This window comes from Medicago truncatula, chromosome 5 (genome assembly GCF_003473485.1).
Source record: "Medicago truncatula cultivar Jemalong A17 chromosome 5, MtrunA17r5.0-ANR, whole genome shotgun sequence".
In the NCBI taxonomy this organism is placed as follows: domain Eukaryota; kingdom Viridiplantae; phylum Streptophyta; class Magnoliopsida; order Fabales; family Fabaceae; genus Medicago; species Medicago truncatula.
The window spans coordinates 7,094,366-7,162,360 of record NC_053046.1 but is presented as its reverse complement, the minus strand read 5'-3'; the positions used below and the strand labels follow the sequence as shown (position 1 = coordinate 7,162,360).

Below are 67,995 nucleotides of genomic sequence, written 5' to 3'. Positions count from 1 at the left end.
AAATTATTTCCTTTGAAATCAATCAAACTACCATCAAACCTCTCTGGAATGAACATCTCAGCATCAGTCCAATATTGTGGATCTCTTGCCACTGCCCATGCATTTATCATCACTTTAGTATTTTTTGGTATTTCATAACCATCTATGATGGTCAATTCAGTGCATTCTCTAGGGACCAATAAAGGTGAAGGTGGGTGTAACCTCATTGTTTCTTTGATCACTAACTTAAAGTAAGTTAGTTCATTTAGATCAGATTCAGATATTATTTTCTTTCCTTTGAATGCTTCTCTTAGTTCAGCTTGTGCTTTTTCTCTCACACTTGGATTTTTCATCATTTCTGACATAGCCCACTCTATTGTTGTCGATGTTGTATCAGTTCCGGCAACAAATACGTCCTGAAATATCAAATTGTGTACATTTTTTATATTTAAAAAAATAAAAAGTAAAGTTCAAAAGATTGGGTTAGATATTGCATCTTCAATTATGTGTTGTATTGTTGTCAATGTTTAATGGTAAAAGCATACGAAATATGACTTGTAAGGGTGATTTATGAGACACATGTTTGAGTTATTGTTTATGTCTTATACTTCTGTCCCAAATAAAATTATGTCTTATAAGTTTATTTAATTAAAAAAGATATTTGACAACCGTCATTTTCTCACGAGTTTGTAGCTTATATCATTTTAAAACTTAGCTTAAAATGTATAGCTTCTCATTATTTATCTCAATTTCATCCCTGTAATATTAATTGAAAAATACTAAATATTAATTAAAAACATATTTTTTTATGTCATTTCATATTTATAAATTAATTCAACCGTTAAAAACTACAAACTCAACCAGCTAACTTATCCGCTATTAATTATAAGTTAATTTATCAGTTATCCGTTATACGTTAACTTTTTCACTATTCACTATTTTTTTTTACCAAACATAGCCTTAAACTAAATCAATAACGAGATTCACCGGTTTAGTTTGACTCATGTAAACATCACGTAAGCTTGAACAAATTTTACTTGATGAAGATATCCATTGATTTAGCACACACGGGCAGTAGGGTGGCATAGTCTTTGCGCTGTATAGTCATTGTTTTGACCGTGGCTGAAATTTTGATTTTGGCACATAGTTTTTCAACCATATGACATAGCTAAATTTATTTATAATCGTGCCTAATAATATTACCAATATTATCCACAAGTCCTAGCTCAACTGGTAAATAGTCGAAATTGTTAGGCCGGATGTTATGATTGGGGTTTGAACCCCGATACCTCCACCCAAAAAAATTACCAATATTAAATTTCGCGTGGCTAAATTAAACAACAACTGATCGTGGCTAAATGTAGCCACTACAATTTTTGTACTTTTTAGCCACGTTTTAACAATTGCTAAACATTTTTTTTAGTAAAGAGGAGATTATTATTGAGTATGGTGCTGATGTTAGTGCTAATTTATAAATAATCATAAGTTCATTGTAACTAACCCAAATCACAGCTTTGATGTTGTTGGTTGTTATTTTGATATCAAGGTTATCACTTTGTTGGACTCGCAAAAGAACATCTAGAAGATCTTCGTTATCAACTTCATTGTTGTCGTCTTCTTTTGCTCTTTCTCGCTTTTCTTGATGTTGTCTAATAATGTTTTCAATGATTTTGTCTACACGCTTGTGAATTTTCTCCAATTTCGGTTTCATTCCAGATAGTATATGTAACGGTTTAATCGAAGGAAACAAATCATCGACACCAAATCCACTCGACATTTCCACAACCTTTCTAACCAAATCAACAAATTCATCCTGGTCCTTTGATTTGTCACCAAAAGCTGCCCTTGAAATATTTGAACTTACCATTGAGAAAATTCTACTAGTGAGATTGATTGTTGAGCCTGTTGATGATTGAATGGATTGTATCAATTTTTTTGTTTCATCTTCTCTAATATAAGAAAAAGATTGAACCCTTTTAGCACTTAGAAGTTCAAAGACACATATTTTTCTCATTTGTCTCCAAAAATCACCATATGGAGAAAATACAATATCTTTTGAACCATAGGCCATAATTTCAGGGGAAAGAAGTTTTGGCCTATTAGCAAAAGCAGCATCATGTGTTTTCATTATTTCCTTTGCCAATTTAGGAGATGATACAATCACAGTAGAAATTTCACCAAGTTGTATGTGCATTAAAGGTCCATATTTATGAGAAAGTTCATGTAGAGCATGATGTGGACGTTTTTTGGACATGGCTAGTTGAGGAAGGTTACCAATGAGAGGAAATTTCATTGGACCAGGAGGCAATTTACTATGGCTTTTTTTTGTCTTAGAATACTTTGCTAGCCAATGCAACACGAACAAAAGAAAGAAGGGAATAACAAAGAAGGAAAGTTGAGCTTCCATTGCATTAATATTTAAGGGAAGATGTTATGTATGCTAAGATGTTATGGGGTTGTTATTTATAGACTCTTGAATCTGTCCAGCTAGTTATACTTTAATACAGATTATGTTGCAGTTTAGCTTTTTCTAATATTAAAATTCATTGGTAAATATTAAACTCATAAGAAGATATATTACATTTGATCTCAGTCAAAAGGCTGAAAAATAGATTACACATATGTATGAAAGACTAGTATATACATAGTGTGAAATATTAGTTTTGAGTTTGTGTAATTCTATAAAAATAAAAATAAATCATAGTGTGTGTATATATACATAGACACACACACATATATATATATTCGCTATCATAACATAATACATGTTATTTTTTTTTTTCTTTCTTTCCAATAGTGCTACTGTGGAGCATAATACATGCTATTAGAGTGATAGATGCATGAGTAATGTCCTCAATTTAGAAATGTGTATATTCTTTATTTACTTCTTAGCTTTAGTAATTGACAACCTAATTTTTTTCTAGAAATGAAAAGTATGATTTTTTTTTTTTTTTAAGGAAAAAAGGATGATTATCAATCCACATATACTTTTTTTTTGGTATATTACATACACATTTTTTTTTTAAAAAAACTCGGTATCCGATCCAAGAATCGACTAATTCTAGGGGACCAATTTCATCACCCGCTTGCGCTCTGTATGGACTTAGCCCACCGAAATTGACGCCAGAGGGAGTCGAACCTAAGACCTCTTGAGGAGCAAACTCCAAGATCCCAAGCCAACCCCAAATGGGTTTACATACGCATATACATTTATTTATATATCTATTTCTTTTTGGGCGAATTTATAGACCTTTTTTTTTTTACAAAAATAAACGATATTCATTCATTAAAATCGATAGAGTAAATTGATACAATACAAATTCAAAGTCGTTAAAAACAAAAAAGATGAATCCACGAACAAACTCAGTGCAACCATGTTAATAACATAAAACGACAAAGTACATAAACCTACAAACATGACTATATTCAAGTCTTCGGAATACTAATGTCTCTGGATCTGCAACGTTGATGACGCCAAAGTCATTGATCGAATTTGTACTTACTCAAAACCAGTCTTTCAACCTGAATCAAATAAACATCGCACGAGAAATAAAAAACACACAGCACAAAGACGAGAAATCAAAACAAACAGAGTTGTGTAAAGACGTCGAATTCACAAAAACAAACGAAGGAAGACTGAAAATATGTAGAAATTACTTATTCAATTAAAAAAGAAAAATTCGGATGAATGATTTTGAATCAAAATTAATTTTAAATCATCCATCTTCGATAAATAAGAATAGGGGCGACGAGAAATGAAAGAAGAACAAATTGACCATTTATTTATATTTATATATCTATTATCCTTCGTTCTTAAGAAAAAAAGAAGGGAAGAAAAAGTATTGTGTTCCTCATGTTTTTTTAGACGAAAGATACCTCGTTTTCACTTAAATACAATAAATCTAAACCTATATGCGGACAAAATAAAAATTGTCAATCGTCCTAGTTTTCTCTCTCTAGGTTTTCTCTTCCCGTTTCTTCATTCGGGGATGGTTTTGGATTAATTTTTGACCTGAAATCACCCCTCTTCATCTTTTTCTCTCTATTTCAATCTAAATAAGTGACTTTCACATAGATCTAAGTTTTTTTCTTTGTGCTTTCATCATCTAAGTGTGGTGGTTTGTTGTTCGTCGTCTTGTGCGGCGTTGTTTGCTTTCCCGTCTTCTTGCGGTGTTCATTTTATTCCCATTGAAAGATCAATTATTCAATCAAAGATTTGGACGTCAACGTTGCAGATCCGGAGACCATGGATATTTCGGTGACTTTAATTTTATCATATATTTTTGTAGTCATTATGCCGTTATATGCTATTAATTTGGATGCTGTGAGTTTGTTCGCAGATTTGTTCTTTACGTTTTTAGCGGTGTTGAATGATATAATCTCTCGATTTGAATGAATGAATATCATTTTATTTTTGTCAAAAAAAAAAAAAAAATTGTCAACCTCCTACCTAGTATATGCTGTTATCTCTTCTTGTTGACTAATGTTACCCTACATTACACATGATGACTAACAAATGAATCTTTTCAAATGTAAACGCTTGAGATTGAGATGTTAGAAAGAAAAAAAAAAGAAAAACTAGTTAGCGATAAGCTTTATTTTTTTTGTGGTGGGGGTTTGAACCTCAGGCATTGTATATATTATGCATTGTCTATTCCAATTGAACTAAACTCACAAGGACAATGATTAAGCATTTTGAAGACACATGCAATAATTCCTGGTTGATTAATTCAACTATAGTTAAATTATACAATATAATTGATGAGTGCAATTGCTAATGTAATTCTTCTGATATACTAATTTGATTCTTTCTCGTATAAATATATAATATTAACTATTATTTTATAAAATTATTTGTCTTTTTTATGATACATTTGATTGTTTATATTATTTTATTTCACTTATTCGTTTTCTACAATAAATAGCTATGAATATTTCTCACAAAACAATAGTTTTTTTTTTCTTGATATAAATTTTGTAAATAACAAATAAAAATAAGTGGAGAGAGTAATTTTATTTTTTTTGGGGGGGAAGAGATGTGTCTAGGGTAACCTAGATCAACACTCAAATCTTATTAGAAAGAGAAAGTGACAAAAAGAGGAGGGCTAAAGCTTAAGCATCAAAAGAAAAGAAAAAGATTGTTAGTTGAAGTATTATTTCACCAAGTAAAAGAGTGCAAAGATAAGCATAAAGTAGCTATCTTATTAACACAATTATTTTCTTCTCTCTAAAGATATGATAAATCATAAAATTCATAGAAGTGATCCTATGTAAGCAATTAATTTGTCTACTCTTCAAGTGTCAAGGCACTATATGAGGTGACTTGAAAGCCAAGATAGCTGGCTTTGAGTCACTTTCAATCTAAAGATGATCCCAATTTTTGTCAAGAGCAACTTCAATTGCTAGAATTACACATATCAATTCAACTTTGAGGGCATTTGATAGACCAAGATTATGGGCAAATTAGCCAACATTGTCACCATTCATGTTTCTAAGAATACCAACACATGTAGATTGGACAAGGTTCCCCAAAGTCAGTGAATTTTTGTTACATTTGATCCAATTGAAAATTGGAGTGTTAACTTTTATGGCTCTTAAGATTGAAAAATATTACATAGAAGGACTTGTGGAAAGAGCAGTATAGTTTCCAGTTATAGAAACATCGGTCAACACCATTGTTATAGTTGTAATCTATTTAGGTCTCCTATTGGTGAATCTTAGATTTTTAAGATATCCAAAATATAGTTCAAGTTTAGCCTAGCTACTTTTGATGATAAAATATAACCAGTTCCAAAGAGTTGTGGTTAATGGACAATAAAGGAATAAATGAGTAGATGCTTTAGGTTGCTTGTTGCACAAACTACACATAGAGGGCAACTGGCAACTCATAGTCATTAGACTATCATCAATAGGAATCTTGTTAGAAAATTGCTCTTTCTCCCAACAAAAAACACTCACTCTCAATCTCTCATACAAACTGATCAAAATATTCCCCGCGTGAGTTAACTCACGCATGTGTTAAACCCAACATGACTTAAGTCACGTTCGCTATCCACGTGAGACGTGAGTTAACTCACGTAGGTTATAACTCAGCGTGAGTTAACTCATGTAGGTTATAACCCCAGCGTGAGTTAACTTAAATAGGTTATATTTCAGCCTATCGAGCGTGAGTTAACTCACGTAGGGAGTATTTTGGTCAGTTTGTATGGGAGTGAGCTTTTTTGTTGGGAGAAAGCAATTTTCATCTTGTTATATGGATAAGTCTCCAAAACAAAAGTGACTTGGACGGTGGGATCACAATCTTCTATATAGATTTTAACCAAGACATCTTTTGGTATGCTGGCCTATGGAATAAGTAAGCATCTTTGAGGGATAGATCACCATCTATTGTGTGCTTTCATATCAACTTGTCCATCTTAGCAGATAAGGGAATGGTAACTTGTTTTGAAGATGTTCAAGTAAGGAAGGGTAAGCCTTTTGGATTTAAGTTGGAATGTCTCGGTGAGAATCAAGCAGATAATCATTGGCAATAGATTGCAGGAAATGGTGCAAATGAAGATGAATACTCGAAAGATGGATAGTATCAAGCTTATCACCAATAAAAGCCAATTATGTACAAAATGTCGCCAAAAATGTTTTTGTTCCAATTTTTTTGACAGAAGATCAATTCCAATGACTCTTTTCTGTTGCATTAATGCACCTTATTATTGGCTGTCTTTTTATATCTATTAATAAGTCAGTTTAACTTTTGTCTTAAAAATACATGTTAAAGAACTCACTGATCGAAAATTAAATCTTGGAAAAAACAATATTTAACTCTTTAAAAAATAAAATACACAATTAACAATACAATTTTTTTATATTAAGTGCACGAACAAGAACCCTAAGGAGTTCTTAAAAAATAAAAAAGAATCGAGCATTGTTTGAGAGTTTGGAAGCGAGGGGAGGAAGGATTTTGGGAGGTGAAAAATATTTTAACTAATGATAAATTAATGTTTATGATTAAAATATTTTTAATTTTAAGAATATTATAATAATATGGATTGAATTTGAAAAGTTCATATAAACCCTCTGGACCTCATTCGGTACAATTTTTCAGTCCCCAAATGATTAGAATTTTGTATAATGAATAAAAACTTAATCCCCCAGAACCCTTTCATTCCAATGTCTTTTATTTCTTCCACTCGTTCCTTTTTTTTTTTTTTTTTTTTTTCAAAACCCTCCCCTATCGTCTACTCAAAGTCTTAAATTCAATTGGTTGTCTATTACTTCTACGCAGTCGCAGTCGCCTTGTGTTTTGGATTATCCTTAATCAGTTCACATATTCTACCGAAATTCAACGCATATATGCATTCCGTTTTCAACAAAAAAAATATTTTAATTTTATGAAATGAGGATAAGAATCAGTCCCCGTGAGCATAGCTCAGTTGGTAAGGACATGCATTATTATATGCAGGGGTCGGGGTTCGAACCTCTGACACCTCATTTATTTACATTGAAAAAGGTGAATTCTAGCCATTAAGCTACCTGAAAAAAGAAAAAAAAAAAAAAAAAAAAAAAAAAAAAGAATAAGAATCAAATAGAATGATTCATAATTTCATATCGAAATCAATCCATCCATTTTATTGATTTCAGATTGTTTTCTGAATTATTTATACAAACTTTTTCAACTAATGATGGTTGGTTTGAGGGATTTGTATAATAAAAAAGAGTTGATTTTTCTATTCAATCGGATTGATATTTTTGAAAATTTGAAAACTTCTTATTTTAGAAATATTTTTCTCAATTTTTTTTGCTTCAATACCACGCTAACTTGGAATGTAGTTAAAAAATAACACAATCAAATTGAAGGGAGACCAGTGAGTAATAAACAACTCCCACGAGTTTCATTTCAATGAAAACCATTTGGTCCAAGTTCTCATGAAAAATACCAAACTCGTTGCAGAGATACGTATCAATTCATACCTTGTACCCTCGGTTTTATTTATTTTAAGTTCACGTGCATTCTAATTTATGCTTATCTATACTATAAATATAAAGAAATTCCCCTAAAAAAAAATATATAAAGAAATTGGCGGTTTTGAACCGACTTTTTCTTCTTCCATTTATACATTTAAGTAAATTTGACTATAAAAATGTTATTTTATTGATATCATTACAAATATAAGAATTTGTTATATTTTTAAAAAATATTATATTTGTTATATTGTTTTTGAAAAGGTATCATAGAACAAGAAAAGTATAATTTGTTATAATATGAAAGTACAAAATATCTATTTTTTTATACTTATAATTTTAATTAAAATCAAAATAATTTTAATTAAAATTTAAAAAAATAAAAAACAATTGTTCGTAATTTATACGCATTAGTACGATAAAAAGATGAGACAGACGGACACAAAGTATCCGTCTAAACGCTAATAAGAAGAAGGAAAAATCAACCCACAACATGTAAATGTCTCATTTTACACTTGAGGTGTCAGTTCTCTCTTAAAAGTTTAATTTTATATTCTCAAAGTACAAGAAACTATTGTAAAATAATCATTAATGTGACTTTAATTAATAAAAAATCTTCTTTTTTTTCATTTTGTAACGGTAAAATTTATGATATAAATGTAAATTTTGTCATTTGAATAAAAAAAGGGCAAAATTACATAATTAATCCCTTAACTTTATTTTAGGTAACATTTTCGTCCTTTATCTTTTTTTTGTCACGATTTAGTCCTTTATGTTATAAAATAACAACATAGTTATCATTTTTTATGAAAAAAATAATCAAAAACTCCAAAAAAAAAATCATCAAACTCATATGCAAACGTAAATCTTCATCATACAAGCATAGAAAATCAAATTTCTTTGAAAAAAATCTCATAAAAAATGATAAGATATTGTCATTTTATAACATAAAGGACTAAATCGTGACAAAAAAAAAAAAAGATAAAGGACGAAAGTGTTACCTAAAATAAAGTTAAGGGACTAATTGTGTTATTTTGCCTAAAAAAATTCTATTGCATAAGAGGTATAACTTTGTTAGGAATGTTATTTTTGATATATTCAGACGGACGATAATATCTCTGAAAAAGGGGACACCTTTGAACTTCTTGTTTGATCCATTTGATGGAAGATCAACACTAAGCCATCAGATGTTATTGTGTACAGGTGAGTAAGAGGAAAATATGCATGTATGAATTTGACTGGGGGTTTCGTCATATATGAGATTGAGGACTGAGACTTTTATGGTGGAACAAAGAGCGCTCAAAGCCGCGTCAAACAGAGTGATCAAACATGAGCAGGGGCGGAGCTACACTACTTTGAGGGTGTGCACCTGCACACCCTAGAATTCTGAAAATCAAACCTACCACACTATTGAAAATCACATTTTCACACGCTAAATATTTCAGGTTGCACCAGTTGAACTTCTCTCACTCACATATCTTATACTCCCTCCGTTTCAAAATGAGTGTTGCTTTAGCCAATTGCACACAAATTAAGGAATTGAATAATGTTGTTAGAAGATATTATACTCTTACTAAAATAGTCTCGCTAGTTATTGGTGCATTTGTCATCATTATAAATTAAAGTACAAAATGATACTTTGGAAGTTGTGTAGATAATAATAATTAAGGATACTATTGGAAAAAAAAGTAATTAATAGACATTGAAAAGTGAGAATGATATTCATTTTGAAATAAATTATTTTTGTTAAAGCGATACTCATTTTAAAACGGATGGAGTATATGTTATGACAAAACTTTTTCATTTTTGCATTTGAGCAATGATATTTGAGCAACCATTTGATACAACCTTTTTGACAACCTTCTTTTTCTCTCTTTTTATTGGTCAATAACAAAGGAGAGAGAAAAAGGAAGAGAGAGTAAGAATATAATATGAGTATGAGAGAGAAAGTTGTTTAAAAGTTATCATAAAATGGTTGTACAAATATCATTTCTCTTTGATTTATTTTTGTAATCATTATGACTAACGACTCTTATGAGTCATGACTTCTTATGTTTGTCTGTCTCTTATCTAAACACACATTGACCATTTCATTTTATCTGAACTTTTACTTTTTACCATGTATTCATATTTAAATTAAAAATTTAAGGCCAATGTGATCGAGCACACGACTTGAGGACTCATATCTTATGGATTTGCCACTGGACTATAGCAAAAGATGTGGATATTCTTGTAAATTTGATATAAATATCAATTCAAAGTTTTAACTTGAATTTAATTTTATATTTTATTTATACTCTTTATAAACACCCATTAACAAGAAATATGTCTGTAAGTATAAGTCTTAAAATATAAAATAACTATATGCATTTTAATATTATTTTTTTCAAAAATAACTTTAATAGATACTACTAATTTGTCTTAAAATACAAAATTTATTGTTCGATAGGTCTATACACAAAGTACAATTTAGTAATATTCTCACTCAAATTCGACACATTAACCGCATTGCAATTTTTCCTTAATATATGTAAAATTTGTAATAAATGTTTGTAATCAAGGTTAAATGCAATATGTTTTTGTCCTACTGATATGATATATGGCGTGCTTTCAGAAATATGTTTTTGTACACGTAGTGTGTTCTTTTTGGAATTCATCATGGGTAAAGTTTGTTTAAATTTGGCCAATATTAATTAAAAAACCTAATGTAAAAATAATGAACTTAATTAGTTCGCACCCCCGATCTAGAGTTCTGGATCCGCCACTAAACATGAGAAAACGTGTTTTAACAATCAACATGTTTTTATATGATTTGTGTGATACTTTTGGCTTACTAACATCAGATGTTGTTGACTTTTTTCATAGAGTTAAAGTCATGTGCATATCAATATTATGTTTCATAGGCTCATGAATGTTGTGCATATGACAATTGATTTTGCCATTTAAAAAGGCTTAGCGGCGCAGTTTATTGCTCGTTTGCCTTCTACTCAAATGTAATTTTGACATTAATACAAAATACTTTTTTTTTTTCTTTGGTCAAGTAGCCTAATGGCTAGAACTCACACAATTAATTGTGAAGAAGTGAGGTGTCCGGGGTTCGAACTCCAGCCTGTGCATATAATATACAATATCCCTACCAATTGAACTAAGCTCACGAGGTCATTAATACAAAATTCTAACAACCATATATATGTGTCTCTGAAAAATAGCTTTATGACATGCTTCACGGCGCAACATAGTTGACTTGAGAAAAATTACTACAAATTACAAAATGTTTCTGGACAGAAATTTTTTTCAAATGTTTCTATGTTGCTGCCGTTTGAAAAAATGAAAAGATAAAAAAAAAAAAAACGTATTCAAATTTTGAAGGAGTCGCCAGTCGTGATCTCAAAAACTTCATATATGATATATGAATGGAATTCCAGAATAACTTTATATTATAAATTTCTTATTGTTAAATTCATTTTAGTATATCATCTACTAACATCTAATCAATTTAAAAAACTAATTTTTCAGCTCCTCTAAACCTGAATCTGTTTCTCACCTCTTCTTGATCCCATGCTCTTTCTACACTTTGGTGTACTCCCAACCGGTAAGAAGGCCAAACAGGTCAAATGGTTGGTCAGGTCAACCGGTAAGAATGCCAAAAAGGATATCCTCTTTACATGTTTTTATAGATCATGTATGAGTAAGCAACAAATTTTTTTTTTTTGGTTACAACAACAAATTTTTATTTCATCATGATGTTGCCACTAATAAAACATACCAAACACAATAGCACAATAGAGTTGCCTAAAAAAATGGTTGTGTAAATATTATTTCTCAAAAATTAAATTATAATTTTGTCGCTCCTCCTATACATTTTGTGGTTTTTGAAAAAATATTAGATCATTTCGTGTCTTTCAAATGAGCCACACGAAGGTTTGCCAAATAAACATCAAACCTTTCGTTACTCTCTTGTGTCTAAGGTAGAAGCAACAACTTTTCAGCAATTTTAATAAATCCGCATGTAGCACCATTGTTACTCTAAGCCATTTCAAAATTTTGTACCATATAACACTTCCAAATCCACACTGTGCTATTAAATGTTCCTCTGACCGGCTCTCTTCTGGGCACCATTGGCATATTGTCCAGACACTCCGCACTTGGACACCACGCCTAAACAAATATCCCCTTGCTGGTAATCGATGTTGTAGCCCCTTTCCGTCCCCGTATGTAAGACCCACATATCCACTTAGTGGTAGGACACCATTGGCATATTGTTCCTCTAACTCACCATCTAATATTTTCTTCCCAAATTAATCAAAACCACCTTTCTCCCCAAATTAACAACACGGAATTAATCAGAATGACTGAATTGGGATGGAAATATAATAAAATATTTTTTTATAGATAGACGAAATGAGAATAGCCATTAAAAATTCGTACACACAAATGAATGAGTAAGAGTTTGAACCTTAATCACAATGTTCCGTCCAACAATTTTTAGCATTTTTTGACGGACATTTATTATTTCTATTTGTATCATTGTATTTGTATTCAATGAGCAAGGTTTGTTTAACTTTAATTTCTGAAATTACATAATTGAATTCAAAATACATTATGAGTATCATGGAGTTAGACATCATAAACAGTTGGAATCAAACACAACTCATTTTTCCTTCCAACTGTTAGTCCAAAATCTTCTATCATATCCAAATCCTGAGACTTCATCTGATTTGGGAGTTCCCAGTTAAAGTGATAGAGCAATAGAGCCAAAGGAAATATAACACTTGCTAAACCAAAGGTCATACCCGGACACATTCTCCTTCCAGCTCCGAAAGGAATGTACTCGAAGTTATTTCCTTTGAAATCAATCAAACTATCATCAAACCTCTCTGGAATAAACCTCTCAGCATCATTCCAATATTTAGGATCTCTTCCTATTGCCCACGCATTTATAAAGACTGTAGTATTTTTTGGTATATCATACCCATCTATTTTGGTTAGTTCTGTGCTCAATCTTGGAACCAACAAAGGAGAAGGTGGGTGTAACCTCAATGTTTCTTTGATCACTAACTTTAAGTAACTTAGTTTCTCTACATCAGTTTCATATATTAGTTCCTTACCATTGAATGCTTGTCTTAATTCAGCTTGTGCCTTCTCCCTCACTCTTGGATTTTTCATCATTTCTGACATAGCCCATTCTATTGTTGTCGATGATGTATCAGTTCCAGCAACAAATACATCCTGAAATTATAGAAGAACATGTATAGAATTCAATAATATTGGACTAGCAATTGCACCTTAAAACCATAGGCTAAAATATTTGTGCAGAATTTAATGGAAAAACAAAGGAAATAGGAAATTAGGGTTATAAGTTAAGTGTTACTAACCCAAATCACAGCTTTGATGTTGTTGATTGTCAATTGGACATCAAGGCTACCACTTTGTTGGACTCTCAAAAGAACATCCACAAGATCTTCCTTCTCAATTTCACTCTTGTTACCTTCATTTCCTCTTGCTCTCTTTTCTTGATGTTTTCTCACAACATTATCCAAGATTTTGTCTACCCTTTTGTGAATTTTCTCAACATTTTTTTTCATCCCTGTTAGTACATGAATAAGTTTCATTGAAGGAAACAAATCGATAAGCTCAAGTCCACTTGAAACCGCCACCGCTTTTCTAATCAACGACACAAATTCTTCTTGATCCTCAGATTTATCACCCAACGCCGCTCTCAAAATAATAGAATTTATCACTGAAAAAATTCTAGTAGTGAGGTTGATTTTTGAGCCTGCAAATGACTTAATTGATTCAATAAACTTTTTTGTCTCATCTTCTCTAATGTAAGAAAAAGATTGAACCCTTTTAGCACTTAGAATCTCTAAGACACATATTTTTCTCATTTGTCTCCAATAATCACCATATGGAGAAAATACAATATCTTTAAAACCATAGGCTAAAATTTTAAGAGAAGGAAGTTTTGGCCTATTAGCAAAAACAACATCATGTGTTTTCATTACTTCCTTGGCTAAATTTGAGGAAGAAACAACCACTGCATTAATTTCACCTAGTTGTAGGTGCATTAATGGTCCATATTTTTGAGAAAGTTTTTGAAGCCCATGATGTGGAAGTTTTCCTGCAAATGCTAGTTGATGTAAGTTACCAATGAGAGGTAATTTTCTTGGACTAGGTGGCAATTTGTAAAAAATGGTTTTTGGCTTGTAATATTTTGTTGCAAGCCAATGCAAAAGTATGAAAATAGAGAAGGGAATAATAACAAAGGAAAGTTGAAATTCCATGGCATGCACTAAGAAGTGAGAGTGACTATTCAACTCTAATGTTGTTTACTGAAGTGTTAATGCTGCTTCTTATTTATATACTTTTGAAAATAGATATTATGATATTACTTACATATTTTTTCTTTTTTGGTGATAATCTATACCTGGTGCAGAGAATTGAACAAGTCATTGGTATCAGGCAGTCTCATCAGAAAATTATTTTTGCCAAAGTTTATGGAAAAGTAGCAATTTTATTTTTTTCCAAGCAAGTATAAGGAAATTAGTATTATATATGTGTTAATATAGAAAATTACATTTTGTCTATGTACTAATGGCTTTGAAGATTTCCCTAACAACAATATATAAAGTGCTTTATAATTACTTTATCTCAAAAATTGTTTCAGCTCAAGCACACCATTGAGGTTATTAATGATGTTTCTAACTTATCAATATATTTGTCTAGTAGTCTAAACACAACCAAGTTTTGGACAAAGATGATTAATAAACTTCAGCTAATGATGAGCTTAGACGAATCTAAATTTAAATTCTAATTTGAATATTTTTTTATTAAAATTTAATTATCACTTGACCGAATTATGGATTATCATAGTATCCCTCTGAAAGTATGCAGGTTAAGACTAAAATTATAGACTAACGATTAACATAGTATTGTAGAGAAAACTTCGTAAAATGTCGATTTATGAAGCTTAGATATATACTACATATCCGTATCGAATACGTATCAAATATCGATACTCTATAGATACTCATGGATATGTGTACCCTTAAAGTATGTATTTTTTATTTATTTTTAAGAAATATTTTATCAAATACTTATAATTAAGTTACTTCATAGATACCCACATATGTATCATATAAAAGATGACTAGAGTAAAAAAAAAAAAAGACAAGGTTGTAAAAATTCAACAGAGATATACATGATTCATGAATTCAACATGATGCTATACTTTTTGAATCATTAGTGTTATCTTCTAATGTCCATTCAAAAAAAGTGTTATCTCTTAATAAACCAGGCTTAAAAGTTGTGTTTTTTTAAGGATGATGGTGATAGGAGGTAAGAGACTTAATAAATCAACATTTGAAGAAATTTATTTTCAGTTTTTTAACAATACTTTTGTTGATATGGTAACAAATGAAAACAAATTATAATTTATATGAAAATTCTATACTTTGTTATTTTTACAAAGCTTTTTTGTATACTTTATGTTTTTATCACAAGTATTATATTTTACTAAATTGTGATTTTTATAGTTATATATTAATGAAAAATGATTGATGCATATTTCTTTCTTGTATTTTGCATTTTACATGCATATAAGTTTTATATACAAAAATTTGTTAACTTATCTTAGTTGTATTCTATTTTAAACTTCAAAAATTTCTCGTAATGCATATTCATACCAAACAATATTCATATCACACATGCAACCATCGTATCTTCTTATCTCAACTGTCTACAAATTGAGACTCTAGTAGAAGTCGTGATCACAACTATAGTCACAAGGAATCTTGATGTTGAATCAAAGAACCCAGCACAAACCATTCTTTAATGAACAAACATTTAAACTAATAAAATAAGGACTCATTTTTAAGTTCTCGTACGTCTTAAACAAAATGTTTGGAACGTACCAGAAAATGAAGGATAAAAAAAGAAGAAAAAAAAGGGTGTGGTGCTCACCTAGGGAAAGCAAGGTATCATTGGTCCCACCATTTCCATTGCTATCCCAATGCACATCAAAGGTATATATATTTGACAAACCACACTTGCTTTATCTCTATGTTAGGCTGTTAGCTAATTTTCCGATGTGGGCTGCTAATTTTTACTCCTAACATATTAATTATTAAATTTGAAACTACCACAAATTCAAATAATGTTTTGATTCTATATACTCTTGCATACTTTAATTCCTTAAAATTTGCAAACTACGTACCTAAACGAATTACGAATTGTGTGTCTATAATCACAATCATAGTTTAGTTTGAAGGTCACAAAGTGTAGAGTTGACTATAAATTCTAAAAAAGTTCAAAAGATGAGTGTCAATGGAATTTTATAAAATTAGTTAATTAGAACAAGGTGTCACCAAACACAAAAATAAAAATTCAACGCACGAAATATCCTTCAAGGCATGCAAAAAGACATGATGCAGTGTTTTTGGTTGGTGGAATCATGAATTCATGATGCAGCAACTGGTACAAACCTTTGGTATCATTGTCATTGCGTATGGGTCTATTCTAATTTAAGTTGTAGTTTTTGGTATCCAACAAGAAAACAGTAGTATGTTTTTTTAGATTGATTAAGTACTACTCCAATAAAAGAGTGAGTGCTAGAGAGTGTTTATATGGGACATGCTTTGAAAAGTGAGTGTTGCTAATATTCCTCTTATTTATATTCCTTTGAAGTTTAAAACCTATTGTTTTACCAATATAGATCAAGTCTTTGCAGTTGTTTGGTCTATTTGTTGTGTGTGTCAGGGGATAGCACTTGGGTGACATTATAGTTGGTGACATTGACGACATTGGTCAACCACAATGTCACAAGTGTATAAAAAAATAAAAATAAAACTTTGTGAAAGAGAATGAAGAAAGTCACTTGTGACATTGTGGTTGGTCAATGTCACCAATTTCACCAACTGCAATGTCACCCAAGTACTACCCGTGTGTCAGGCCCGATCCTGAACATAGGCTTGAGGTGCGATGGCATAGGTTCCATCGTTGTAAGAGGCCTAAAAGAAATTTATATGAGATATATATAGCAATATGTGCTTTAAAAGGGGGTTTGTATAGCAATTGCAGCTAAAGGGCCCAAAAGTCAGCAATGCCAAAGATTCAGCACAGCTGCTTTTAAACCATTTTTTCATCAAAAGGGTCTTATAACAATGCAAAAAGGGGGATCTGAATAGCAACTCAAAGTTTTAGCAGACTGCACAGTAGAAATTGAGAAACGAAAACTTTGCAGAAACACAAACATAAAATTGGCAAAACGCAGCAAAGGTGCCAAATTCTTCGTCTTCTATATAGGTGATGATGTGCTGAATGCATCTAATATTGAAATTACTCATTTTGATATTTATATATCAAGAATCTTAATAACACGTCAAGGGATATTCCAGTTGAAAATGGATCTACTGGATAAATGAATCATAATTTTCTCGATGATAAATATTTTAGGCATTTCTCATATGTTAATTATTAAAGAAAATTAAGCAATGATGATGATATTAGTGATCGAAAATGGCTAATATCTTGTCAACCGTCACAAAAAATGCATGTGTCATTCATCAATTATCAAAAGAAGAAAAATTATGCCGTATTATATCTAAGGGGTCATTTTCTCATACTACATCTAAAACCTATAAAATGTTAGGACCGACTCTAATATGTGTGTTCATGATGACTCTTTTAGTGAACCATCCGATTCATTTTGAGTAATTGATGCTCTGAAGTTTCTACTTTCAAAATCTTATTTTGTTGTCATCTTTAAGTTATCAACACAGAAAAGAAAAACAAATTACCGAAATAACATCACAAACATTTCAAATTTTGTTCCTGCTATTTGAAGAAAATGAGTCAAACCAAATAGTCAACCAGCGGTGAGTTGATATTCAACTCTATATAACATCACATACGAATTGAATTACCACCTAGACTATCAATTCTATTTATTAACTTTATTTTTATATTTTTTTACAGAAATTTCATTTTTATATGCTACCTCAAGAACATTTGATCAATATAAAGAAAGAAAAATTGCCCATCTTAAAAATTACACACCTTCAACTATGCTTTTTTTTTTTTTTTTTTTGTGAACTCACCTTCAACTATTTGTTGAATCCTACCAACTCTCACCAATTATTTAGCAACAACATATATGTTGTAATTTTTAAGTTACTATATTATATAAGCTTGTATATTTTATATTTCGCTACTCCAATATATAAGTTAGTATATTTTATTTTCGCTACTCCACCGCTGATTTGAGATAGCTAAATTTATATTATTGAAGTTATGAAATATAAAATATACTAACTTAAAACAAAATTTCTTGGCGTAGTTACCCCATAATTGTGAATAGCTTCCCCCTTGAGACTAAGGACGTTTTTTGTGGATAATTTACTATTACCTCTTCTATTGTTCATTGAACTTTAAGGTATGCTTTAACTCTTGTGAGCTCAGAAAATAAAATGACTAAACTTTTTCTCATAAAAAATAAAATGACTTAGTTGCACTTTTTGCCCCTCAAGTGTTACGATTTTAAAATTTTGTTTCACTACTTTTTTAGTGATTTTGACACTCTTTTTTCTTCTGTGATTTATATAGTCCCCTCTTAATTTCATTCGGAAAAAATTGTGATGGAACATCTTGCTGATTAAGTGTGCATATTATTTTGAATAGTTTCATGCTACTTTAAGAGTAAGATAAAGTTTGAATGAACTGACTTTCTTAAATTTGAAGGAATCAATTAATTACTACTAGTATTTTGCGCATTTAAAAGACTAAATGAATTATTTTTTTCGGCTAAAGGCTAAATGAAATGAACATACCTTTTCAAAAATTAAAATACTTATTTACTCGACATTGTTTTGAAGTTTATACTGCCCTATACTATATATTAAATTGAAAGTTCTTCGGTAACTGGATATCGACAAAACTTTTAGTCTTTTTCAAAGGTAAGATTGCAAATAGACAAATTTTCAAAGTGATGACGAGGTGGAATCGACTTCATTGTTATTTTAATTTTAATCTTATTTTTTTTTATCATTTTATTACGTTCGTTTGTAGAATCTGCATGGCATTCTTGTTTCAGATGTAAATGTAATATGATTTCAAATCCAAAAACTAAATACGAAAATAAATAACATAAAGTAAAATATCTTTACAACTTGAACAAAGTATTTCCTCGTAATTATTATAAACAAAAAACTACGTTTTAGATTTATTGAATAACTAATATATTTGAATTTTATATAGAACATATCTCAGTTATTTAATAAATCTAGTCTTTTTTGCTTAAATAATGATGGAAAAAGCATACGAAAACTTTTTCTATGTCTTTTTTTTAAAGAACTTTTCCTATGTCTACTATTCAATGTCAAAGCATAAGGAGTATAATTCTCATGCAAGTAACCGTCAGTAGCGGTGCAAATCTTGGTAAAATAATTGATCCTTCATGGAAACCAATACACGTAAATTTGCAATGCCATGATCCTCAACGTTTGCCAAATTTAGGTGTACCTATGATAAAGTCTAATAGCATTGATGAGTGGAAAATTATCCATTCAAATTCAAACGGATTAGAAAAATAAAAGTTGAGTCAAGGTATATATCCTTTAATGCACGTGGCGCTTAGGATTCACGACACGGATAAGGTGAGAAACGAAGAAGGTTTATTATGGATCGTATACAAGGTGAAAAAACTCATGGAATTGGACGCAAACGTAACATGATTATAAATCTAGAGGTAATCTCCCTCGACATACATCTCGTCGGCTAAAATTCTCTTATGGATACAATCTATTCTCGACACTTACTATCCGATATGAATAAGAATCTAATGAATGTTTAATGCAAACTTAGTTCTCTAAATCATCCTCTTCGGACACTTACTATAGTACAATTGACTGTTATACATGTTTGACACATCCTCTTCGTGTCTGCATTATACAAAGTCATCACAAGCAAAACACTTAGAAGAATTTAAAAAAAAAAAAAAAAACTTGCCTCTGCGACACATCTAACTCGTTGTGTTGCCTAGGCGAGCATAAATTGACCAAAGTCACCACTCTTATTCAACAAGATTGATGATTTGAGGGGCAACTATTCTAAATTTTCCAAAAGGCTCTGCAAGAGAATGCATACGTACTCGAGCATAGGTCTAGCTCAAAAAACAAACCCCCTCAGTGTCTTTAACTCATCATAAACTAATTATCGAGCAAAAGCTCAACAGAGACCCAACTATGTGATGGCCCAGACACTCTTTACAACTTCATTCTACTAGGGGACTTCAATGACTAAGTGCATAGGATTCTAGAATCTAAAACACCTCGTATCACCCTTAAATGAACCAACAGTTGGTGATTCCAAGACTCTGTCGTCCCTAATCATCGAACCCAGTAACTTTTTTGTCATTATGAGGTCCTCTACGACCACACGTATAAAAGGGTGAAAAGAATTCCACTTCAGACAAAATGTGGCATGAACATGTGTTTATAAGTGGAGTAATTCTCACTTTTCAAGTCCGTTTTGTGGGGTTGTGCTAGGCCAACCACAATTTCTAATATGATATCAGAGCCTCTCCAAGATCTACCAGATCACCTGCTATCAAGTTTCCGCAATCAGACCACTCACCATTTATGCCCACGAACTAAGCTCAAGGTCACCTGCTATCAAGTTTCCGCTATCAGACCACTCATTATTTATGTCCACAAACCAAACTTAAAATTGTTGGTCGAGAGGAGATGTGTAATAGAATCCCACATTATATAAAAGATGACTTAAGCATATGTTTACAGGTGCGATTGATAGCTTCATATCATATTTACGGAGACGTTCTTGGATGAATGGATAGTGACAAAATATTTAGTCTTGACTTCGTTCATGGTTATTTTTTTTATTTTTTTTTGGTAGATGTTGATGGTTAATTAATTTGTTCAAAAGTAAAATTACAATTCAAGTGATGACGAGGTGGAAATTGACTTCATATATTTTCTAATCTTAATCTTTTACTATGTTCGCCTCTGCATTGCTTTCTTGTGTTACAATGTAATTAAATGATGGCTTAAATGTGAAAATAGTCTCCGCAAATATCTGATATTTTGGTTTTAATTTTTGTATAAAAATATTTTTTTTGGTTTTAGTCCCTGCAAATATAAAATTTTTGGTTTTGGTCCTTGGTATTTTTTTTTAGTCCTTGTAAAATTGATTCATATTGGATTTGGTCCTTGTAATATGTAGAATATTTGATTTTACTCCCTCAAAATGAGGACTAAAATGAATATTATAGGGATCAATTTCAATATGAAATGATTTTACAATGATTAAAACAAAATATCAAGGATCAAAATCAAATATTCTATATTTATAGGAATTAATACCAAAAAAATATTTTTAAAGAGACTAAAACTAAAATGCCATATATTTACAGGACCATTTTCATATTTAAGCCTCAAATGATTTCAAATACTGAAAATATAATATACGTATATTCAATTCAATTTGGACAAAGTGCAACACTCGTACTTTTCTATTTCTTCTATCCAATCCACTAAGTCAAAGCATGATAAAATTCTCATACAGTAACCGCCATTAAGCTTGGGTTGTAAATCATGGCTAGTTTTTGCCATGATCTTCTCTCATAAGTTTTGCCAATTTAGGTGTGTCTTTGATAAAGTCTAGCTACTAGTAGCATCAATGAGGAGAAAATTATTCATTCAAATTCAAACGGATTATAGAAACAAAATTTGACTAAAGACAAAGGTTTTTAATGCACAAATTTTACCAAGGTGAGAAACCAAGAAGGTTTCTTATAGATCGTACAAGCCAATGGAACAGGATCCATGGGAACCAAAGTTGTGGATATACATACGGCGGTAAAAGTAAAAGTCATGGAATTGCACACACACAAAAAATTATTATTATAAACCTAAGGCTACATTTACTTCTCATGGTTCCATGATGAATTATCCTAATTCCTAAGTATTAGTTGAAGGAATGGGATTATAAATATTATTAAGAATGCTTGAATATAAAGAAATAATAATACTACATGCAAGAAAAATAATATGAAACCTACTATATAATATAACTATTCAAATTCAAATAAATGTTTTATTGTATTGTTGCTTCAGATTCCAACAAAGCAGCATGTGATACAAACATATTCACAATCAAATCTCTTCCTAAATGGGATGCTTTAGCATTTATTTATTTTCAACATCTATTATACAACAATTCAGGTTTGACTTTTATTTCAAAAATTAAAAGACACATAACTCTCTAAAGTACAACTTAAAATATAAAACATAGACACTAAAATTTAATTATATGATCATATAATTATACATCAGGCATAAACAGTGGGAATCAAACACAAATCACTTTTCTTTCCAATAGCCAATCCATAATGTTCAGTCATATCCAAATCCATAGGTTTCATCTTATTAGGAAGTTCCCAATTAAAATGATAAAGTAATAAAGCCACAGGAAGCATAATACCAGCTATACCAAATTGCAAGCCAGGGCAAATTCTTCTACCTGCTCCAAAAGGAAGATATTCAAAATTATTCCCTCTAAAATCAATAGAACTACCTTCAAATCTCTCTGGATTAAACATCTCAGCATCAGTCCAATATTGAGGATCCCTTGCCATAGCCCATACATTAATCATGACTTTAGTCTTTTTTGGTATATCATAACCATCAATGTTGGTTAATTCAGTGCATTCTCTAGGGAGTAATAAAGGAGTAGGTGAGTGTAACCTTAAGGTCTCTTTTATCACTAATTTTAGGTATGGAAGTTCTTGAATATCATTTTCAGATATAATTTCTTTTCCTTTGCATGCTTCTCTTATTTCAGCTTGTGCCTTGTTCATCACACTTGGGTTTTTCATCAGTTCTGACATGGCCCATACTATTGTTGATGTTGTGGTGTCGGTTCCTGCAGCAAATGCATCCTGAATGAACAAATTAAAATTAAATTCATATTGGTTTCCATGAATTGATAAATATAGAATTATTAATTTAAATAAACATTTTAGAAAAATGTAGTAGTTTTATTTTACAAAAAAAAAAATGTTATATATTTGTTTCCCCGCAAATAATTTTTAGTCCGTAAAATCTTTTATTTGTTTTTAGTCCTTTTTTTTATAAAAAAAAATATAAAAAAATAAAATAAAATTAGTCCTTAAAACGTAGGATTTTTTTTTAAATTTGGTATCCGGTTCAATCCCACTGTCTATTTGTGGGGTATTTAAAACCATCTCAAAATAACAAATAAATCAATATGGCCGATCCTGGCTTCAAAATAACAAATATTATAAAAATTTAGACAATATAACCAAAAACAAAATTGTAGAATCAATCAAATGTTTTTTCATAGACAAAAAACAAGAAGTAACATATGATGAAATGAAAAAAATATTGAAAGCTTGAAACCCAACCAAATGGAAAAACATAGGGGGGAAACAATCTTCAGCCTAATTTTTGTAATTACAACTTGTGAGGTTGACTATTTTAAAGTGGATGAAAATATCATTATCGCAACGTTGAAAATATTCTTTGAGTAGAAAAATTAATGATTGAAAACTTGATAACTTCGCACATTTTTTTGAAGGAACTTCACACAAATATAAAATATGTACCCCTATAGCTAGTAAAATTAATGGCATGGTCACCCAAAAAAATAAGAAAAGTAAAATTAATCCCAACAACGATATTTAATATACTTACAAAAATCACAGCTTTGATGTTGCTAGTTGTTATTGGGATTTCAAGGCTTCCACTTTCTTGGATTCTCAAAAGCACATCAACAAGATCTTCTTGCTCTACCTCATCACTACTAACTTTCCCTTCTTTTGCTCTTCTTTGCTTCTCTTGATGCTTTCTAACAATTATTTCCAATATTTTATCAGCTTTTTTGTGCATTTTCAACACTTTGGATTTTGTGCCAGTTAGCATTTGTATTATAGATTTCATTGAAGGAAACAAATCAGCAGGTTCAAGTCCTCCAACAGATTCTATTGCTTTTCTAATCACACTCACAAATTCATCTTGGTCTTCCGTTTTGTCACCAAAAGCCGATCTAGAAACAGTAGAACTCACCAACGAAAAAATTCTATTGGTGAGATTTACTGACGACCCTTCTGATGACTGAATTGATTTTATAAAATTTCTCGTCTCATCTTCTCTAATATAAGAGAATGATTGAACTCTTTTATTACTTAAAAGCTCTAACATACATATTTTTCTCATTTGTCTCCAATAATCACCATATGGAGAAAATGCAATATCTTTTGAACCATAAGTCATAATATGAGAAGCTTGAAGGTGTGGCCTATTAGCAAAAATAACATCATGGGTTTTCAATATTTCTTTTGCTAACTTTGGCGAGGATATAACTACAGCAGAAGTTTCACCAAGTTTTAGGTGGACAATAGGTCCATATTTATGAGCAAGTTGCTTAAAAGCACGATGTGGAAGTGATCCTAATGCTGCTATTTGATGAAGGTTACCAATGAGTGGTAACTTCATTGGACCAGGTGGTAATTTGTAATCTAAGGTTTTTGGCTTGAAATATTTTGCAAGCAAACGTAGTGTTAAGAAGAGAAAAAAGGGAATAACAAAGGACGAAAGTTGAATTTCCATGATATTTGTTAATTTAGAAAGATAATACTCAAGTTTGAGGTGTTTGTGTTGTTTGCTAAGACGGTTTGGATTTTATAGAATCGTGAATGTGTCTATCATAGGATAATAACATGTGTACCTACTTTTCTTTGTTAGTGAAAATGTATACGTGATTTGGAAGAATTGAAAGATTCATGATCCATATTATATTAGTTGACCATGCATGCATAAACTTATATTGTGTGTGGTGTTTTGTCAAATTAGTCGAAGAATTAATTAGTTGATAAATATAAAGCAACATAAAATATTAAAAAGTTTCCCTCAAAAAATAAAATATAAAAAAGTTATATGATATTTTATTCAAACTTGATTTTTATCTGTATTATTTTATAAAATATTTTCATTTTTATTATGTTAATAAAAGGCTCGAATAGGATATGATATTCCAGTTCTAAATTTTATAAAAGTTATTTGAATTAGTGATATATATATGTGATGGAATTGAGTGGGGCGAAATAGAATGATTTGATTTTCCAAATTCTAAAGTTTAATTAGAATATATTTTATTTTATTTTTATCTTTTAAAAAATTATTATATGCTCTAAAGACTCAATCAAAAACAGTGTGGAGACTCGTAGTACAAAATTTCAAATCAACTAGATTTTTGACTCATGCTTCGCTCAGGTTTATTGTAAAGGGATTGACATACGAATAATAAAATGCAATATATAATTAGTAATGGTGAAAAAAAATAACACGTGATAATCCATAGTAGACAAAATAAAACACTTAATAAAATTTATGATTGAAAATATTATAAAAGAAAATTCGGTAATCCTATCAATAATTCGGTAAAAGAAATATGAAAATTCGGTAATCCTAGCCCATAAAAATCACTGATTGCCTTCCATCCTTTGGTGAGAAAAAAAGAACCAGCAATCTTATCAACCAAAACTTCAAACTTATTTTTCTTTTGGTCGACCAGGTTGACCAAACAATTGATTTTGTCTCCGAAATCAGTTGCAAACATATTTGGTAATTTGACAGCACCCTAAAATAAAACAGAAACGACAACTTAGGAAGGAAAACGACAACTTAACATGTTTTGTGTCCTAAAAAGTAACATATTAGGAAGAAGTTAGGAAGAGAGCACCCTAAAATTGTTAACTATAACAATTGAGAGAAGCAAAATTATATTAAACAATGGAAATTCCTAAGCAATAACTCTAGCTAGAAACAAAATCATTCTCACCCATTGCAATGGCAATCGAAAATCAAACAGTAATCAAGTAACAATCAATATATATTTATATATGGAATACGGTTCCAAACAATAGCAATAACAATCCACAATTTAAAACATGGTAAACATCAACATGAAACTAAATACCACGTAATAATTCAAACACAGCAACAATGAAATTTAAATGAAAATCGGATTAATAGTAATGTAATAGCAGCAAACCAAAAAAATTAAAAAATTAAAAATAGGGTAACGTAATAGCAGCAAACAAAAGTAATAGGAATAGTAATGGCTTTAAAACGACAAATATTGTATTTCACACTGCTTTGTATTATGTATTACGTAAACTGCTTAGTGCTGGCGACTGCAATATTGTATTTCACAATAAAACTTGAAGTCCTTTGATGCAAAATAATATATTGCAGAATTATAGTTTTCGTAAAAAAAAAAAAAAGCAAGAAGTTAGGAAGGAAAATGACAAATTACATCTTATGTGTCATACTCAACTATGTATGTTCTGTACTTCAATTGAAGTTTGGTGACAGTCTCGTCCATCTCAGTAACAGTAGGGTTTTTTTTTTGTTGAGAGAAACACGTTTAGGGCTTCGTATATATAACGAAGTTTATATGGAAATTAGGGTAGCCGAGTTTGCATAGAAATTAGAGTATTCTGTTTGTAAACGTATTAAATAAGTGTAGAAAATATTGTAAAAAAAAAAAAAAAAAGTCAAGGATAGGAATGAAATAAAGGCATGAAATTGGTTCAACCAAAAAAGGCAAGAGGATAGGGGTGCGATGCATTTTTTTAGTATTAAATAAGTGTTCAAAATATTTCCTTAAAAAAGAAAGTGTACAAAAAATTGTCAAAAAAAATCCAAAAAAAAAATATAAAATAGAAGGCATCAAACGTGATCATCGATATACTCATAGTTTTTAGAACAAATGTGCAGCATTAGATAAGTGTAGAAAATATTTCCTTCAAATAAGGATAGGAAAAAATAAAAGCAAGAGGATAGGAATGAAATTGGTGCGATACATTTTTTTAGATGGAATTTGTTAGTTTAAATAATTGCAAACCTAATCAAGCAAATGAGCAGGAAAAAATTAGGTTAAATTGCTGCAAACGTAACAAAATTAATAAATAAGGATGAATGTTCAACCCCCTGCTTTTCTATTTTTACGCATTTGTGACTTGGTGGTTTTTTTTTCTCTTCAAAAATTGTTCTCAACGACATAAAATACAGTGGGTTACTTTGTATTTATAATATGGAAACTCGTGGGTTCAAAAGTTTGAACCTACAAATATTGGTGGTTAATTTCTTGGAAAATAATTTGGAGACAATCAAATGTTAATCTACCACTAAAAAGAGAAAGAAATAAAGAAAGTGATATGATATATGTGATAAATTGATGATATAATAGAAAGATGTTAATAAAGGTAAAAAAAAAATAAAGGTGTTCAGATATTATTTTCTCTAACTTCTTATCCCGAATCAACATTTGTTAACAACAAAGGATGAAATTCGTGAGAAGAAAAAAAAACAAAGATTGAATCATGGGCCTTCCTTTGTGTTGGTTGGAGACAAGGTGGATCGAGTTGGTGGAGGGATATAGGTAGGATCCGTGATGATGTGACCTTTGAGGGAAGTAGTTGGTTTGAGAAGAATGTGTGTAGGAAAGTTGGTAGTGGGTCATATACTCTTTTTCGATCAGATAGGTGGGTGGGGGAGGTTCCGTTGATGGAGAGGTTTAGTATGTTGTTTGATTTGGCGGTGGATAAGTGGGTGTCGGTGGCTGAAATGGAGGCGCTAGGTTGGGAAGAGGGCGATGAGGCTTGGAAGCGGTGGAGTCGTTTGTTGGCTTGGGAGAAGGAGTTTTCCAGGGAGTGCTCGATGGTTATTTCTAACATTCATTTACATGTTGATGTGACTGATAGATGGCATTGACTGCTAGATAGAAAGGGAGTGTACTTTGTTTGAGGAGTATATCACTATCTTACTAGCCGGCAAATGCATCAGGCAAGAGTGGTTCCCGAGTTGATCTGACATAAGGATGTCCCGTTGAAGGTTTCTGATTTTGCTTGATGCCTCCTTCAGAACAGGTGGCCTACCAAAGATAATTTAGGTAGGTGTGGTGTCTTACTTGATGAGAGTTCGATGTGTGTTTCTGGATGTGGTGGGGTAGAATTGGTTCACCATTTGTTTTTAAATTTTAATATTTTTGGATTCCTTTGGTATTTGGTTTGTGATTGGGTGGGGGTCTCGGCAGTTGATCCAAATTCCATAGTGGATCATTTCCATCATTATGCTTATTTTTTAGGTGGTTCGAAAAGCGGCAATCTTTTATGCTCTTATTGTCACTTGCTACAGTTTGGGTGATTTGGCAAGAAAGAATAGATCAAATCTTTAGGGTAAATACCTCTTTTCATCCCTGTAATATTAGCGAATTCCGGTTTTAGTCTTTGTAAAAAAAAAGATTTAGATTTTGTCCCTGTAATTTCATATTCTTCCACTTTTGGTCCCTCCTTTCATCACGTCAGCAGAATCTGCATAAATTACGTCCCTGTAATTTCATATTCCTCCCACTTTTGGTCCCTGTAATTTCAAATTCCTCCACTTTTGGTCCCTCATTTTACGTGCCATGTATGCAGATTCTGCTGACGTGGTGGAATAAGGGACCAAAAGTGGAAGAATCTGAAATTATAGGGACAAAATCTAAATCTTTTTTTTACAGGGACTAAAATCGGAATTCGCTAATATTACAGGAACGAAAAGAGGTATTAAACCAAATCTTTAATAATAAGACAAAATCTATGCCTCATTTGTTGGATAGGGTCAATTATTTATCGATGTGGTGGCTGAAGAAAAATGCTTTAAATATCTCTATCTAGTTATTTGGGTGGTGGCAGCGTCCTTTAGATTGCTCATACGCTGGTTAGATGTTTTTACTTTGCTTCTTCTTTATGGTGAAGTGTTGTATTTGAACTTTGATGCTTTTCCTTGGCACACCTTGTGCTGAGAGGAGCATCTTTTATCGTTTAATATAAGTTTCATTTTGACTTGTTCAAAAAAATAAATAGGCCTTCCTTCAAAATATTGGTCCATTGTCCTCGTCGGTACCATGGTTACACCTTCGACGACCAGTGTTTAGATATATTAAAAAAATCATGGATTATAATATATTTTTTTGTCAAGTAGCCTAGTCGCTAGAAATTTTTCTTTTAGAGAGATAAGTGGAGTGTCTCTGCGCGTGTATATATATATATATAATGTTCATTCGACTAAGCTAAGCTCGTTTTTATTCACTTGGCGGGCATACCGCGACCTTCTCATTTTTATCTTAAGGTTATTTGGCTTGCTTGTATTTGGACAATTTGGAAGGAGAGAAACAACTGTATCCAATGTTCCACAAATCGCGTGTCAACTCGGCGAGTTTACCGAGTTTACGTGTTTAGGTGCTAAAAACGTGTTAACTCGGAGGTAAACTCGATTTCTGGTAAAATCGGAAAGTTTGACGAGTTTGACCGAGTTAACACTCAGTAAACTCGTGTAAAATCGGGCGAGTTTACCGTTTTTTGCGAGTTTACTCCTATATTTTTTTTCTTCAAAAATGGCCCTTTTTTTTTTGGCCCATTTTTTTCAAGCCCAAACTTTCTACGTTTCAACTGAAGTGAAAATTACTACGGGGTCCCATCCAGATTTTAACGTTTCGTTTCATTTTCTTTCCGTTTTCAAGAACAGGGGAGCGGTGGAGAAACCTAGAAATTCTGACGGTGGAGAAATATTGAAATTCCGATTCCGATTCTTTGCGTTTTCGAGTTGGGTTGCGGTGGTATTGTGGTGGTGTTTGTTGTCAGCTGTAACGTTAGATTAGAAGGCATATATACAATCTTGTTTGAACGAAAAACAGAGCTTCAAAGTTCAAAAGGTACTTCAAAGTTCAGATTCAGACTATCTTTTTCCTTTCCTTTATTGTTTCTTTTATCATCAAAGCTTCAAAAGGCATCTTTTCTAAATAGTTGTTACATGTTATTGTTAGGGTTTTTAACTTTGATCATCAGGTTTCTATTTCTGTTTCTATTTCTATTATTTAACATAGATTACATGTTTTTTTTCTAAATAGCGGTGTTACACTGTTACTGGTTTAGTTTAGGCATCTCGTGAATTTGTGAACGTGCATTTTTTCTAAATAACTTATTACTGTTTGTTAATATTCAGAAGCTTGTTATTTAAACTTGGTTATGTTTTGTTTTCTAGGTTCACAACCATGTTTTGTTTTCTAACTTATTACTTTGCATTTATAATTAAGTCTATATTTTTCACTATTGATCTTTTTACAGTATTATATTAGCTTATATATGTCATGCATATAATAAATTGTATAAAATTTCAATTTTAGGTAAACTCGTGCGAGTTTACGATTCGAGTTTACCTAGGTAAAACGAGTTGAGGTAAACTTTCGAGTTGCAAAACCTTGACTGTATCTTTAAAAATGCAGTTATTGATCCTTTAAGTATTGTTGAAAGAGTAAAGCTGAATTCCTTTTTATAGTTCTCTTCGAACTTTGTTCCTCTTGCGTTTGGATTTCACGATTGGTGGAGACACCCACTCCTATGGTGTCATGTAAATTGTATTTATTTTTTCCTTTGGTGGTGGCATCTTTTTTAGGTGTCATGTAAATTGTAATAAACTTTGGGTGATTCATCACTTTTAGCACACCTTATGCGGGTTGAATCACTTTGCTTTTGAGAAATATATTTCATTTTGATTTTTGGATGAAACACTAAGCTAAGCTCACGATGACTGAATTGGAATCCATACCATGTAAAGAGAATACATGATTTTTTGGATGTTTTTTCAATTCTACTTATACCCTTAAAACTTTACAAAAATGTTATATTGTTAGTGCCATTCAAAAAATAAGAAATTATATCATTGTGTTATATTGTTGGTGTCATTGAAAAAATAATTATAGTTTGCTATAATATAAAAGTGCAAAATATATAAGCATTAATTTTAATTAAAATCAAAATTTTATAAAAATTATTGTTCGTAATTTATACACATTAACGCAATAAAAGTAGCAGACAGATGGCATGAAGTGTCCATATAACGAACGGCTTAAGGTGTTGGATGAAGATGTGGCGTCAATCTTACTTTTATGGTTGTTCATAGTCTAATATGATTATCCAACATGGTTTAAGCTCATCGTGAAGTCACAACATTACGATGAATTGTATTTTTAGTTTTGGATGTCATATGTTCAATTTCTTATCTTAAACTTTTGCTTCGATTTTATGATATCTTTTTATTGAACTCTACTATTCAAAACATATAATATAAACGCTAAAATATTCTTAAATAGTATCATTTCATACAGGTATTTAATTTTGTAAATACTATATTCTTTAACAAATTAAAATACATTTCATTATTATACTTTATTATAAATATATTATAAATATATTGTCTTATGAGGTGAAGTTTTTGACATTAAAATATGTAATGACTCGATTATTTGGCTCAATCGGATTTAATGTCATACTTTTTTTTAATATAAGGCGAGTGACATGGACAAGTCATTCAATTCCGTTGATGATCAAGTTATTCAATCAATGATCAAGTATTTTGATCAAGATTATAATCGATATAGATTTCACCAAGCTTAATTTATTATTACTGATCGATTATTCTGACCGTTTTTACCACTTGGCTTATGGTTCGATTAACCTAATTATACTAATCGAATTATTCAACACATGACATAAACAGAACTTGCAAAAACATTACATAAATACCATTAACTCTTTATAGATCAATATTATCATCGTATTCACATTAATGAATATGTACAAAAAGGATAACTCAAAAATTCTTTGGCTTCCGCGTAAAGAAACACGAATTTTTTTTGACTTTTTGTAAATGTTATTTATGAGCTTAGAACAAATCTATCTTAATGAAAGAATTATATAAAATTTATTTTAATTAAAAAGTTGAATAAATTAGAAACTAATTCAAAATTTGACCATATGACATATAGAAGTATTCCGCTAACAAATTACTAACAGGCTTTCCTTAAAAAAAATTAACAAGTAGCTTAATCATTACAAAAAATTGAAAGAACTTAATCATTAAAATTAGGGTTAATATGTCTTTACCTCCCTGTAATTTGGGCGAGTTCCGGTTTTCCCCCCTATAAAAAAAAAGTTTAGATTCCAACCCTGTAAAATAAGATTCTTTGATTTTAGCCCCTGACCCATGTGACTGTGCATAATTGCTGACGTGGCGGGCTGAGTGGCATGCTGACTGTGCATATCTGATTATGTGGCGTGCTGACTGTATAATTAATTATTTTTTTATTTTAAAAAATATATAAAAATTAAAAAAATAAGGATTTTTTTATTACGAAAAATATTTTCTAAAATATTTATTTTTCGAAAATTCCAAAATTTATAATTTACGAAAAATATATATTTCAAAATTTTTTAAAATTATTTTCAAAAATGTTGAAATATATATTTCAAAAAAAAAATTCAAAATTATTTTCGAAAATTTGGAATATATATTTTTTGAAGTTTAAAACAGATTTTTTTTCGAAAAATAAGTTTTTAAAATTTTCTCAAAAAAAAAAAATCTAGATACAAATTTATTTAAATATTTAGATTTTTATTACGATGTGTTACAGATTTGAGAATATTTTTTAATATTCAAAAATTGAGGATAAAAAAATCTGGAAATTTTTTTAATATTTAAATTTATTCTTATCTATTTGTTACATGTGTTATTTGTATTGAAAATTGTGGACATTTTTGAAAAGAAACAGCCAACCCAAAAGCTGAAAGGGGTTGTTTTCTTTATATATATTTCCAAAAATATTATATATAAAAAATTCATACACTTACTATATTTTGAAACTTTCGAAAAATAAAAAAAAAATCCAAATTAAATTAAAATTTTAAAAATATTCGAAAAAAATAATATAAGCTAATTTTTGAATGTTTTGGTAAAAAAATTAATATTTTTATTTTTTGAAAAAAAATCCAATTTTTTTTTTCATTTTTTAAAAAAAAATGTTTTTTTTTCTTGATTTTAAATTTTTGAAAATGAATTTTCAGTTTTTTTTTATCTTTTTAAAAATAATTTATTAAATCATTACACACATGTCAAATTTAAAAAAAAAAATTAAAATTAAAATAATTACACAGTGGCGTGCCATATCAGCGTCTGAATGGGGTCAGGGGTGTTTTGTGGAGAATCTTCATATTACAGGGGTGTTTTGTGGAGAATCTTTATATTATAGGGTTGGAATCTAAACTTTTTTTTTTACAGGGGGGAAAACCGGAACTCGCCCAAATTACAGGGGGTAAAGACATATTAACCCTTAAAATTAACACTAATATTTTGATCAGCAGGTTAAATTTGTTGTACATTCGGTGTAAAAAAATTATACCATCAACCAATCACAAATTATTTTTATATAATTTTAAATTATATAGATTTTATCAATATATAATGGGAATACATCAATTTTTTGGGCTATACCTTTATTGGTCAATTTTATCATTTGCTTAGTTACTATTAAAATAACCAGTTGATTTAATAAAACATATAACTAATTCTCTTCTTGTAAAAAAAAAAAAAAAAACTAATTCTCTTAAAAAATAGAAAGAAGCAAATAGTTATCAATAAAAAGTTAGTTAAGCTATTTCTTCCATCTATAACAATAGAGAGAGTGTGCGCACTATGAGAATGACTATTTTATATGAAAATGGTGAGAATGATCATCAACCATCATATCAAAAATAGATGGTTGAGATTTTATATATATATATATATATATATATATATATATATATATATATATATATGTATATGTATATGTGAGAAAGAATTAATATAAAACTTATTTTAATTGAAAATGAAAATAAATTTTAGAAACTATTTCAAAATTTGACCTAGGAAGATTTGGACCATATATAAGAGTATTCTGCTCTCAAATAAACAAGTAGCTTAATCATTAAAATTAACAAGAGTATTTTTCCCTCAAAAAACAAACAAGAATATATTAATGAGACTAAATTTGATTTAGAAAAAAAAAACATTATCAATCAATCACAAATCGTTTTTTTTTTTTTTGAAGAAAATCAATCACAAATCGTTGAATAAGGTACGATAAAAATTAAATATGTTTCATCCGACTATTATACTTAATTGATAATATAAAAAAATCATGGATTTACTTTATATTTTTTTATTTACAAGAATTTAGTTTATATATATTCACCGACGACTAATCATAATCATCAAATCATTTAAAAATGATTGATTTTAATCATGGCGATCCTCAAAATCATATATATGAATGATTATGATTTGTGAACCGTGTAAAATTTGTACAATAGCAATATATAAAAATTAATGACAAACATAGGTTGTTTTTGAAGAATTATAGATAATTTACTAACATCGTGTATGTTCCTCTCAAAAAAATCTTGCATGTTGTTTCCGCAAACTAAATTTTACTCGGCTTGCAAATTATATAATATAACTTATTTTTATTGAGCGTTGAAATGAATTTACTCACAATTCTTCAAATGAAACTTATAAATAGTTTAAAAACTAGTCTAAAAACTATTGATATTGTCCAAACATAATATCATTATCATATTTAATGGTAAGATTGATCTTCAACTTTATGATCCACAGTTCGAGACTCAACGTCTTCAAAAAAATATGATAGATATTGTCCTTTTAAGTGGTAGTAGTAGTACTATACTAATTTTAATTGCATCGAAAGCAATTCAAAGATCCATATAAAACAAAGTGCCCCTAGTATAAGCCAAAAGAGGATAGAAATTTCAAGAAATTGAAGTAACGAGCCACCTGGACCTATGTTCTTCCGGCATATACGTATCAGAGCTGACTAAATTGCTTTACATGACGACTTGCTGAGAATTTTGATCTTCAAATGTTTCAAAGTCAATATTTTCAATTTATAAATGTCAGATTCAACAATTCTATTCCACCGTTTCAGTCAAATATTATCAATTTATAAATAACACAGTCAACAATTCACCCCAATAAGTCAACATAGATATATCATCACACAAGAGTGATGTTTGGATATTTACTCTCAGCGGCTGTAGGAATAGTATAATGTAATCTGTCCGATCGTATTCATAAGTAAAAATACTCGTTTTTAGGTTTATTGAATACCCTATATATTTGATATATAATAGAGACCAAATATAATAGGTATTCAATGAATTAAAAAGTCGTATTTTGTTTATAAATGTGACCGGATTGAGTATATACTACTGGTTTTAGATAAAATACCTATTTTACTCCTTTAAGTTTGATAAAAATATTGAGATAGTCATTTTTAAGTTTTAAATAAGTTGTTAATTTAATGTAATGTTACCCTTTTAAGGACCTATTTGAAATTTAAAACTTAAAAAACTTCAAAAAGGTGCATTAAATTAACAACTTAAATGACCTATTTAAAACTCAAATAAACTTAAAAGATTAATCCGATATTTTTGTCAAACTTAAATGATCAAAAGAGACATTTAGCCGTTTTTTAAGTCTACTAGTACTTGTTTGTCTCACAATAAGTCAATAACTATCACGTTTGTTCCTTCAAAAAAAAAAAAACTATCACGTTTGACAGAAGAAAAAAAAATGATAAAGAAAAGTAATGAAGTTTTTATTAAAAGAAAATATTAATGAATGCCTTCGTGAAATTATTTGAGAGATCAAAAGAGGTAACTTATGCATAGAAAAATACGTATTTATGATATTGAAATGTAGTATTTGACTTCTATTTTAAAGACAATAATTCTTTTTAAAATTCTTTAAACAATGTTTAAGACATTTTACTAAGATATCTCTATTAATTATTCGTGTATTTTTATCATGATAATTGATAAATGAAAAATGATAACTAAGGTGTTAAGCACATTCTTCCACACACAAAAAAAAACTAAGATGTTACACACGTATGGGGTATTAATTTTTTATGATCAAATTAATATTTTATTTTTTGTAACCAATTAAATGGTGGTCAAATGGTAAATGAGCTCCAAATTGTTCATAAGATCCTTGAACGGAACAATTCTTGAACATGTTTTACTTACCTCCTAGCCAAAACTTCATATTACTATATATATATATATATATATATATATATATATATATATATATATATATATATATATTCAATGTAGATAACATTGAAAAATGAATCTTTCAAAAAAAATTGAAAAATGAATGTTACACTTGGTTTTTAATATTTTTGTTTTTTTAGGGAAAATTGATTTTATTGTTTTACTAATAACGGTTAAGAGAGAATTTACTCCAAGAATAAGATTAGTTGAAAGTTTTCCGTTGTCAACGGTCATGCTGTTTGAATTGACCTGAGATAATCTTATCATGATCATATTTTATGTTTCATTGAACATAATGGGTGGAATTCTTCCAATAATTCTTTTGTAAATTTTCTGCGGATCTAGATATTCAGAAAATTCCATCATAGATAAATATTTCATGTAGAGCAATAGAAACAATCAAATATTTTATTGTCATGGTTCGAGCTAACTAATTAATTAAATGGACAGTACCCAGAATTAGTTCTCTTTATAATGTTCAACTACAAGTTGCCATTCAATATGACTTGATTTTTAAACATATGGCACCTGAAACAATCGACTTTTTTTGAATAAAACTGGATACACATACTGATATAGTATACCTATATGGTTTAACATGGCTTTTTGATGTATGACAGTGACAGCAATCATAACAACATGAAAGCAAGAAACCCAAAAGATAGCTTTCAATCATGATTTTTTTCACATGGCAACGCTATTAAATGTTTTTTTGGCATGGTGAATACAGCAAACTTGTTTACTATGACTATCCCATGACAGCAGCTATATATAATTGTTCATTTTACTAGGGTTAATAATCGTTTCACGTTCTTCAACAACTTTATTGCATGCGTGTGCTTCTTTACTTTTGGGACAATTAGCTTAAATCGACGAGTTCCGACTTTGTCTTTCTGCGCAAGACAATGACCAACAACAACATACAAAAAAACCTTCCGATATTTCTCAATCATCAACGTCAACCACGTTTCTGTGCCATGACAAACTTTTAGGTTCAAATTAGAGCCCTCAAATCCGAGAAAAAGAAGATATGATCGGAAAAAAAAAAAAAAATTAGTTTGAATAGAACATGAAAACGGCAACCGGCTTTTGCCAAAAGTTTTTCTTGAAACCAAAGTTTTTCAAGATATGTGCACTCCAAGAAAAAATGTCTTAGTGGTTACACTTTTGGAGAAAAATCTAGGATACAACACATTGAAAGATCGTCTTAAGAAAATATGGAAACTACAAGGAGGACATGATATCATGGATTAAGATAATGTATTCTAAATGGTTAAATTTGATTAATCGGATGATAAAGAGAAAATTATTTCTTATGGTCCTTGGATGATTTTTATACCATTATTTATTGGTCTCTCATTGTTCATCGGAATTCACTTTGCTAAAAGCAAAAGTTAAACATGCAGTTGTTTGGATTCGATTTCATGTTCTCAACCTGGTATACTATGACGATAGCTTCTTGCTTGTCATGCCCTCTACCATTGGCCTCCACATAAAAGTGAATAACAATACTTTAAAGATGGAGTGTGGCAGATTTGCTTGAGTGTGTGGAGGTGGATCTTAGCCAAAATTGTTTGAAAAATTTGGCTCAATGATCATTAGTATAAGGTGCAATATGAAGATCTTCACATCATTTTCACAACGTGTGTGGATGCTATGGTCATCTTCAACGTAACACTGTGAAGAAAAGTGAAACAACATCGTCACTAAACTCAAATGGCAGCAGTGCTCAACTACGTACCTACTATATTTCCAAGTTTGACCCTTCCAACCACGATCACAATTCACAACCACAAAAAAAAGTGGACATGATATAATCATTTGAAAATTAATGATATTTAATTATTATTTCTTATACCTTTTTCTTTTTATGTGTGTGTGACTAAATAGAAGGTTCAAATCTTTGTGTCCACCCAAGAGTTTCTCCAAGTGATAAGCCTTGAAAAATATCTTAAGCCCCACCAACTGATCGTTAGCCTTAGAAACATTCCTAGTGTTAATTTACGTCATGCTAATATCATACATGCTACATTTAAACAAGCCAAACACAAAATCATTCCACCCACTTCTCTACCTAGCTCTTGATCTAGTCCCTCACCTCACATTAACCACCTATTAACCTCTTCCACCAAGCCATTCCCTTTGCACACCAGAAAGTAAATTTTTTAATATTAAATATGTCCCTTCCGATGATGGTCACAAGCATGAGAGATCAAATAATATTGTTAGCCTTGAAGAACATGACCCATCATGTGTGGTAACTTGATCCATGACAAGAAAATTCATGGAATATTATGGCATCAATAAGTATCTCTAGCGCTAAGGCGCTAAGGAGAACACATGGGACTTTAGCTCTATGGAAACAACCTAGTGTGTCTACCATACTTTCCCTTTATTCCTATAAGGTTATTTATGGATGCTTGCAGCATCTCATGGAATATTAGGGGTGTTGTGAATAGAAAAGGTGAAAACTCAATAATTCATAGTATTTTTAATAATGTTTTATTCAATAAAGATATATTTTTATTTAAGTTGTATTTGCAGTTTACTACTCTGTTCTTCTATTTTAACTAAAAAGGTAATACAAGAGATATGTGGAGCATTGGTGCAAAAAGGTGCTAGAAACATCTAAGGATCGAAGTCTTCTTGACCAAGCCAAGACATAGAGTAATCAAAGTCCTTTTTAATGATCAAGAAGTGGGAAATAAATCAACAACACTTCATAGATGTATATTTTGAAACACAGAATAATTTAAGAAATATAAAATGTATTTTGAAATTGAGTATTTTTGGGTGTTTAATTTATTTTTTCTAAAGTTCCAACATCAAGCAAGATTCAGCATGAATAAAGTTTTTTCATTAATAAAAATAAGGAAATTAGGGATAATTGAGTATTCTAGAATTACGGGAAAATTCTGGAATTCGAGGTGTTTGGACGAAGAAACTATGTAATTTTCGGTCTTTTTTTTGTAAGAAACAAAAGTGTAAAAAAATCTTTTTTATAAGAAACAATGATCAATTTTTAATTGTATTACATGTTAACTTTCAGCTGTGTCCTTATTTATGATGAGAGAATATATTTTTTTGACCACATATGATGAGAGAATATTAAGATTAAGTAATTTAGTGGAATGGTACTAATTAAATAGGGGTATTCTTGAAGGAAAAAAAAAAAAAGGTATTAAACCAAACGAGCAGTACTATGTAGTATGCAAGATTTGCTCACGAAATTTGACGAAAGCTCTATATGTGCTAACACATGGGTTAGAAGCTGTTACTTCTTTAGTCACAAAACTCACAACGCTTGGGTTTTTTTTTAATAAAAAATAAATTAAACATCTTCAACATGTTGCAAAGTATTCTAAAAATTGGAGATACTCCTCATAATTAATCCTACGAACGGTGAAGTCGGCAAAATTTGGAGGAGATTCTAGAAATATATTTTATCATGTATTATAAGGCTGGCTCTGAAAATTCAATTAGAAACATGTGTTAGCTTGGATGAAGCCGACAAGATTAATATAAAGGTGCTCATAAATCAAACTATGATGGAAAATTTGCTTATATAAAGTTGTTTAACGAATGAAGTTTTTTAAAATCCGCTCGTCCGTAAAATTTCGTACACACTTCAGCCCGTACTATTTATCATTTTCCTAAACTAAAATAACTATTTTCAAGATGTTTCCTTTGTCTCAATGATTTAGAGTTTTATTTTTAAAAATGATCGGATCGGATGAAATGAAGCATCAAGAAAATCTCAGAGCTTGTTTATTTGAAACTTATTTTGTTTTTCCAAAAAGTTTTAACAAAACTGAGAATTTGACCCCTACAAAAAAAAACTCAAAGTCACTATGAGTTTTTAAAAATTTATTCTTTATTCCGAAAAATTAATGAGTGTGAGATAATTAATATTTGAGATTTACATAAGCAAATAAAATTCAAATATTGAATTACATTGAATATATTTATGTTTTATAAAGTATCAAAATATAGAGTAGACTATGTATATAGCGATATTATTTAAAATATTTTTTGTATATTTTTTTAGGTAAATGGATACCATCTATAACACCCCTAGATTTATTAAAATAAAAAAAAAAATGTACAACAAGCTACAACAAAAAGTGTTAAAAATTCTACCAAAAAAGTGTTAAAAAGAACCAAAAAGGTAAAAATTCATATTGCAAATGTACGCGCACCACGGTCAAAATTCACCGGATCCGCCTACACGTGCGAAATCAAATTGTAAAAAAAAAAGGGTGTCGAATGAGTAATCAAAACCAACAATAACATATGAGCCCATAAGAACCCTATCCTTTGAATTACGGCGAAAGAATCCCATCGCCAACACGGAAGCATCCACGCGCCGAAAAGCTCCAAATCATGAACCCTAGAATATCCGACGAACGGAAATCACAAAATCGTATGCGTGACATACCAAAACACCTCAATTGAACTTCAACCCGCGACAAGGAGACCACACAAACAACAATAACAACAAATTTGTTGCACGCGGCAAAGCCTATCAGACAAATCAAAGGACAAATCGGATCATGAGAACACCCAAAATTTGAAACCCATAAGAAAGACAAAAATCGGTGTCAGCCGGTAAATCGGACCATAAGAATAAATTGAAGAGTAGAATAAGAAAAATCATATTTTCTTCATATTTTTTTTACAATCAATTATTATTTTCATCATAACTACATCAAATTTCTTTATCACCTTCATTTAAGATGTGATTTACATCTCTTTTGTTCCATAATTGAATCGTATTTGACATCAGCGGTAAATTACCCCTCAATTCATCAAGGAAAAATGTAGGTTCGTCGGTATAGTATTTTTTTTACCATCAATTATCATTTTCATCTCAAGAATATTAAACTTCTTCATCTCATTCATTCAACGTGTGATTTTCATTTACATCGTTCCAAAATTAAATCTTATTTATCATTAGGAGTAAATTACACCTAATTCAACAAGAGGTAACATATGTCTCACCCCTACTTTGAGGATAGAGTTTGAAACCTAACTTCGACCATAAGATCTGAATCCAATATACATGAATCCAATGACCCATGGAATGCAACTACGAGGATTCATATTTGCGGTTAAAAAAAATATTAATATCTAATTAAAATTTATTATTATCATTTCGATTAACATGTTATCAAATTAGTATTGATTTAGGCTTAAATACATTTTGTTTTTTTGTATGAAAAAATAACTTTTGACATCTCCTCTCAAAGTCATTAATTGAATCTGCAGTTGCTTAAAACTAATCTTTCAAACTGAATAAAAAAAAACATCGTACTAAAACGGGACAAAGATGAAAAATCAAACAAACAAAGTCGTATAAACATGACGAAATTACGAAAACAAACGGAATAAGATTGAAAATAACTTATTTAACTAAAAAATAAATATATAAAAAATTGGAAAGGTGATGTAGGTCAAAATTGACCTTAAACCACCCATCTTCATTAGATCAAGAAGAAAAGTGGTGATAGCTAGACTTATATCTCCTTCTTCTGTGTGCAAAAAAATGTTTTTAATTAAATAAATTTATATATTTTTAATAAAAACTGTTTTTTAGCAACTCTTTATGGAATTGTTTTTTTAGGGAGCTTTTAATGAAATTGTTGATTTGTAATTAAGTAATACTTTAATATATAAAATTTGCCAAGTCACTATAATTTGGTCAAATCAATAATGAAATAGAATTCAGCATTTAATTTTAAGGAATTGTCAAGGGTATAAATAACAAAAAAAAAAAAATTGATCCTTAATATTTTCTTTTTTTTTTGGTCTCGGGTTTGAAACCCCCAACCTTAGATATATTATATTTTATCTCTATCAATTTTGTGGTGGCTGAGATTTGAACCTCAGACCTTACATATATTATATTTTATCCCTACCAATTGAGTTAAGCTCACGAGGACTATATATATATATGACCAAAAGCTAAGCAACGTATTTTCCTAGAAGTCAAAAACATATTTTATCCATAATATTTATAATTTTAGGAAATGCTAACAAATGCCTTTGAACACTTATTTAGAAGGCCAAAGAATAAACTTTTCCTTAAAAATTGTGTATTCAATATACTGTAACTTTAAAAATGATTTTTTCCTACATAAAATTTCTAAATCATTTCCACTTTTAAATCCTTTATTATATTTGTATTTGTAATTATACATCCGCAGCTTTCGATTGTTAACACTGTGCCGTTTAAATTCAAATGCCCAAACATGGGAACTGTTTACCCAAACTCTGTAAAGTACTACTACATTTTTGTCTATCTGTCTCCTTTTCCTGCTACATTTTCTAGAGTGAAATGTTAGAATTTTGATTTATTTGAAGAAAGAAAAGGAAAGTAGTTTGCTATATGAGTGAAGTAACAACCGTACTGTTTTTTTTACACTAAACTTACTGTTTTCCAACAGGTGTACCTTTTGGTTTTCCACTTTTAAATCCTTAACAAGTGCCCTAAGGCACTTGTTATCATAACCCTTATAATTTAGCTACAAACACTTTAGGTACCTTATATACATTAGTTTACCTATTACTAGTCAATTTCAAATTATTTCATTTTTAGTGAGAATTTAATTGTATATTGTGTATAATTATTTTAGAGATCCACAAGTTACTAAAAATATGTTGTCACGTCAATTAATAAATATGAAAACATACGAGCTATCATATTCGCTAATTGACTTTGCAACACATCATTGAATACATTGTAAAATAATTATACAATGACAAAACATTCTAATTAATCTTTTAGAATTGCTCTTTCCCGTAACAAAAGCCGAACATGAGTTAATTCGTTTGTATTTTGAACGTGAGTTCACCCCACATAGGTGCATTTTTCAGGGTGAGTTAACTCTTGTTGAGAGAACAACAATTCTCAAATTTATATGGACCTAATCAGCCCACTGAGAATGCAATTTAATAAACGGGCCCAAGGCCCATAATCCACATACGCTTCTTAGATACTGATTATTTAGGGTTTGTTCCTCTCCTCTTTTCTTTGATAACAGCCGCACCATCACTCTCTCCACTCCGTAGCTGCTGCGAAGAAGGAGAAATTTGAAAATGGTTCGTCTCATTCTCTTCTCTTTCCCTCAGTTGTTCCATTTTCTTTGAATCTCATCTTCTTTATGGTATTCAATTTTTCTGTTTAGAATTGAAATCACTTTTTTCATATCACAGTGTTGTTACTGAAATGGATGAAGTTTCGATCTTTATCATGATTTATTTTCTGGGTTTGTTGAGAAAATTTATTTGGATTTTAGGAACATGTGTAATTTGATTTATGATATTAGGTTTTATCAGTTTATATTTGATATCGATGTTTAGATCCCTTAATTTAGAGCTTGATTAAGCTTTTTAAATAAGTCGATACAAACATGGTTTTAGGGGCCGTTTGGATTGGTTTATTTTTTAGCTCATGCAAAATAACCTATGCAAATAAATAAGTTCTTATTTATTATTCATAAGATTGTCAAAGTTTATGAAAAACAGCTTATGAAGATACAATTTTTGTAACATAAAAGCTTATTTATTTGTATAAGCTATTTTCCATAAAGCTAAAAAAATAAGTCAATTCAAATGGGTCCTTAGTTTTGGTGTATTTGAACATTGGTTTTATGATTCATAGTTGAACTTGAATGTTCAGATCCTTTATACAGAAAAAGATAATTTTTTTAATTTGTATTTTTGTGAATGTGACAGGCGAGAGGTTTGAAGAAGCATTTGAAGAGGCTCAATGCCCCCAAGCATTGGATGCTTGACAAATTGGGTGGTGCTTTTGTAAGTGAAGTTCTATCATATTTCAACTGATTCAAGGATTTTTTTTGTTAAATCTAAGACTGATGTAATTTTTTGTGTGAAATTTATAGGCTCCTAAACCCTCATCTGGACCACACAAGTCCAGGGAATGTCTCCCACTCATTCTGATCTTGCGAAACAGATTGAAGTATGCTCTAACATACCGTGAAGTCATTGCTATTCTGATGCAACGACATGTCCTTGTTGATGGCAAAGTCAGGACTGACAAGACTTATCCAGCTGGATTCATGGGTATGAATCTTGCTGATCTTTGTCAAATTATTGATTAATTTATTTTGGATGATCAACATGCCTTGGAAAAAAATTGATGATTTATATGCTATGATTCTTCATTGTTGTTGCATTTTGAGCGTGATGACTTTTGATGTATTATAGCCAAGTATGGTAGGTAAACAGTATGCTTTGTTTGAAGAGAAAATAATAATTGAAAGGGGAAGTTAAGTAATAATTGAATACCATGGTTTTATCTGAAGACAAATACAGTATGTAGTTTTGTTTGTTGGACTCTGTTACAATAGATCGTCAATGTAAATTTGAACTGAAGTTGTGTAATTAAATAAGTTGCCTGATCTTCGGTTTCCCCGTGAAATAATTCATAATTCTATGAATCATTTTTTTTTGGTTACCGAATCATATGATTTTGCATGATTGTAATTTGTAACTTTTAAAATATTTGTATCTGGACAGATGTTGTTTCAATCCCCAAGACAAATGAGAGCTTTCGTCTGCTGTATGACACCAAGGGCCGTTTCCGTCTCCATTCAGTCAGAGATGATGAGGCAAAGGTACCTTTATTTGCTTACTGATCTCGGTTCCATGATCTTTTAATTTATTCAGTAGCATATTTTGAATGGCTTTTATTGTTTATAAGATTCAAGTATGTATCATATTTATTAATAAGATTCATATATGCATAATATATAATTAACATGTGATTGCTGTTACTGTGAATGGATTTTAGTGTATAAAATTCATGTATGTATCGTATTCATGAGATTCATGTTATTTATGCATTGTATAATTAACATGTGATGGCTTTTACTGTTTGCAAGATTCGTGTATGTATAGTATACATATACATATTTTTTGTTTACTACATTTTAAATTGACAGAATTTTCTTGTATGTGATGTACATGGCAGTTTAAGCTGTGCAAGGTGCGTTCAGTGCAATTTGGGCAGAAAGGTATCCCATACCTGAACACCTATGATGGTCGCACTATCCGCTACCCTGACCCAGTCATCAGGGCTAATGACACAATCAAGCTGGACCTTGAGGAAAACAAGATTGTCGATTTCATCAAATTCGATGTTGGGAATGTAGTGATGGTTACTGGTGGTAAGAATAGGGGGCGTGTTGGAGTGATCAAGAACAGAGAAAAGCATAAGGGAACCTTTGAGACAATCCACGTTCAGGATGCCACTGGTCATGAGTTTGCAACTCGTCTGGTCAATGTGTTCACTATTGGCAAGGGGACAAAGCCATGGGTATCTCTTCCCAAGGGTAAGGGTATTAAATTAACTGTCATTGAGGAAGCTAGGAAGAGGGCTGCTGCAGCTCAGCAAGCAGTTGCTGCTTAAACATCTATGCAATGAATTTATAATAGACTCGAGTGTTTTGTAGTAGTTTTTATTCAACTTTGTTGCTTTGAATTTCTTCTATCAATTTTGGTTTTGAATGACTTTTAAAATATGAGCAACTTTAGTTCACATCCTCTACTTATAGTCCTTTTTCTGGTTATTATTATTCAAGCTTAATATTGGTAATGGAATGTGATTTTAGACTATTTTCTTATATTTCCACCTTACCATAATACCAGTTGATCACATAACCAGATCGGAAATTATGATTTTAGATTATGCTCCGATTGTTGTTTGTTTTCCCGTGCCTACTGCCCACTCCAGAGCCTTTATGTCAAAACAATTACCATACATTTTGCTTTTGTTTTCCATTGTGTCAATGTTCAAGGCACCAGACTCCAGTGCCTACTTGCCTATGATTCTGAAATTAAATTGGCAAATATTTATTTTGGTTTGAGGGGTGAGTGAGAGTGAGCTCATTAGTTAGAATTAGTGAACATTATTTGATACGTAAATTTTGGATTGTTCTAATAAGAACAGTTAAAGTAACAAATGTTAATATGAGGTGTTTGTCTTGTGGGTATATCATCTAGTCTGAATCAATCAGCTTTCTAAATGTAACCCGACATTGAGTTCATGTGTGACAAGACAAGAATTCAATGAGGAGAAAGAATGTTGTATAATCAGTAATGGATCCATATTGGTTGGTATTTCAAAATTTATATGAAATATTTTTGCAGCTGAAATGTATAAATTTCCATAAGAATGTTTATATGAATATTCTCATGTATAAATTTCCATTAAAATGGGTGCTAGCAATATATTTAACAACTTTACTCAACACACTTTTATTCTCATAAGAATTGAGATTCATGAATTCCTTTTCGGGAAATGTTAACCAGCTGGGGCACTAAGTTTCGAAAATGATGTATTTTTTTTAAAACTTAAAAAAGTTTAGCTGTTTAACTAGTGCCCCTTAACATGATCCTTTTTTATTAAACCTTGTCAAAACATTTCATGTTATAATCAATTTCCTTTTTCCTTTTTTTTTTTTTGAAGGAGGTATTCTCAATTTCTAGATAATATTTATTTTGAAAATCTGAAACAAACAAGTACAGTTAGAAAAAGTGATTTTTTTAGTAAAAGAAAGTGATTCTAAGGTATGAAAAGATAGAACAAACATACTCTATTGTATAATGTATTTTAAAATTGTAAGATAAACTTATGACCAAAGATAAACATTTGTAAGGTAAACAGTATATTTTAGAGTTTTAGTTAAACGATTTCATAAAGATTGGAGAAAATAAAAGTTCTTAATGAGTAAACAAACATCCAAAAAGTTAACAATTTCATAGTGTTAAGTGACTCGGTGTCCTGCCTTAAAATCTGGTATTACATTAAATATATAAAACCGTTATAATAATACACACTAATCTTGTATATCAGAACTAAAATAATTTTTTTGAAAAGACTCGAATTTGGAAGCACTGACAAGCAAATGGTGATGACCCAAGCAAAGGAACAACTCTTAAGGTAGGATAACACAAAGACAGAATGAGGGAAGGAAGTAACAATACTATGCAAATGAAAGTTTAAGGTTACAGAGGTTGGCATTCATGACTGTCCATAATTGCTCAGCCTAGACACTCGAGTCGAGAAATAGTTCAGAGAAGCAAATGGAACAACCTAATCATTCTCCTTACCTTATCGTGTTATTCTTTTATTTCTTTATTGCAAACCAAACTATATGCCAAGTGCATACTCCAAATTACACATCCTAACAATAATTGATTTGTTTAGTAGAACTTTCACAATCTCTAACGAACTTTTCATAAATATTACTACTTGTCGACACACTGGTATACTTGCTACTATTTTGTCTATCAAGTTTTTGACGCCATTGTTGGATATTGTTGATTAATTTAAACAAGGCAATTGAAATTGTTAATTATAGGATTTTTATCTCATTTTAGTTTGTTACTAGGATTTAGTTTATTTCGTTCCAATTTTTTCTTAGTTGTAAGTATGAGAAATGTCATAAGTCATTATTTCTGAATAATATCGTTGGTCGTCGTTGAAATTTATAATAATTTAAAGTATCTGTCCACGATGGACCACATGAAATTGGTCCAAAAGAACTAACTGATACCTCACCTGTCAATACTTTCATTGCTTCAGCTGCTTTTCTCAACATCTGAAAAGTGCTGTAAATACAACAAGTAACAACTTTTATTCTGTTGCCAAGATGTGCATTTTTAATCTTATTACTTCTTAGGATTTTATTAACGAGTAACCTAAAGGTATCATAGGATTTTTATTACTTCATACGAAATCGAAAATATAAAGTATTTATGGTAACATTTCCTTTGATTCAATACTTCCTACTTTGGAATTCTTAAAAAATGCTTTTAAGATACTCAATATTTGTATGATGGCAGCTGAATCCCTTTGCCTATCCAACAATAACTCAGTTGTTGAATTAATCTGATCACCGAGAGACCAACACTATCAACCATCAGATTAATCCGACGACTGATATTTGATTCGAGGAAACGGAAGGGCTAGACAGGTAACACTCCCGACCAAGATGAGGCATTGGTTCATATGGGCGAAAAAGTTATGCTAACTTTCAAATTTTCAACATGGAAAAGTTCCGGTCAAATGGATATGATCAAGGGTGCTTTCGAGCCCATACTTAAGTACCGCCTGGTAACCCGATCTGAATCCATCTCCATAGGCTGGTGAGGTATCCGACTCAATCTGGTTTTTGAAAAACTCGCAAAGTTTCTTCTCAAAATCAGACCTTTTACCCTTCTTCGATGATGCAGAAGAAGAAGGCGGCATTGATGATGATGAAGATGAACATGGTGCATCATTATTCCCAGACCCAGAATAGAGCTCTGATCCTAACCACATATGAGCCAAGATATGACAGATTCCTTCTTCAACGTCTGGCCTCAAGTTGGGATAACCTATTAAAAAAATCATATATTTTGTATAACTTAGCATCATAAAACAAAATATAAATTTCTTGCATGATGTTATCAGGGAACAGATGAAACACCTTTAAGCCTGAGCCATGCATGCATAATCTCATGAGCTAGGATTGATCCTGTCAACAATCTATAAACATAAAATCCTTGAATTATATACAGTGAAAGTCATTTGCAAGCGCAAGATTGTGAAAGTAGATGTTATATGGTTACCTAGGAAGGCCATACAAAACAAGAATGGCCGTCACTTCGCATCGACGGGTCAGTCTATAAGGTTTGGTTATCATGTCTGTGACTCGGTATCCTGCCCCTATAATTGGTCTTCTTAAAATCTGGTATTACATTAAATAACCGTTATGCAATACACAAATCTTTTACATCCGAATTAAAAGTGTGTAAAGATTTGAATTTGGAAGCAAGGAATCCCTACGGTGGTGACAGTTTGTTCTTCTGACAAGCAGAGCCCTCTAGTTTCAGGTAAATGGTAATGACCCTATGTTCGATAGTGAAAAGCAAAATAACAAACCGAAGTTAGGACAACAAAAAGACAGAAGTAACAATACTCTTCAAATGAAAGTTTTAACACATTAACACATACATTCTTTTCTCCCTCTATGGCCTCTTTTATTGTTTGTCTTTCCACCAAAAGTATAGGAACTTGCGGCTCCACTTTGATATTTAAACCTTCATAAAATTCTAGTATTTCATGGTAGAGAGGTTGGCATTCATGACTGTCCATAATTGCCGAGTCTAGACACTCAAGACATAGCTTTCGACCATCATCAAGAAAAAGATATTTTGAATCCTTTGGCTGCACAGATTAGAAAGTTCCATAAATTAGAATAAATAATAGGAAAAGACAAAAATTGTTTCCTAATTAGTAACAACGAGATGGAATGTTTTGGGAGCTGATATAACTGACCTCCATTCTTTCGCAGCTACAACAACGAGGAGTGCTGTCGAGCTCATGTGTTGGGCAGTATTTTTGTATCCAGAAAGGATGAGCTCTATACTCAATGAGGCCAGCTGAATTAGCCGGGATCTGTAATGGAAGAATAAAAAATTTTGCTCACCACACAACACTTGTTGCTTGCAATTCTTTCTTTTAAAATGATAGACGTATTATTGTTTTGGTAAGAGGAAAAGTGAGCATCATATTTTTCACCCCAATTACTATTTAACTTATAGTTATACTTATACCCTTCTGATGTATTTTTGTTGCATTCATACTCCCTGTGGTTGAAGGCATTAAATTTTGGAAGGAATGCACATGCATTTATCAAGCATCACTATAAAAAAACTATACAATAAATATTTCAAATATTTACATAATAAGTTATGATTGAAAACGACCTCATATTTCAAGCATATGATACAAACAACTATCACTGAAATTTGAGGTTAATTAGGCTAACAATAAAAATCATTTTAGTTTCTGTTTACAGGACAATTATTAGAAGTTAAAACATGCATAATTAGAATATCCTAGATTTCAAATAGGTTTAAACAATTAAAAAGTACAATGAATTGAACTGTGAATAGTTGATCAATGATTTGTACCACAGTACCAGACCAGTTATTGAAATGAAAGAAATAAAACCCAACTATATCCTCTCCATGAAGGCCACGTGATGTCATTTCAGTTGAATAGCTGGTCCATGATTTGTCATGACAACTAAAAAACTACAACCACAGCAGAACATACTCGAGTATTGTTTTGAATCTCACATTTTTGAGAAGAGAGAACAGCTTCATACACATTGCAGTTGGGCCTAACACGTCCCCACAAAACCGGTTTGTGGTGAGGATTGCCTCCACTCTCTAAACACATGTTTAGGTCATCTGCTATCCGATGTGGGACTCTTTTACACGGCTTAATATCATTACTAGCCAAAGCATGTGTACATTGTAGCGAAATTTCAAAAGCATGTCCATGATAAGAGAAAACTTTGATAGTAAATTGAAAAACTCTAATAGACAACTGCAAGTGAAAGACTCCTGCTTGTTAGTTTGTTTTAATTCAAGTTTAGTTTCAGTGATAATCACAATCAGTGGTTAATCACAAGTTTGTTTTAGTTTGTTATGAAGTTTGTTACAAGTTTGTTAGAGGTTAGCAAATAAGGTTGTTAGAGTTTGTTACATTGCTTGTGCTTCAAGCAACGTTTAGACTTGTATATAAGACCATTATCTTGTACATTCATAATATAGAATCAAAAAAGATCATTTACAAATTCATCATAACTTTCTTCTCTCTCAATTCTCTCTCTTATTCACATAAAACCTTAGAATCAGAAACTGCTTCTGAACTGCTTCTGAACAGTGCTTCTGAACTGCTTCTGAACAGTGCTTCTGAACAACTGCTTCTGAACAGTGCTTCTGAACAACTGCTTCTGAACAAAGCTTCCGCTTCTGATTTTCTGCGCTATCAAATTGGCATCAAGAGCCTTTGGTTTCGTTCTAAGGGGTAATCAAGATCTTCAATCACGCAATTTGTAGAAAGAAACGCTGAAGGAATCACCATGAATGGTAGCAGCAGTTTCAACACACATCTTCCAATTCTTGAAGCACGCAATTGGGAAAGATGGAGTGCAGTGATGAAGAATCTGTTTGGAGCACAAGATTTGTTGGAAATTGTGCAGGATGGTATACATGAATTAGCTGCGAATGCTACTGAGGTGCAAAGGAACGCACACAAGGAATTGAAGAAGAAAGATTGCAAGGCTCTGTTCTTGATTCAACAAAGTCTTGATGAAGGAAACTTTGAAAGAATCTCAAAATCACTGAGTTCAAAGGAAGCATGGGACATTCTTTCAAAGTATCATGAAGGTGATGATAAAGTGAAGTTGATTAAGCTTCAATCTCTGAGAAGGAAATTTGAGCTGATGCAAATGGAAGATGATCAGAAGATTTCTGAGTACATCTCTAAACTCATCAATCTTGTGAATCAGATGAAGGCTTGTAGTGAAGCTATCACTGATCAACAGATAGTTGAAAAGATTATGAGGACCCTATCTTCAAGGTTTGATTTCATTGTGGTGGCAATTCAGGAATCAAAAGATGTTAAGACATTGAAGATTGAGGAGCTGCAGAGTTCATTAGAAGCTCATGAATTGATGGTTTCAGAAAGAAGCAATGAAAGATCAATTCAACAAGCCCTGCAAGTTCAAACTATCAAAAAGGATGATTATGATAGGAAGAACTTCAAGAAAGGGAAGAAAAACTCTAAGGGAGGAAACTGGTCTAAAGGCAAGAACAATGGATCTGATAAAGGTGAATCTTCAAAGGAAGGAAATTCTAATCAAAAGAAGAAAGTTGATAAGAAGAAGATTCAGTGTTTCAAATGTGAGAAATTTGGACACTATGCCTCTGAATGCTGGTCTGGTAAAGGAAAGCAATCAAAAAATGATGAAGAGGAAGCCAAAATTGCACAAGATGATTCAGATTCTGAATCATTATTCATGATGGTTACAACAACTAGTAATGAGAGCTGCAATTCAGAAAGTTGGTTCTTAGATACTGGTTGTTCTAATCACATGACAGGAAACAAGACATGGTTAAGAGAAGTGGATCCTGGAAGAAATACAAAGGTGAAGCTTGCAGATCATAGAGTCTTGGTTGCAGAAGGAATGGGGAATATTGCTATTGAAGGAAAGAATGGGAAAGTGGCAATAATTGAAGAAGTTCTCTATGTTCCTGGAATGCAGTGCAATTTGCTGAGTGTAGGTCAGTTCATTCAGAAAGGATACTCAGTTACTATGAAGGACAACACCTTTAAGTTGTTTGATAATCATCAAAGGTTAGTTTTGAAAACTCCTCTTGCAAAGAATAGAACTTTTCAGACCAATATGAAAGCTGTAGAACTGAACTGTTTATCTGCTATGGTAAAAGATGAAGATAGTTGGTTATGGCAATATAGATTTGGTCATCTCAATTTTAGAGGTCTTAATCAATTGGTTGATAAAGAAATGATTCTGGGAGTTCCTAAAATTGAGATACCTAACACAGTCTGTGGTACTTGCTTGTTGGGAAAGCAACCAAGAAGTGCATTCAGTTCAAGTTCAGCAAGTAGATCAAAGGAGCTGCTTAATGTTGTATATTCAGATGTGTGTGGTCCTTTAGAGGTTCCTTCATTAGGAGGAAACAAATATTTCATCAGTTTTGTTGATGAGTTTAGCAGAAAACTCTGGTTATATTTGATCAATGCCAAAAGTGAAGCATTTGATATGTTCCAGAAGTTTAAAATCTTAGTTGAAAAACAGAGTGGTAAATCCATTAAGATTTTAAGAACTGATGGTGGTGGAGAGTATACCTCAAAGGTGTTTGAGAAGTTTTGTGAAGACAATGGCATTGTACATGAAGTCACTGCTCCTTATACTCCACAACACAATGGTTTGGCTGAAAGAAGGAATAGAAGCCTGCTTGACATGACCAGAAGTATGCTAAAGATGAAGAAGATGCCTAATACATTTTGGGGAGAAGCAGTAAGAACTGCAGCATACATCTTAAACAGATGTCCCACTAAGAAACTTAATCAAATTCCTGAAGAAATTTGGTTAGGATGCAAGCAGTCAGCAAAACACTTAAGAGTGTTTGGTTCATTGTGCTATATGCATATCCCTGATGCAAAGAGAAGGAAGTTGGGGGATAAGAGTGAACCTATGATACTGGTTGGCTATCATGAGACAGGTGCATACAGATTGTATCATCCTCTGAATCACTCTATAGTGATTAGTAGAGATGTAAAAATCTGTGAAAATGAAGCATGGGATTGGACTAAGAAAGAGAAGAGTTCCAGTCACACAATTCCCACAATAATTGAAGATGATGATCAAGTTGAACAAGTTCAACTTGATACTGAAGTTCAACCTGAAGTGCATGTTGAAGAGAATCAAGTCACAAGAACTTCAGTTAGACAGAGATTTGCTTCAACTAGATTAGCTGGACATGAAGTCATTCCAGATAATGTAGTTAATGAAGAAGGGGAATTTGTTCATTTTGCACTATTAGCAGATGCAGAACCAATCAATTATGAAGCAGCATTGAATGAAGATGTATGGAAGAATGCTATGATTGAGGAGTTGAATTCAATCAACAGAAACAACACATGGAAGTTGATTGAACTGCCTGCTAGTAAGAAACCAATAGATGTGAAGTGGGTTTTCAAATTGAAACTGAAGCCAAATGGTGAAGTAGCCAAGTACAAAGCAAGATTAGTGGCTAGGGGATTCATGCAGAAGGCTGGTATGGATTACTTTGAAGTATATGCTCCAGTTGCTAGATTGGAAACTGTGAGATTGATAGTTGCTATAGCTTGTGGAAGAAACTGGCCAATGCATCATTTGGATGTAAAATCTGCTTTTCTAAATGGTCCTTTAGATGAAGAAGTGTATGTGACACAGCCACCAGGTTTCAAAATCAAAGGGAAAGAGGATATGGTGTACAGATTACACAAAGCTCTCTATGGATTGAAACAGGCACCAAGAGCTTGGAACAAGAGAATTGACAGCTTTCTTGTGAAGCAAGAATTTGTTAAATGCAAGTCTGAGTATGGTGTATATGTGAAGAAAGGAAGTGAAGGTAATCAACTACTCATCTGTCTTTATGTTGATGATTTGATAGTGACTGGTAGTGATATGAATGAGATAGAAGCATTCAAATCACAGATGATGAGTGAGTTTGAAATGTCAGATTTAGGAAAATTGACATACTTTCTAGGCATGGAATTTACTGAAGTTGCAGAGGGATTGGTGATGCATCAAAAGAAGTATGCATCTGATATATTGAAGAGGTTCAATATGATGAGCTGCAATCCATCATCATCACCAGCTGAGACAAATGTAAAACTGGTGATGAATGAAGATGAAGAACCTGTGAATCCTACATTGTTCAAGCAAATTGTTGGTTCACTGAGGTATCTATGCAATAGTAGGCCTGATATTGCATATGCAGTTGGCATAATCAGTAGATTCATGAGTGAACCAAGAGTATCTCACCTGCTAGCAGCCAAAAGAGTGATGAGATACATCAAAGGAACACTGCAGTATGGCATTTTATTTCCTAAGTGCTTAAATGAAAACACTATTGAGCTGACAGCATATTCTGATGCTGATTGGTGTGGAGACAGACAAGATAGAAAGAGCACTTCAGGGTACCTATTCAAGTTTATGAATGCTCCAATTTCATGGTGTGCTAAGAAGCAACCAGTTGTAGCATTGTCAACCTGTGAGTCTGAGTATATTGCAGGGTGTATGGCAGCATGTCAGGCAATATGGCTTGAAAATATACTCAAAGAGATGGAGATAGAGGTTAGCAGACCTATAGAATTGCTCATAGACAACAAATCTGCTATAAGCTTAGCAAGAAATCCAGTTCTGCATGGAAGAAGCAAGCATATAGAAGCCAAGTTCCATTTTCTGAGGGAGCAAGTGAACAAGGGAGCACTTCAGATTGTTCATTGTTCTACTGAGCTGCAGCTTGCAGACATATTCACTAAGGCATTGAAGGTTGACAGATTCATCAAGCTCAGAAGCTTGATTGGAATGAAGGAAGTGGAAACTTGAATTAAGGGAGGATGTTAGTTTGTTTTAATTCAAGTTTAGTTTCAGTGATAATCACAATCAGTGGTTAATCACAAGTTTGTTTTAGTTTGTTATGAAGTTTGTTACAAGTTTGTTAGAGGTTAGCAAATAAGGTTGTTAGAGTTTGTTACATTGCTTGTGCTTCAAGCAACGTTTAGACTTGTATATAAGACCATTATCTTGTACATTCATAATATAGAATCAAAAAAGATCATTTACAAATTCATCATAACTTTCTTCTCTCTCAATTCTCTCTCTTATTCACATAAAACCTTAGAATCAGAAACTGCTTCTGAACTGCTTCTGAACAGTGCTTCTGAACTGCTTCTGAACAGTGCTTCTGAACAACTGCTTCTGAACAGTGCTTCTGAACAACTGCTTCTGAACAAAGCTTCCGCTTCTGATTTTCTGCGCTATCACTGCTGAGATACTTACAAAATTCTTGCAAACATCACATCTTGGGTGATACTTCTCCCTGTAGCAGGATTTATGGTAAGGTCGGTTGCTAGACATGGAAAACTGTAAAGGAACAAATGTATATCCAAGTATTATTCATAATCGTATTGAGATACAAAGAAAAAAGATACATAATTTGAAAACCCTAACTAATGAATTGCTGAGTAAAGTTTCAACTTGTTTTGATTAAACTCAGTTTTGTGTCGGCATCACAGAAAAAGAAACTCTAACCTCATAATCAGTGATTGGCAGATGGCATGCATGACAGGTGAAGCATTGTGGATGCCAGTCACCTTCCATGCAATTTAAAAATCTTCCATGGCCAATCTCAGCATTGCATCCCGCACAGATTCTGCATACAAATTTTCCAGAACTATGTTAATGGTTCATTTTTAGTAAGGAAAATAGAATTCCAAAGATGTCTACTATATGCATCCATGTTGCAACAGAGGTAAATATTTAAAAAACAAGAATGATTACCATACATTAGTCAGATTCAGTTAGCTGAATGGCTTAGCAATCAAGTTTTTTTATTCATTTTGGTGAGATGCATAATCCTAAGTCCTACTAACTTACAATACAATGGAAAACTTAAGAATATCATATCTATATGTCACCCATTTCAACGCTGTATTGTATCTCTACTTGGTTTTCATTAACTAAGGTAGCACATACGACCCCTTTCATGATGGATATGTTTTCATTAAGCTTCATTTCATTGATTATTTGTTGATAAACAACCGTTTATATAAAATGATTCAAAATGTCGTCCATGAGAAAGTACGTAAAAATTGAGAAAAAATAATCTGTTTGATGGAATAGTTTTACTTCTTTGCTTTATAATGACAAGCCGAAATCCACGCATTATTTACTTCTTGTTCTTGATTTACAAATTTGCTTAAATCACATGTGATGAGATAATGCATTTCAAAGTACATCTTTCTTTGAAGTGGTATGAGTGCAAGCTGCATAAACTTAACATCAGTTGACATTGTTTACCTTGTAGCTATGGCATTAATCAAATTTCCGGTGATTAAATCATTGTCGGTGGCCATTGCCTCTCTACCGTCTTCATCTGAGTTAAGCAGTTCTGCCGGAAGATCAATGAGGGCAGGAACATGAATCCTCTGGTCTTCAGGAAATAGTCCCATATCAATGGAGCACTCTTTTTCATTGATATCCTCTGATATATCCCCCGAAAACAGCCTCTTGTGTAAAAACAGGGTAAGGTTGCGTACAATACACCAAATGGTGAGACCCCTTCCCGAACCCTGCGTATGCGGGAGCTTTAGTGCACCATGCTGCCCTTTATCCTCTGATATATCCAAACTTTGTTGAAGGTAACAAAGCAAGTCGGTGCTATTAGACTCAATAATGGATTTACTCATTAAACGTTCCTTCATATTTTGCCACTTCTCAAAAGGCTGCTTACACAGTGATCCAGCAACGAGCTGAAGCGCCAATGGTGAACCCTTACAACCTTTCACTATCTGTGCATAGAAGCGAAACCAGTGAGTAATAACTAGTATGCAATAGTATACTAACTATGGACTGTTTGAACTGGCTAATTTGAGCTTATCTACTGGTATACGCACTTGTGAGAGCCTATCAAAACAATTTACAGTACTTTATGATTTTTTTTTTACTTTATTGTCTTTTACTGTAGAAATAGCTTATATGATAAGCATTTATGCTATAAGCATATAATTAAGCTGTTTAGCCAAACAGGTTGCTAGTCAGTAGACAACTTTGAAAACTAATCATGTTTTTATTCTTAAATAGTTAATTTATATCACATGATAGAAGATTTAATATAACAAAGAAACATAAATTTGTATCAGTTTGTCACATATAATCATATGTCTATTTAGTTGGATTGAAGAGAAAGCACCTCATGGACAAGATTCAGATCAGGCATGTATATGCTGCTGTGATTCAATTGAGCAAAGTGATGGAAAAGAGACACTGCATGATTATGATCAAGTGGATCCAACTCGAATGGGGTACCAAATCTTCTAAAAGCAACCCTCGACGTCACCAAAATCTTATAATCTGACATTTGGAATTTGAAATTCTCAACAAGGCCTTCTGAGTTAGGCCAAACATCATCCAAGACTAATAGTATTGGATTTCTACCAACTTGCCTCAACAGTAGTCCCAATCGGTTAATTGCATCTTCATCGGTTTGAAACTCGGGAACCCGACATCCACAGTGTTCAAATAGTGCCTGCACAATGTTCTTCAAGTTGGGAGTTTTTGAGATGGTGACAAAGAAGATGTTTTCACCAAACTTGCCTATTCAAAACAAAATAGATTTCTAAATCAAGAAGAATGGATTACATTGAAATGAAGCAAAATGGAGTGCAATGAAATGAAATTATTTTTTAGCATATTTTTATGATTGAATGTCAATTGAGATGAGATTGGTTTTATCTCATACACCCAAAATTAGAGTAGAAAAGAAATGATAGGATGAACTACATAAATATCCATTCCATCCAATCTCAATTAGACTATACAGAATAACAGCTTTTAATGAGTTCAATTCAACTACTTGATTTTCCCTCCTTTTCTGGATAACCTTCTCATTTAACTTCTCCACGGCCATCTAGAAGATTTTCCTATAAGTGAATGATCACATATGTATCTTAATTGAAAAAAAAACCTCAATGCCAATTATCTTTTATAAGTTAAATTCATGTCATACGAGACTACTAACTAAACAGGCAAGTAATTTCACAAGACTAACGCCCTGTTTGGACAATCAACTTGATTAAACATTTATAGCATATGCATTAATCATACAAGTGCTTATGTATAAGCTATTTCTATAACAAAAGATAAAATAAAGTCAAACCATTTTCATAAGCTATTATAGAGAGCTTATGTAAATAAACTAAAAATACCTCACGAACTTGTTACAAGCTCTTTTCGTAAGCTCTCTAAAACAAACTTACAAGTGAAAACCTCGTAGCAGGGGGCCCAACAAATCTTGGATAGACTCTGATAGTCTGATACCATATTAAAATTTGGGTTAGACCTATCTAAACCTTACAGCGTGAGACTCTTTAACACACCCTTCAAGCCTAGGACTGGACATCACAAATATTGGATAGACTCTAATACATATTAGAATTTTGGTTGGACCTAACTCAACCTTATCGAGCCGTATCCCAATCTAGAACTCTTTAACAAAAGTTTAAAATATTCAATCAAAACAGACCCTAAAAGAGTAGTAATAATTTAGTAAAAAAAAGGAAGCAATTAGTTAGTTACTAGTACTACCTTTGATTTGTGGTTCCCAACAGAGCTTCTTAGCAAGAGTGGTTTTACCAGATCCACCCAAACCAGTCAAAACAAGCACAGAAACACCATCTTTCATCAATTCAATCTTCAACTTATTTAAAGGTTCATCCATTCCCATGCATACAGGCTCTTCAGGAGCACCACACAAACCCCTTATTTGATTCCTATCAAACTGATCCATTTTCATCAAAATCTCAAGAATTCCATTCACCTTAGTCAACACCTCCATCAAATCCCTTCTATTCTCAACTTGAACATTAACATTCAAATGTCTCTTTAGCCCTTCATCTTTCTTCTTAAGCTTTCCTTGGTAACGTGGGAAAGAAGGAAAGTTCCATCGAGTAAGCTTCTTGCTTTTTTGCACAAGCTCTTCACCTTCTCTTATGTGGGAAAGAAGGAAAGCTCTTCATCGAGTAATCTCTCTATCTCTTCTCTTGGTCGACCCAACAAATCGTTGAAACCATTCATTTCTGCAACCAAAGGAGCCAAAGCTTCCAAAGTTTCAATGCTGGTTTCAAGTGTGGGACCGAATTCACGACCATTTTTGATTGTTTGAAGAGCTTGTTTCAATATTTCACTCATCACACCTCCAACAGCACCTCCACTTAATAGATCCGCCATGCAACTCTTGTTGTGTTTGTAACAACGAAAGTAATGATCTGTATTGTTGTTTTTGTGGAATCAAATGTTTTTCCTTACGAGAAAGAAATGCATTTTTATTTTTTTTTGAAAGAGAGAAAGAAATGCATTTGAACTCTACTAAAAAATGTTTGGTAGACTTGGTGATTTTTGGTCTTTCATGTTGTCTTAGTTTATTCATTTTTTTGGCGCCTTCTAGTTTATTTTTTCTTCAGATGACACGTATAGTTTTTTGTTTTAAAATTAATTAACCGGTTATTAAGAAAGTTAGTTAAAAGTAGTGATTGAAAATTTTATAGGGATTAAAAGTTGAAGGAAAATTGTAGAGGAACTAAAACAAAAAAAAATTGATATGTTTATAGGGACTAAAAACATATTTAACCCTATTTTTTATTTATTTTATAGTAATCAACAAAGCGAAGTGAAGTGAGTATACAATAGGTTCTGTGGTATTATTTTTATTTTGACAAATAGGTATTGTGGTACTTGTTTGTTTAATCCTTATTACTTCGTAGGATTTTATTAACGAGTAACCTAAAGGTATCATAGAATTTTTATTACTTCATAAGAAATCGAAAATAAAAAGTATTTATGGTAACATTTCCTTTGATTCAATACCTCCTATTTTGGAATTCTTAGAAAGTGCTTTAAGACACTCAATATTTGTCAATTATTTGTATGATGGCAGCTGAATCTCATTACCTATCCAACAAAAACTCAGTCGTTGAATTAATCTAATCACCAAGAGACCAATACTATCAATCAACCATCATATTAATCCGACGACTGATATTCGATTGGAGGGGCTAGACAGGTAACACTCCGGACCATGATGAGGCATTGGTTCATATGGGCGAAAAAATTATGCTAGCTTTCAAATTTTCAACATGGAAAAGTTCCGGTCAAATGGATATGATCAAGGGTACTTTTGAGCCCATACTTAAGTACCGCCTGGTAACCCGATCTGAATCCATCTCCATAGGCTGGTGAGGTATCTGACTCAATCTGGTTTTTGAAAAACTCGCCAAGTTTCTTCTCAAAATCAGACCGTTTACCCTTCTTCGATGATGCAGAGGACGGCAGCATTGACGATGATGAAGACGAAGACGGTGCATCGTTATTCCCAGATCCAGAATAGAGCTCTGATTCTAACCACATATGAGCCAAGACTTGACAGATTCCTTCTTCAACTTCTGGCCTCAAGTTGGGATAACCTATAAAACAAACCATATATTTTGTCTAACTTAGCATCATAAAACAAAATATAAGTTTCTTGCATGATGTTATCAGGGAACAGATGAAACACCTTTAAGCCTGAGCCATGCATGCATAATCTCATGAGCTAGGATTGATCCTGTCAACAATCTATAAACATAAAATCCTTGAATTATATACGGGAAAAGTCATTTGCAAGCGCTAGATTGTGAAAGCAGATGTTATATGGTTACCTAGGAAGGCCATACAAAACAAGAATGGCCGTCACTTCGCATCGACGGGTCAGTCTATAAGGCTTGGTTATCATGTCTGTGACTCGGTGTCCTGCCCCTATACTTGGTTTTCTTAAAATCTGGTATTACATTAAATATATAAAACTGTTATATTATACACAAATCTCTTATATCAGAATTAAAAGTTTGAAAAGATTCGAATTTGGAAGCAAGGAATCCCTACTGTGGTGACGGTTTGTTCCTCTGACAAGCAGAGTCCTCTAGTTTCAGGTAAATGGTGATGACCCTACATTCAATAGTGAAGCAAAGTAACAACTCTTACGTTAGGATAACAGAAAGACAGAAGGAGGGAAGAAAGTAACGATCCTCTGCAAATGAAGTTTAACACATTAACACACATTCTTTTCTCCCTCCATGGCCTCATTTAGTGCTTGTCTTTCCACCAAAAGCATAGGAACTTGCTGCTCCACTTTCATATTTAAACCTTCATAAAATTCTAGTATTTCATGGTAGAGAGGTTGGCATTCATGACTGTCCATAATTGCCGAGTCTAGACACTCAAGACATAGCTTTCGACCATCATCAAGAAAAAGATATTTTGAATCCTTTGGCTGCACAGATTAGAAAGTTCCATAAATTAGAATAAATAATAGGAAAAGACAAAAATTGTTTCCTAATTAGTAACAACGAGATGGAATGTTTTGGGAGCTGATATAACTGACCTCCATTCTTTCGCAGCTACAACAACGAGGAGTGCTGTCGAGCTCATGTGTTGGGCAGTATTTTTGTATCCAGAAAGGATGAGCTCTATACTCAATGAGGCCAGCTGAATTAGCCGGGATCTGTAATGGAAGAATAAAAAATTTTGCTCACCACACAACACTTGTTGCTTGCAATTCTTTCTTTTAAAATGATAGACGTATTATTGTTTTGGTAAGAGGAAAAGTGAGCATCATATTTTTCACCCCAGTTGCTATTAATGTTTTAACTTAAAGTTTTACCCTTCTGATGTATATCTGTTGCATTCGTACTCCCTGTGGTTGAAGGCATTGAATTTTGGAAGGAAGGCACATACATTTATCAAGCATCGCTATAAAAAAAAACTATTCAATCAACATTTCAAATATTTAAATAATAAGTTATAGGATGATTGAAAATGACCTTATATTTCAAGCATATGATACAAACAACTATGACTGAAATTTGAGGTTAATCAGGCTAGCAAATAAAAATCATGTTAGTTTCTCTTTACAGGACAATTATTAGAAGTTAAAACATGCATAATTAGAAAATCCTAGATTTCAAATAGGTTTAAACAATTAAAAATTACAATGATTTGAACTGTGAATGGTTGATCCATGGTTTGTTCCACAGTATCAGACCAGTTATTGAAATGAAAGAAATAAAACCCAACTATATCCGACTCATGAAGGGATCCAGCTTCTTAAACATTGAGGTTGGGCCTAACACAACCCCACAAAACTGGCTTGTGAGGTGAGGATTGCCCCCACTCTAAACACATGTTCGGGCCATCTGTTATCCAATGTGGGACTCTTTTACACAGCTCAATATCATTACCAGCCAGAGCATATGTACATTGCAGCGAAATTTCAAAAGCATGTCCATGATAAGAGACTACTTTGATAGTAAATTGAAAAACTTTAATAGACAACTGCAAGTGAAAGATTCCTGCTGAGATACTTACAAAATTCTTGCAAACATCACATCTTGGGTGATGCTTCTCCCTGTAGCAGGATTTATGGTAAGGACGGTTGCTAGACATGGAAAACTGTAAAGGAACAAATGGATATCCAAGTATTATTCATAATCGTATTGAGATAGGCAAAGAAAAAGGATACATAATTTGAAAACCCTAAATAATAAATTTCCGAGTAAAGTTTCAACTTGTTTTGATTAAACTCAGTTGTGTCAAGCAAGCATCACACAGAAGAAACTCTAACCTCATAATCAGTGATTGGCAGATGGCAAGCATGGCATTGGAAGCATTGTGGATGCCAGACCCCTCCCATGCAACTTAAAAATCTTCCATGGCCAATCTCAGCATTGCATCCAGCACAGATTCTGCAGAGAATCCAGAACCATGTATGTTGTTCATTTGTTTTTTAATATGGAAAAAAGTATCCATGAACATATGAAAATAGGGATTCCAAAGATGTCTACTATATGATCCATGTTGTCATGACAAAGGTAAATAATTCAATTTATAGGCGATGAAAAATAAAATAAGAATGACTACCATATGTTAGTATAAAAAAAATCGTGAGATATAACGGAAAACTTATGAAGATTATATCTATATGGCACTCTTTTAAACGCTCTTTTGCATCTCTACTTAGATTTCATTAACTACGGGTAACGCACAAAACCCCTTTCACGATGGCAATATTTTTTATCATGGTTCATTTCATTGATTATCTGTTTGATAAAAAAGCAGCAAATTTCCCGATTATATAAAATGATTCAAAATGTCATCCATGAGAAAGAGGACAAAAAAGTGAAAAGGAAAACAAGGGGGGAATCTGCAATCTTTAGTCCGCGTATGTACTAAATCTCTGAGGCTAGCTGAGCATAATTCTGAAATACTTAATAACTGAGGTTTCATAACATATTCTGTTTGGCAATATTTTTTGGCAAAATCATTGCATCATCGTCCACTTTATTAGGTGCAACTAGCGAGCTTCGGTGATTTTCATAAACAGTATTTGGATTTGCTAATCAGACAAGGATGTGATAATATACATAATTACCTGAATCCTGGTGGAAAGAGGTGGGGAGAAGGTTGAGGTAGAGAATCTTTGCCATGTCGAGGAGGAGAACCAGTGCTCAAACTTAATTGAATTGCCCTTGCAAGTTGCTCGTCTTCCTCAACTTGATCTTTGGCACGGCGTTCATTTTCAGCCTGCTGAATTTTAGCTAGAAGGTCCTCTTCATCTTGTCGAACTTTACCAACATTCTCATCGTCCTCGTCAATTTTACAAAGTTGTTCATCTTCTTCAGACTGAGAGTCATCCTCTGAGACATTATGAGATAAAGAACATGAAACCTTTAGCTTATACTTTGGTATGCGATAGATGATCGGTTAATAGCATCAGTTTGAAAAACATTAATACAAAGCGAAACATTAGAATTTCCTCAATGATCTCTAACCATTAGAAACACATGTTAGCCACTTTGAGTTGGAAGTTGGAACTTAACTGAAATGAAACACCAGAACCAAAATATACCCATATTTCTTATACACATTAACATTATAAACAAATTAAGAAGCAAGTCTTAGTAATTAACTTACATTTCTTACAACAACAACGACAACCAAGCCCTATCCCACTAAGTGGGGTCGGCAAAGCTTTCTGTTTCATTTCCTAATAAGAAAGAAATTCATCTGAGAACATGTTAACCCGCTCTTGTATGTGATAAGATGCTCCACTCTTTTCATAGAACACGTATTAGCTACAGTAAGATCAAAAGCCGACGAAAACGCGATTCAGGATTTACCCCATGCAAGCCTGCAAAACCTCTTGATACACTCCATACATGTTCATTTAGGTCCCCTCCTAGAAAACTTTTTTCTCCTAGTGGTATATCCTGAATTAAGGCTTCTAAATCCTCCCAAAACTTAACTTTAAGGAGTTCTTCTAATCTTTTGTCAAAAAAAGTTGTTCTTCTAATCCTATCTGAGGTGTGTAAGCACTATTAACATTGAAGGTGTCTCTTTCCACTACAATAAACTTACATTTCTTAGCACCACTACAATTAGAATGCAAAAGAACCACTCAAATAATGGCATAAAAAGTTAGGAAATAGGAGAGAAAGTAAGAAAGAGCTTATAATAAATCAATGAGTAATGTGGTTAGGTTTAGAATATGCATTTTATGTGCCTCATATGCATTATGTCAAATCACTAATAGCATTAAATTTCAGTAAAATTAACCAGCAGACAAATTTTAACTACAGAAAATGTTCAGATGCATAAACTTTACCAACAACTTTTTTCCCTTTCAGATCCTCCTCTGATAGAGAAAGTGCAATTGCACGATCGATGTCTTCTTTTTCGACATCCGTCAAATCATCCTGCACTCAGTTCACCACAATTACAAAATTCAAACTATCTCCTTAAGTCTCAGGAAAATTGTAACTTTAATACAATGAATCAATGATTTCAATTTCTTACTAATGAAGGAAAATTTAGATTACCACTGAACTATGATGACTATCCCAAATCCTATCATCACCATGTTTGCCATTGTATTGCCCTCCTGAAATTCTATGATTAGAGCCATTGAGAAACTTCGTAAACCAACCCATATTACACAAAATTATTCCCTTTTTCCTGAAAATATGCCACACAAACAGGTCACAAAACACATTTCCACAATTCATATTAGAAAAGAAAACTCAAACTAATCTAATAAACTATAGGCTATGCATTGAGTACAAACTTCAAAATACAGATGCACTTCTACGAAGCATCGATACCGGACACAACGCAGACACTAACATATCAACACTAATAATAATTTGAGAAAATGACAGGATTCAATGTATGTGAACTCTGACATAGATGCCAACACATGTCGGATACCAGACACGTTTTCGATCAGAAGTGTAGCTGCTACTGACTCTACAAGTTTTCTACCAGAATCAACAACTAAAATATAATTCAACTTCACCGCTATGCTTTCAAGAAACTTTAGCAAAAAAATAATATTTTGAAATGTGATAAAAATACCCAAATAAAAAAGAATGTTTTTTTCATTGAATTTGCAGTGAAACAAACCTGTTAGTTCGAATTTCTTAAATTCAGGAACACCGAATAGGATTTTTGAAGAAGAAAAAATATATAGAATGTGGTGATAAAATGGAATCTAGTGGAACCAATGAAATGTGAATGAATTGGATTGATTTGTACAGAAAAATGGAATCTTTTGCATCGTCAAGATGAAGTCATAGAGGAATCAATCAGAGTACAGTGATGGATATAGTGCGGTACGAGCAGAAATAGAAAGAAGGAAAATTGTACTTGATTTTGGCTATTGGATATAAAAATACATATTCTGTACTTGAATTTATATTTATATTTATAATTAGATGAAATGACAAACATCACTATATCTTTGACGTTGTGAGTTTGAATTTTCGTAAAAATGTCTAACTTAGCGATATGGATTTTGTCGGATGGATTAGGACTTATGAACATATATTTGCCAGTATAATGACGAGAAAGTTCTTTATGATGACAAAAATTAATAAGTTGAATAGTAGTTATATTTTTAATTTGAATTATAAGTTTAGATTCAATGTTGGAAGATCAAACACCAAGTCATGAGACTTTGAGCTAGTGTTGAGTGAAAAAAAAAAATAGCATAAATATCCCACATAAAATAGAACACAAACATTAACATTAGCAATGTTTATATTGTGGTATTTGATTTTTAAAATACTCAATAATGATGAAAATAATAGTAATTATTTTTTATCCTTGTATATTACTTCCCATAATTTCTCGGTAATGATAAAATTGAGAAACCAACTAAACTTCAAATCTTTCCTCCATTGATATCAAATTAGTTTGTTTCCTCCAATTTTATTTTATTTTGATCTTATCAAAAGAATCTTTGACTTGATGAATTCGCTCCCACAATTGTAACTAGGTGGCATTTCACATGGGAAAGGTTAAAATCTTCCCATCATAGGAAACTTTTTTTTTACCATTAGATCAACTAAATACCATGATTTTATCATAGACTTTCAACATCAGATTTTTTTCTCTCTCCTTCGTGACTCATTCACCCACCACCGGTTGTGTATATCGTATACCAATCGTGACTACCATTCAAACAACTTAAATGATACAAAGCTTCACAAAATGCTCTCGATATTTTTCTTCTCTCTTTCTACATTGTTTACTTCAATTTTCAGTGTTAAATGGGTCACTGTTGTTAGTTTTCCTTTGTGTTCATGATGAATGAAATTCATTGCTACAGGTTTACTGTAAAATTGAAGAACCAACCGATAATCGCAACCCCAATTGTTAAGGCTATCTTTGATCATCTAGGATTTCAATTAAATAAATGGACCATTAAGATTTAACAAGATTTGTGTCAGGAAAAAAAAAAGAACCAACTAGGATTTATCAAAACAAAAAAAAAATTGGTAAGAACCGTCTAAAATTGATTTTTTGTCAATTGTGTTTGTACTGTTTCAATCCAGCAAGCATTCTTTTACAATTTTCATGCAACAAATACATGAATATATCTTTGAACAATTATGGTAGTAAATTATGGTAAGTTAAACTGTAATTTATATGCAACAAATACATGAATATGAATGGATTTGAATGTGTGGAGATTTAATTAAATTTTTCTTAAGATGGGGATTATGACCGGCAAAGAAGATGAAGAATGCGGTGGAGAGAGGGAGTGAGAAGATGGATGCAAGTCAGATCTGGGTTTTGGGTGTGGATAGTTAGATTTGATGTTGAGAGTCTATTGTAAAATTATGGTCTTTAATTGATCCAAAGGTCAAAATAAACTTTCCCATGGTGGGAAGGTTTTAGCCTTTTCCATGTGAAATGCCCCCTTGTAACTAAGTTTAGTTACAAAATCTCTATATAAATATAAGACTCTGCTCAATTAAAAAACAAACAAAAGAGTTTTATTGAGTTCTCGAGGAGTCTTTCTCCCCTCATCTTGTGTTAACGAGCTATTCACCTCTTTATCTTTTTTTTGTCCTTTCAGAATTAAGAGTGTTATTAAGACCAAAATCCCTTTTAGATAAAATTTCCCATCGAAATTAAGAATGAGTTTAAGATCACTGTCTTTTCGATAATTTATGTCCTTCGAAATAAAAAGTATTTAAGATCATAACCCCGTTTGAGAAATAATAATGTCTTTTCGAAATTAAGAATGATCTTAAGTGTATATATCAATTGGCTATTTCTGCCTTTGGAGGATTTAGAGGTTAGAAATGGTGGTAGCATCATATTTGAGTGATTGTAATACCATATTGATATTTGGAGATGTTAAAGGTTAGAATGGTGATAACACCATATTTGAGTGGTCAAAATAGTATAATGGTCATAGTATCATAATTGATTGGTTTCAAGATTAAATTAAAAGGGGTCTTAAGGTGTAATTCTCAAATGACTAATTATACT

The 67,995-nt window shown here is 31.8% G+C and overlaps 6 protein-coding genes across 7 annotated transcripts in view; 1 reads left to right on the top strand and 5 right to left on the bottom strand.

Moving 5' to 3' along the window:
* Nucleotides 1-2,424, bottom strand: part of LOC11416574 (cytochrome P450 71D8) — a 2,762-nt gene extending 338 nt beyond the window's left edge. Inside the window, exons 1-2 of the mRNA XM_003611838.4 lie at nucleotides 1,481-2,424; nucleotides 1-395 (exon numbers count right to left, since the gene is read on the bottom strand). The exon at nucleotides 1-395 is cut by the window's left edge and continues 338 nt beyond it. Coding sequence (XP_003611886.1) covers nucleotides 1-395; nucleotides 1,481-2,386 — 1,301 coding nt within the window. The 5' untranslated portion in view covers nucleotides 2,387-2,424. The remainder of the gene's footprint in view (nucleotides 396-1,480) is intronic.
* A 9,892-nt stretch (nucleotides 2,425-12,316) lies between these two features.
* Nucleotides 12,317-14,247, bottom strand: LOC11410643 (cytochrome P450 71D8). Its single transcript, XM_003611836.4, has 2 exons — nucleotides 13,311-14,247; nucleotides 12,317-13,164 (listed from the first exon to the last, which is right to left on the bottom strand). The coding sequence occupies exons 1-2, from the start codon at nucleotides 14,217-14,219 to the stop codon at nucleotides 12,553-12,555; spliced, it is 1,521 nt and encodes a 506-aa protein (XP_003611884.1). The 5' UTR covers nucleotides 14,220-14,247; the 3' UTR covers nucleotides 12,317-12,552.
* A 7,830-nt stretch (nucleotides 14,248-22,077) lies between these two features.
* LOC11407091 (cytochrome P450 71D8) lies at nucleotides 22,078-24,605 on the bottom strand. The gene is made up of 2 exons (XM_003611835.3): nucleotides 23,664-24,605; nucleotides 22,078-22,888 (listed from the first exon to the last, which is right to left on the bottom strand). Exons 1-2 carry the CDS (start codon nucleotides 24,576-24,578, stop codon nucleotides 22,280-22,282), a joined length of 1,524 nt encoding a protein of 507 aa, XP_003611883.1. The 5' UTR covers nucleotides 24,579-24,605; the 3' UTR covers nucleotides 22,078-22,279.
* Nucleotides 24,606-42,912: 18,307 nt separating this feature from the next.
* Nucleotides 42,913-45,589, top strand: LOC11407406 (40S ribosomal protein S4-1). Its single transcript, XM_003611831.4, has 5 exons — nucleotides 42,913-43,066; nucleotides 43,703-43,780; nucleotides 43,870-44,050; nucleotides 44,507-44,604; nucleotides 44,961-45,589. The coding sequence occupies exons 1-5, from the start codon at nucleotides 43,064-43,066 to the stop codon at nucleotides 45,396-45,398; spliced, it is 798 nt and encodes a 265-aa protein (XP_003611879.1). The 5' UTR covers nucleotides 42,913-43,063; the 3' UTR covers nucleotides 45,399-45,589.
* A 2,099-nt stretch (nucleotides 45,590-47,688) lies between these two features.
* LOC11405852 (protein DA1-related 7) lies at nucleotides 47,689-59,723 on the bottom strand. Of its 2 annotated transcripts, none has more exons than XM_024784043.2 (11): nucleotides 58,711-59,723; nucleotides 57,317-57,720; nucleotides 56,425-56,915; nucleotides 55,657-55,777; nucleotides 55,405-55,488; nucleotides 49,314-49,433; nucleotides 48,990-49,202; nucleotides 48,822-48,884; nucleotides 48,605-48,723; nucleotides 48,463-48,521; nucleotides 47,689-48,370 (listed from the first exon to the last, which is right to left on the bottom strand). In XM_024784043.2, exons 1-11 carry the CDS (start codon nucleotides 58,958-58,960, stop codon nucleotides 48,036-48,038), a joined length of 2,259 nt encoding a protein of 752 aa, XP_024639811.1. In that variant the 5' UTR covers nucleotides 58,961-59,723; the 3' UTR covers nucleotides 47,689-48,035. The 2 variants fall into 2 exon arrangements, with proteins under 2 accessions (XP_024639811.1, XP_039690180.1); XM_039834246.1 differs by having other exon boundaries at nucleotides 48,234-48,370; nucleotides 48,463-48,510.
* Nucleotides 59,724-59,892: 169 nt separating this feature from the next.
* On the bottom strand, nucleotides 59,893-65,871 carry LOC11407405 (protein DA1-related 1). Its single transcript, XM_003611829.4, has 12 exons — nucleotides 65,617-65,871; nucleotides 65,034-65,169; nucleotides 64,820-64,910; nucleotides 63,587-63,851; nucleotides 62,780-62,900; nucleotides 62,524-62,607; nucleotides 61,541-61,660; nucleotides 61,217-61,429; nucleotides 61,042-61,104; nucleotides 60,819-60,937; nucleotides 60,677-60,735; nucleotides 59,893-60,584 (listed from the first exon to the last, which is right to left on the bottom strand). Exons 2-12 carry the CDS (start codon nucleotides 65,142-65,144, stop codon nucleotides 60,253-60,255), a joined length of 1,578 nt encoding a protein of 525 aa, XP_003611877.2. The 5' UTR covers nucleotides 65,145-65,169; nucleotides 65,617-65,871; the 3' UTR covers nucleotides 59,893-60,252.
* Nucleotides 65,872-67,995: the final 2,124 nt, after the last annotated feature.

Coding starts and splice junctions, on each gene's coding strand:
- LOC11407406 (XM_003611831.4), top strand. Junction 43,781..43,869: donor ACAAATTGGGTGGTGCTTTT/GTAAGTGAAGTT, acceptor TGAAATTTATAG/GCTCCTAAACCCTCATCTGG. Junction 44,051..44,506: donor TTATCCAGCTGGATTCATGG/GTATGAATCTTG, acceptor GTATCTGGACAG/ATGTTGTTTCAATCCCCAAG.
- LOC11410643 (XM_003611836.4), bottom strand. CDS start 14,219: ATGGAATTTCAACTTTCCTTTGTTATTATTCCCTTCTCTATTTTCATA. Junction 13,165..13,310: donor ACATCAAAGCTGTGATTTGG/GTTAGTAACACT, acceptor CTATAATTTCAG/GATGTATTTGTTGCTGGAAC.
- LOC11405852 (XM_024784043.2), bottom strand. CDS start 58,960: ATGGAGGTGTTGACTAAGGTGAATGGAATTCTTGAGATTTTGATGAAA. Junction 49,434..55,404: donor GTGATGTTTGCAAGAATTTT/GTAAGTATCTCA, acceptor CTTCCATTACAG/ATCCCGGCTAATTCAGCTGG. Junction 48,522..48,604: donor GTTTTGTATGGCCTTCCTAG/GTAACCATATAA, acceptor TTATGTTTATAG/ATTGTTGACAGGATCAATCC.
- LOC11407405 (XM_003611829.4), bottom strand. CDS start 65,144: ATGGGTTGGTTTACGAAGTTTCTCAATGGCTCTAATCATAGAATTTCA. Junction 61,661..62,523: donor GTGATGTTTGCAAGAATTTT/GTAAGTATCTCA, acceptor CTTCCATTACAG/ATCCCGGCTAATTCAGCTGG. Junction 61,105..61,216: donor CCATGGAGGGAGAAAAGAAT/GTGTGTTAATGT, acceptor TATTGAATGTAG/GGTCATCACCATTTACCTGA.
- LOC11407091 (XM_003611835.3), bottom strand. CDS start 24,578: ATGGAAATTCAACTTTCGTCCTTTGTTATTCCCTTTTTTCTCTTCTTA. Junction 22,889..23,663: donor ACATCAAAGCTGTGATTTTT/GTAAGTATATTA, acceptor TTGTTCATTCAG/GATGCATTTGCTGCAGGAAC.